The sequence below is a fragment of the Trachemys scripta genome, chromosome 3, assembly GCF_013100865.1.
Source record: "Trachemys scripta elegans isolate TJP31775 chromosome 3, CAS_Tse_1.0, whole genome shotgun sequence".
In the NCBI taxonomy this organism is placed as follows: Eukaryota; Metazoa; Chordata; order Testudines; family Emydidae; genus Trachemys; species Trachemys scripta.
Window position 1 is genome coordinate 20,685,647 of NC_048300.1, and position 64,694 is coordinate 20,750,340.

General features: G+C 41.7%; 1 protein-coding gene across 6 annotated transcripts; it reads right to left on the reverse strand.

Annotated features, from left to right (window-relative positions):
* Positions 1 to 17,839: 17,839 nt before the first annotated feature.
* KIAA1841 (KIAA1841 ortholog) lies at positions 17,840 to 60,736 on the reverse strand. 6 transcript variants are annotated; one of them, XM_034764270.1, is made up of 22 exons: positions 60,659 to 60,736; positions 60,363 to 60,482; positions 55,410 to 55,576; positions 50,564 to 50,750; positions 49,105 to 49,198; positions 43,549 to 43,787; positions 41,577 to 41,635; positions 39,789 to 39,949; positions 37,002 to 37,088; positions 36,777 to 36,887; positions 31,780 to 31,903; positions 31,079 to 31,231; positions 30,438 to 30,583; positions 29,934 to 30,033; positions 28,264 to 28,296; positions 26,466 to 26,565; positions 23,997 to 24,088; positions 23,849 to 23,877; positions 23,687 to 23,760; positions 21,854 to 21,942; positions 21,269 to 21,360; positions 17,840 to 20,191 (listed from the first exon to the last, which is right to left on the reverse strand). In XM_034764270.1, the coding sequence occupies exons 3-22, from the start codon at positions 55,557 to 55,559 to the stop codon at positions 20,155 to 20,157; spliced, it is 2,157 nt and encodes a 718-aa protein (XP_034620161.1). In that variant the 5' UTR covers positions 55,560 to 55,576; positions 60,363 to 60,482; positions 60,659 to 60,736; the 3' UTR covers positions 17,840 to 20,154. The 6 variants fall into 6 exon arrangements, with proteins under 6 accessions (XP_034620161.1, XP_034620163.1, XP_034620164.1 ...); XM_034764272.1 differs by having other exon boundaries at positions 55,410 to 55,568; positions 60,659 to 60,730; XM_034764273.1 differs by having other exon boundaries at positions 55,410 to 55,568; positions 60,641 to 60,672.
* Between the last annotated feature and the right edge of the window lie 3,958 nt (positions 60,737 to 64,694).

Genomic DNA, 64,694 nt, shown 5'->3' on the forward strand with positions numbered 1-64,694 from the left:
ATCAAAGCAAGTTTATAACGCGGTTTCACCTATAACGCGGTAAGATTTTTTGGCTCCCGAGGACAGCATTATATGGGGGTAGAGGTGTACAAGAGAGAGACTTCTAATGGCAAATCAATGATATCACAACCAAATAATCAGGTTCTTCCTTGTTTGGTTTCGGTGTTGTTTTGTTACCATGAGTACAAGCATCATTAGTGTAATTTCTATTAATTTTTAACATGCACAATATTGTGCTTGATGGATATAAAAAGGAATTTTTCCTACCCATGCATAATTGAAATGACATGAGCTATTTATAAACCATCAACCTTATAAAAACAGTTCAAAGATCACTGTAATACCTTCTGAGCAAAGGCCATGTTACATTTCAGAATTGTTTCCATGTCAGAGCCTATTTTTTATAGAAATATATTCATGCAATAAATTAACAGAAAGACACACACTGATTTCACTGTGCTTTAGAGCAGTCCCAAAAGCATCAATGTCAGTTTATACCTCAGGAAATCATTTTGCGGAAAGCAATCCTAATTCTGTAATAAAAGAAATAATCTGTGGGAATTTACAGATTTATGAAAGGGAAAAAGATGTGTGATCCCTATCTATATGAGATGGAAATAGGAGACAGACTTGTTGAAAGTCTCTGGGTAAGGATAAAAGAGGTAAAAAACAAGGGTGATGTCATGGTAAGGCTCTACTATAGACCACCTAACCAGGAAGAAGAGGTGGATGAGGCTTTTTATTACACAACTAACAAAATCATCCAAAGCACAGGACTTAGTGGTGATGGGGGACTTCAACTATCCAGACATCTGTTGGGAAAATTATACAGCAGGGCACAGATCCAACAAGTTCTTGGAATACATTGGAGACAATTTTTTATTTCAGAAGGTGCAGAAAGCAACTACTGGAGAGGCTGTTCTAGATTTGGTTTTGACAAATAGGGAGGAACTGGTTGAGAATTTGAAAGTAGATGGCAGCTTGTGTGAAGGTTATCATGAAATGATAGAGTTCATGGTAGAAGGAATGGTAAAAAGGAAAACAGCAGAATAAAGACAATGGATTTCAAGAAGGCAGATTTTAGCAAATTCAGGGAGTTGGTACGTAATGTCCCATGAGAAGCAAGTCTAAGGGAAAAAACAGTTCGAGAGAATTGACAGTTTTTCAAAGAGACATTAAGGACACGAGCAAATTATCCCACTGTGTAGGAGAGACAGGAAATATGGCAAGAGACCATCCTGGCTTAACCAGGAGATCTTCAATGATCTGAAACTCAAAAAAGAGTCCTACAAAAAGTGGAAACTAGGTCAAATTATGAAGGATGACTATAAACACACAACACGAGCATGTAGGGACAAAATTGGGAAGATCAAGGCACAAAATGAAATTAAACTAGCTAGAGACATACAGAGTTAACAAGAAAATATTCTACAAATATATAAGATGCAAAAGGAAGACCAAGGACAGGGTATGTCCATTACTCAATGAGGGGAGAAAGACAATAACAAAAAATGTGGAAATAGCAGAAGTGCTAAATGACATTTTTTTTCAGTTTTTACCAAAAAGCTTAGTAGCAATTGGACGTCTAACATAGTGAACACCAGTGAAAATGAGGTAAGATCATAGGGAAAGAAGAAGTTACAAATTATTTAGACAAGTTACATGTCATCAAGTCAGCAGGGCTTGATGAAAAGTATCCTAGAATACTCAAGGAGCTGATTGAGGAGATATCTGAGCCATTAGCAATTATCTTCGAAAACTCATGGAAGATGGGAGGGATTCCAGAGGACTGGAAGAGGGCCAATATAGAGCCAATCTATAAAAAATGGAATAAATACAACCTGTGGAATTATAGACCAGTTAGTTTAACTTCAGTACCCAGAAAGATAATGGAGTAAATAATCAAGCAATCAATTTGCAAACACCTAGAAGATAATAAGATAAGTAACAGTCAACATGGATTTGTCAAGAACAAATCGTGTCAAACCAACCTAACAGCATTCTTTGACAGGGTAACAAGCCTTGGGTATGGGGAAAGTGATAGATGACTTTAGTAAGGCTTTTGATACTGTCTCGCATGACCTTCTCATAAACAAACTAGGGAAATACAACCTAGATGGAGTTACTATAAGGTAGGTGCAAAACTGGTTGGAAAATCATTCCCAGAGAATAGTTATTAGTGGTTCATGGTCAAACTGGCAGGGCATAACGAGTGGGGTCCCACAGGGATCAGTTCTGGCTCCGGTTCTGTTCAATATCTTCATCAATGATTTAGAAAATGGCAGAGAGAGTACAATTATAAAGTTTGCGGACTATATCAAGTTGGGAGGGTTTGCAAGTGCTTTGGAGGATAGGATTAAAATTCAAAATGATCTGGACAAACTGGAGAAATGGTCTGAAGTAAATAGGATGAAATTCAATAAGGAGAAATGCAAAGTACTACACTTAGGAAGGAACAATCAGTTGTACACATACAAAATTGGAAATGACTACCTAGGAAGAAGTACTGCAGAAAGGGATCTGGGAGTTATAGTGGATCACAAGCTACATATGAATCAATAACGTACACTGTTGCAAAAAAGTGAACATCATTCTGGGACGTATTAGCAGAAGTGTTGTAAGCAAAACATGTGAAATGATTTTTCCACTCTACTCCAGGCTGATTAGGCCTCAGATGGAATATTATGTCCAGTTCTGGGCACCATATTTCAGGAAAGAAGTGGACAAATTGGAGAAAGTCCAGAGAAGAGTGACAAAAATGATTAAAGGTCTAGAAAACATGACCTGTAAGGAAAGATTGAAAAAAATGGGTTTGTTTAGTCTGGAAAAGAGATGACTGAGGGGGGACATGATAACAGTTTTCAAGTAATAAAAAGTTGTTACAAGGAGGAAGATGAAAAATCGTTCGCCCTCACCTCTGAAGATAGGACCAAAAGCAGTGTGCTTAAATGGCAGCAAGAGAGGTTTAGGTTGGACATTAGAAAAAACTTCCTGTCAGGGTGGTTAAGCACTGGAACAAATTGTCTAGGAAGGTATTAGAATCTCTGTCAGTGGAGATTTTTATGAACAGGTTAGACAAACACCTGTCAGGAATGGTCTAGTTATTACATAGTCCTGACTTGAATGCAAGGGTGTGGACTAGATGACCTATTAGGGTTGCCAACTGTCTAATTGCAGAAAACTGAACACCCTTGTCTCACCCCTTCCTGAGGCCCCATCCCTTCACTGCCCCTTCTCCTAGGCCCCACCCCTGTTCACTCCATCCCCCCTCCCTCAGTCACTCGCTCATTTTCACCAGGCTGTGGCAGGGGGTTGGGATATGGGAGGGGGTGAGGGCTCTGGCTGAGGGTGTGGGCTCTGGGGACCATGGATGAGGGGTTTGGGGCTGGGGCAGCGGGTTGGGGTGCAGGAGGGGGTGTGGGCTTCAGGAGGGAATTTGTGTGCAGGAGGGGATTCCAAGCTGGGGTAGGGGAAGGATGGTCTCTTGCCATATTTCCTGTCTCTCCTACGCAGTGGGATAATTTGCTCTTGTGTCCTTAATGTCTCTTTGAAAAACTGTCAATTCTCTCGAACTGTTTTTTCCCTTAGACTTGCTTCTCATGGGACATAACCTACCAACACCCTTTTCAGCTGGGTGTTCCGGTCAAAAACAGGACACCTGGCGACCCTATGGCCTATTGAAGTCCCTTCTAATCCTACACTTCTATATTTCACTATGGGTATGCTCCAACTGCCTGAAACTGGATTGCAAGTAGTGTCCATTGGCCTGCATCTGCACCCCTGCTGTTCTTGCACTCCACACTGAGGATATCAGGCATGGAGCGAACCGACTGCCTCTCCAATTTCTTCTCTACCACGAATCCAGTCATGATCCAAAGCAAAAGAGAAGGAGGGTGGATATGGACCACACATCTTGAAGAATTCTGGTTATAATAAGGTAAGTAAGTAACTTCCCTTTCTTCTTTGAGTATTGGTCTCTATGTTTATTCCCCAGTGGGTGACTGACAAGCAGCATTCGGGAGGGTGGGGGGTGGCGGTGCAGGGATGCAGGTGGTATAGTTGCTTGCAGGACCACTGTCCCAAAGGATACATCTTCAGTGGGATCCTGGATCAAGGAATATTGTCTCATAAACGTGTGGATGGAGCTTCCATTGCTGCCCTGCAAATATCAAATGGGTACCTCTTGAAGTGATGGTACTGACAGAGGCAGAAAGTTATATGGGCCCGTGGTGCCCAGGCTCCGGGAATATTCAGGACCCGGGGGCCCAGCTCCACCAATGTTTGGAGCCTGCCTACTGAGCCCTGAGCAGCCCCTGGCCCTTGCCTGCCAACCCTGCGTGCCTCCCCTGGGCCCTGGAGCATCCCTGCCGCAAGTGGGTGGCTGCCCTGGAGCTACATGCTGCACTCCCTTGCTGCTGCCGGCGGCCGCTGCTGCCTACAACATAAGAGTGGCGCCGGCAGCAGGCTGAGGCAGCTGCTGCACCTGAGGAGGGGCGGAGGTGCACCCATGATTGGCAGCCCTCCCCTCCCCCGGCACCCACCGGGCGGCGATGCCTAGGGGGCTTCTGGGAGACAGAGTCTGGACCTCACCTAAGCAGCTGCTAGGGTTTGGGTGAGTGTCTGATCGTGTGGTCCTCTCCCCCCTCCCCTGCCACCACTCCTGCCCCACGCTGGGCAGGGGGAATCCCCATCCCCCATGAGGCTATGGTGAGGGGCAGCAGTCTGCAGCAGATGAGGAGGCCATGTGTGATGGCCTGGGCCCGTAGGAGAACTTGCAGTGACGCTGTTGGGTGAATGTGCTGCCGGGGGGGGTTGGGGGGTTCCTCCCCTGGAGCTCACTGCTGCCGACGGGAATAGGGCTTGGGGGGTCTGTGGAGTCTTCCTCTCTGGCCCCAGCCCCGGGGCAACCTGCTTTCACCCCAAACTCCTCATCCCCAGCCCCATCCCACCCCAGAGCCCGCACCCACAACCAGAGCCCTCACTCTCCCTGCACGCCAACCCTCCGCCCCACCCTGAGCCCCCTCCTGCACCATGAACCCCTCATCCGCAGCCCCACCCTGCAGACCTCAAACCCACACCCCAACCCTCTGCCCTAGTCCTGAGCCCCTCCCACACCCCAAACCCCTCATCCCCAGCCCCACCCCAGAGCCTGCATCCCCAGCCAGGGCTCTCATCCCCCCACGCTCCCCCACATTGTGCAATATAGGGAAACTGTTAAACACTTACTGTTTCCAGTCCATTTTTACATTATTTTTAAAAATAATTACAAGGCAGGTGTGGGTGGGTGTGGGAGGGGAGGGGGCAGGACTTGGACGCATTCTGGGCACCATCAAAAATTATACAAACCTGCCACCCCTGGGTACTGAGGCTGCCTGAACTCTCAGAGTGAGCCCTTACCCTGTGCAGCAGAGGAGGCTGGGGTAAGGGGGAGGGATAGCTCAGTGGTTTGAGCATTGGCCTGCTAAACCCAGGGTTATGAGTTCAATTCTTGAGGGGGGCCACTTAGGAATCTGGGGCAAAAATCAGTACTTGGTCCTGCTAGTGAAGGCAGGAGGCTGGACTCAATGACCTTTCAGGGTCCCTTCCTGCTCTAGGAGATAGGATATCTCCATATATATATAACAGAATAGGATACAGCTAGAGATACTCTGAGGCCTGGTCTACACTACGGGTTTAGGTCGACTTTAGCAGCGTTAAATCGAATTAAGCCTGGACACGTTCACACGACGAAGCCCTTTCTTTCGACTTAAAGGGCCCTTTAAACCGGTTTCTTTACACCACCTTCGACGAGGGGATTAGCGATAAAATCGGCCTTTGCGGGTCGGAATTGGGGTAGTGTGGACGGAATTCGACGTTATTGGCCTCCGGGAGCTATCCCACAGTGCTTCATTGTGACCGCTCTGGACAGCACTCTCAACTCAGATGCACTGACCAGGTAGACAGGAAAAGACCCGTGAACATTTGAATTTCATTTCCTGTTTACTCAGCGTGGAGAGCACAGGTGACCACGCAGAGCTCATCAGCACAGGTAACCGTGATGGAGTCCCAGGATCGCAAAAGAGCTCCAGCATGGACCGAACGGGAGGTACGGGATCTGCTCACCATATGGGGAGATGAATCAGTGCTAGCTGAACTCCGTAGCAGTAAAAGAAATGGCAAAGTATTAGAAAAAGTCTCCAAGGCCATGAAGGACCGAGGCCATAACAGGGACACACAGCAGTGCCGCGTGAAAATTAAGGAGCTACGGCAAGCCTACCAGAAAGCCAGAGAAGCAAATGGAAGGTCCAGGGCAGAGCCGCAAACTTGCCGCTTCTACGCGGAGCTGCATGCCATTCTAGGGGGTGCAGCCACCACTACCCCAACCATGTGCTATGACTCAGTCAATGGAGAAACACACAGGGAAGAGGGTTCGGGGAACGAGGAAAATGAGGATGGAGGTAATGTAGGTAGCTCACAGCAGCAAGGAAGCAGAGAAATCGGTTTCCCCAACAGCCAGGATATGTTTGTCACCCTGGACCTGGAACCAATAACCCCCGAACTCACCCAAGACCCTGAGGGCACACAGGAGACCTCTGGTGAGTGTTCCTTTGTAAATATTACACATGGTTTAAAAGCAAGCGTGTTTAATGATTAATGATTAATTTGCCCTGGCACTCGCGGCCAGTACAGCTACTGGAAAAGTCTGTTAACCCGTATGGGGATGGAGCAGAAATCCTCCAGGGACATCTCCAGAAAGCTCTCCTTCATGTATTCCCAAAGACTTTGCAAAAGGTTTCTGGGGAGGGCTGCCTTATCCCGTCCGCCATGGTAGGACACTTTAGCACGCCAGGCCAGTAGCACGTAGTCTGGAATCACTGCATAACAAAGCATGGCAGCGTATGGTCCCGGTGTTTGCTGGCATGCAGACAACATCCATTCCTTATCTCTCTTTGTTATCCTCAGGAGAGTGATATCATTCACGGTCACCTGGTTGAAATGGGGTGATTTTATTAAGGGGACATTCAGAGGTGCCCGTTCCTGCTCTTCTGAACAGAAATGTTCCCCGCTGTTAACCACGCGGTGGGGGGAGGGGTGAAGTGATCATCCCAGAGAATCGGGTGTATGTGTGGGGGGGTGTTTTACTTGGGCTTGTGCTGCATGTTAACCCGGAAACCGCAGCCCCTCCTTTTACATTGAAAACCCATTTTAAATGGCCAACCCAATTCATCCTTGATATGGGAAATGCGCTGCTGTTTGAAACCATTCCCACATGTTAAGAAGGTTAAAAAAGCTAAAAGACTGAGGATTACCATGGCTGGCTGCAAGCCGAAATCTGTTGCCTGGCACTGCGTGAGTGATCTCTAATACCAAACTGGCAGGCAGAGGAAAAATGCGACCTTGTAACGAAAGAGTGTACCCATTGTTCTCTAAAATGTGTCTTTTTTAACCACCTCTCCCTTCTCCTCCACCAGCTGCAAATGTTTCTCCTTCGCAGAGGCTAGTGAACATTAGAAAGAGAAAACGGAGGACGCGGGACGATATGTTCACGGAGCTCCAGATGTCCTCCCACGCTGATAGAGCACAGCAGAATGCGTGGAGGCAGTCAATGTCAGACATGAGAAAAGCACAATATGAACGAGAGGAGAGGTGGCGGGCTGAAAAGAGCAAGTGGCGGGCTGAAGATGATAGGTGGCGTCAGCTTGCAGACAGAAGGCAAGAGTCAATGCTCCGTCTGCTGGAGCATCAAACTGATATGCTCCAGCGTATGGTTGAGCTGCAGGAAAAGCAGCAGGAGCAGAGACCGCCGCTACAACCCCTGTGTAACCAACAGCCCTCCTCCCCAAGTTCCATAGCCTCCTCACCCAGACGCCCAAGAACACGGTGGGGGGGCCTCCGGCCACCCAGTCACTCCACCCTAGATGATTGCCCAAGCATCAGAAGGCTGGCCTTCAATAAGAGTTAAAGTTTTAAAATGCAGTGTGTCCTTTTCCATCCCGCCTCCCCTACCCATCCCAGGCTACCTTAGCAATTATCCCCCTACTTGTGTGAGGAATTAATAAAGAATGCATGAATGTGAAATAACAATGACTTTATTGCCTCTGCAAGCGGTGCTCGAAGTGGGGAGGGGAGGGTGGGGTGGTTGGTTTACAGGGAAGTAGAGTGAACCGGGGGGGGGGGGAGCGGAGGGTTCATCAAGGAGAAACAAACAGAAGTTTCACACCGTAGCCTGGCCCGTCACAAAACTGGTTTTCAAAGCTTCTCTGATGCGCACCGCGCCCTGCTGTGCTCCTCTAACCGCGCTGGTGTCTGGCTGCGCGTAATCAGCGGCCAGGCAATTTGCCTCAACCTCCCACCCCGCCATAAATGTCTCCCCCTTACTCTCACAGATATTGTGGAGTGCACAGCAAGCAGCAATAACAATGGGGATATTCTTTTCGCTGAGGTCTGAGCGAGTCAGTAAGCTGTGCCAGCACGGTTTTAAACGTCCAAATGCACATTCCACCACCATTCGGCACTTGCTCAGCCTATAGTTGAACAGATCCTGACTCCTGTCCAGGCTGCCTGTGTACGTCTTCATTAGCCATGGCATTAAGGGGTAGGCTGGGTCCCCAAGGATCACGATAGGCATTTCAACATCCCCAACGGTTTCTTCCCGGACCAGAAAGTAAGTCCCTTCCTCCAGCTTTCGAAACAGACCAGAGTGCCTGAAGATGCGAGCATCGTGTACCTTTCCCGGCCATCCCACGTTGATGTTGGTGAAACGTCCCTTGTGATCCACCAGGGCTTGCAGCAGCATTGAAAAGTACCCCTTACGGTTTATGTACTCGGTGGCTTGGTGCTTCGGTGCCAAGATAGGGATATGGGTTCCGTCTATGGCCCCACCACAGTTTGGGAATCCCATTTCAGCAAAACCATCCACTATTGCCTGCACGTTGCCCAGAGTCACTATCCTTGATATCACCCGGTCTTTCATTGCCCTGGCAACTTGGATCACAGCAGCCCCCACAGTAGATTTGCCCACTCCAAATTGATTCCCGACTGATCGGTAGCTGTCTGGCGTTGCAAGCTTCCACAGGGCTATCGCCACTCGCTTCTCAACTGTGAGGGCTGCTCTCATCCTGGTATTCTGGCACTTCAGGGCAGGGAAAAGCAAGTCACAAAGTTCCATGAAAGTGCCCTTACGCATGCGAAAGTTTCGCAGCCACTGGGAATCGTCCCACACCTGCAGCACGATGCGGTCCCACCAGTCTGTGCTTGTTTCCCGGGCCCAGAATCAGCGTTCCACGGCATGTACCTTCCCCAGCAACACCATGATTTGCACATTGCTGGGGCCCGTGCCTTGTGAGAGGTCTATGTCCATGTCAATTTCCTCATCACTCTCTTCGCCGCGCTGCAATCGCCTCCTCGGCTGGTCCGGGTTTCGCCTTGGCATGTCCTGGCTCTGCATATACTCCAGGACAATGTGTGTGGTGTTCATAGTGCTCATAATTGCCGCGGTGATCTGAGCGGGCTCCATGATCCCAGTGCTAGCTATGGCACCTGGTCTGAAAAAAGGTGCGAAACTAGTATCTGACGGACCAGGGGAAGGAGGGAGGGAGGGAGGGCGGGCCGAGTGACGACATGACGTACAGGTACAAGGAATTAAAATCAACAAAGGTGGCTGTGCATCAGGGAGAAACACAAACAACTGTCACACAGAATGGTCCCCCCAAAGATTAAACTGAAAACCCTGGGTTTAGCAGGCCGTTGATTTGACGGAGGGAGGGGGAAGCAAATGAATACAGAACAAATCTATTTTTTACATCTTAAGACGACGGTGCAGCATGACTGATAGCCCTCGGCATCTTCTGGGTGCTTGGCAGCAAATACTGGGCGCTTGGCAGTTAGTGTACTACAATGGCCTTCAGGCCTATTGCACGATCTGCTGCTCAGGGAAGACTCTGCTAATGTGCGATGATCCAACTTGTAATAGGATGGTTATCAGTCGTAATACACCATCTACTGCCAAAAGGCAAAAGGCAAGGGGGGCTGGTGCAATGCAGCCCTACGGCTACCAGCCCCACAGCTGCCAGCACCCAGATCGCCGATGAAGGCTACCAATCATGCTGCACCATCTACCGCCAAAAGGCAGTTAGCTGCTGCTGCTGTGTAGCAATGCAGTCCCACGTCTGCCGGCACCCAGATGACATATGGTGACGGTGAGCTGAGCGGGCTCCATGTTTGCCGTGGTATGTTGTCTGCACAGGTAACCCAGGTAAAAAGGCGCGAATCTATTGTCTGCCGTTGCTCTGACGGAGGGGGAGGGGCCTGACGACATGTACCCAGAACCTCCCGCGACACTGTTTTGCATCATCCGGGCATTGGGATCTCAACCCAGAATTCCAATGGGCGGCGGAGACTGCGGGAACTGTGGGATAGCTACCCATAGTGCAATGCTCCAGAAGTCGACGCTAGCCTCTGTACTGTGAACGTGGTCCACCGACTAGAGCACTTAGAGCATTTTATGTGGGGACACACACAATCGGCTGTATACACCGATTTCTATAAAACCGGCTTCTATTAATTCGACCTAATTTCGTAGTGTAGACATACCCTGAGAAGATAGAGCCTGTCCTTGTATTTGTTCTGCTATGGCAACAAATAATGTAGGTGATTTCCTGATCTATTTTGTTCCCTGCAGATAGAATGCCAATGCTCATTGCACATTGAGGGAATGAAGTCTGCACTAAAGGCATGGGTTTTCAGGAAAATCACCAGTAAGTGAATTGACTGGTTTATATAAAATTCCAAAGCTAGTAATAAATTTCAAGTGTAGTCATAGCCAGGCCTTATCCTTACGGAATACTGTGTATGGGGGATCGGCCATTAAGGCCTCCAGTTCATATACTCTTTTGGCTGAGGTGATGGCAACTAGGGAGATTAGTGAGTACTGAGTACCCAGGGAGCAAAAAGTCTTTCAACGAGTGATTTTGGTTGAAAAAAAATTAGCCTCATTGAACAGTAAATCCTCAATCACATTTTGAATCTCCATCCTGAAGAGTATAAAGAGGTTCTGGCCACTAGTTTGGCCTCATCAATAAGGGCTTGAAATTAAGTCCTGTCTTCCTGATGCAACTTGTCCTAAAAGTCCAGGAACTTAGAATAGTATTTGTTGAAAAAAGCCTGATAATTTAACATCCTAAACTGCAGGTGATAGATGTAAAGACCTTTCTCTACATAAGGTCAAGACGCTTGGCCTCCTTTCTGCAGGAGGTGGCCCTTGAGTGTTGGTGCCTGGAACACCACGTAGTTCAGGCCAGGGCTGGTGAACAACAACTCTGCTCCCCTAGCTGGGACAAAGTATCCCTTCTCTGGCCTATCAAGGATAGGGACACAGGTAGCGGGTTTGTGCCACACAGCCCTTACCAGTTCTAGTATGGCTTCATTTACCAGGAAAGCAACCTGACTGGAGCCCACAGGCTACAGGATATTCAGGAGCTTATGCTCATGGTTCTGGATCTTTTCTAAGGAGATTTGACACTCTTCCACTACTCACCGTGAAAGCTCCTGGAACTGTCTATGATTGTCCAGGGGAGACAGAGAGGCTGAAGCTACCACCCCATTGGATGACAAGGATGATATTGGAACTGGTGGTACCTGGATATCTGGCTCATCTTCCTCTTCTTCTAGTGACTTAGGGGGTTCAGACTAGCCCATTGGATAAGATTCCCTTTTGGAATGGATGGATTCTGGGTAACGCACATAAGAGTCCCAAGGGCCCCAATAAGGCAGTATGAGGGGTTGAAGAGGATTGTGGTGGTTCCTAAGACACTAGGTACCAACTGTTCTGAGGAGGAAGTTCCTGCCTGTGTGGCCAAGGCCTGTTTCACAAAATTCTCAATCCCCTGTCTAGGCTGAATACCTGGCTGGAGAGGAAGCTGGCTTCACAAGCACAACCGACTCTCCGGAAAATTAAAAGGCTGGATTTGGATCCACAGGCACTACCGATGGATCTGTGATGGTATGGCCCTAGTTATGGAAAATAGATGGAAATAGCTGCTAGTGTGTGGGCCCAGGGATAAACTTCTCCAAGAGTCCTGGATTCCCACAGGCATTTGTCTCTCCCTGGGAGTATTGGTCCCAATAACAAAGGAGATTGTGGGTCTGGAAAGAGGAAGATTTTCTCAGGAGTGGTATAAGTCACTGGTACCTTTGGAGACTGAGATTTATCATTCCATACTACTGGAGTAGGTGTAGACAATGCCTTCTTATGAGTCCATGATGGTACTGCTGGTGAATGAGACTAACCTCACCATCTTCGGTGGCACCAGCAGTTCCTGATCTTTCGAGTCTCAGTATTTCATTTTAGGTAGCATGGCTGTTGCTGTCAAAGCCAGTGAAGAGGCTGGTACTGCAGTTTTGCTCCTATGAGTCTGCTGAACATACCTATGCAACTTAGAAGGATCTAAGACCTTATGACTTGGGTGTGAGGGCTCCCCTGACCTGGATGGAGTCAGGGAGGGATCTCTCCTCTTTGAAGGTCTAGAAGGGGAATCTATTTTTGTGTGTGAGAATACCCCTTACTCTTATGTGGGGTCCCAGCCAAAGGGTCCTTCCGTCTACCCTTCTCCCTTCTGGAGTCAGACATAGAACTAGGGGATATGCTCTTTGTCAACTCTGGCCAATGTATGGGCTGGGAGCGTTCCCCCCTCTCCCGCATGGGTCTGGCTGGGATCTTATTGTCTGCTCCATAAGGTGTTTCCAAAGTTGAACCTCTTGCATCTGCTGCGTTTGGTTGGGGAAGGAGCAGCAGATACTGTACTTGGCGGAGATAGTAGAGGAAGCACCGGTGGTCATCTCTGAGCAAAAAGGAGTGGGGGTAGGAAATACAGTTTTTGAAGCCTAGAATCTTAGGCATAATCCAAGTCCCACACCAGGAGACACTAACACTAGCTAAACTAGAACTATAAAAACACTAACAAAACTAAGAACAATATAAAAAAAACCTTTGAATAGTTAGAGGAAGAAGTGAAAGGAGAAGCTGTGGTCACTTGAGGATTCCAACTCAGGCCACGCAGCAGTAAGAAGTGATTGGAGAGACTGTTGGTCTGCTCTGTCCCTTATGCCCTCAGTGCAGAGCATGAGGAGTCCAGGGGCACAGCTGTGGACCAGCAAGCCTTACTTGCAGGAATTCTCCCGTCTCAGGCATATGGAACACATGCATACTCACAGTGGAATACACATAGGGAGCAGCACTTGAAGAATGTCCTCCTAGGAAGGCATGATCTCAGTTTTCATCTGAAATTTAACCTCCTCATTTTAACTAAAAGACTGAGGAAAATGTAAGGTTGAAACAGAAACTTTAAATTGCTCCATCTGATTGAGAGATTAGATTTTCTAAATTATTGTTATTTGCTCTGCCAGTGCAGAGAATCTGGAACCCTAACAATAATTTGACCTATCTATTCTGAAATTTCTGTTGTACTTTTCTGCAGATCAGGCTCTGAACCAGTTTCCAAATATCATTTGCCCAACTTTGGAAGCTAGAAGTTCAAACACTAACCAATTTTATTAACGAGGCTAAAACCATAGCTCTCTCTTTGAGGTGGGGATTGTCTTTTTGTTAGGTGTCTGATCAGACCTCCCTAGGCTAGGCATTGCCAAAATAAAAATATACTTTTTATGTCACATTTTGGAAAGAGCAATTTATTTACATGGTGCCATCTGGTGGAAGGAACTGAAGATACACATTGACACTGATGTGAATACAGCAGGAAAATGAGGACAGACACATGCATGGAATTACGTGGCAGGCTGTAACTTTTATTAAACTTTTTAACACAAGGGAGGGGCACTACCCATCTATCCCCCATACACTCCTATAACCGAATAGTGAATTGGTTCCAGTGCAGGAGTTACAGGGCTCCTTACCATATACCCCGTAACTGGTGCCAGGTTTACAGGGCTCCTTACCATAGAACTAGGGCCATACCAGATTCATGGCCATGAAAAATGGGTCAAGGACCGTAAAATCTGTTTCCCACCTCCCCGCATGAAATCTGGCATTTTGCTTTTACCTATACTATACAGATTTCATAGGGGGCGGGGAACAGACCATTTCTCAAACTGGGGGTCCTGACCCAAAAGGGAGTGGCAGGGGGTCGCCAGGTTATTTTGGTGGGGTGAGGGTCATGGTATTGCCACCCTTACTTCTGCACTGCCTTCAGAGCTGGGAAGCTAGAGGGCAGCGGCTGTTGACTGGGCACCCATCTCTGAAGGCAGCGCCCCACCAGCAGCAGCGCAAAAGTAAGGGTGGCAATACCATACCATGCCACCCTTACTTCTGTGCTGCTGCTTTCAGAGCTGGGTGGCTGCAGAGTGGCAGCTGCTGACCGAGGGTCCAGCTCTGAAGGCAGCAGAACAGAAGTAAGGGTGGCAATAACATACCATCCTTACCTCTGCGCTGCTGCTGCTAGAGATAAAAGACCTGGGATTTTGGTGAAGGGCCTTAGGCTCATGTGATAGAGTGATACCTTGTGGCTTTTGTGGGCCAAGGTCTGACCTTGTGGCCCTTGTTGGTTGGGGTCCCCACCCTGCCCATCACCAAAATCACAGGTCTTTTATCTCTGGGAACTATTCATTTTATTCTCTTAACTACTCTGGAAATCGGCCACAGGGGGCACCAGTGACTAGCTTGGTCATTGCCCCAACACCCAACCACACTGCCTATATCACAGTTCTTGTCCAATCCATTCCCTCACATCTGGTAGTGGACAGAAGTCCTGTAATAAGTCCTCAATTTCCTGCACCTGCCATGGTGCAAAACCACCTGCAGCCACATCAGTGTGGCTGCCCCCAATCCTGAAAGAATGAATACCAAATTTTTTAGTGTCAAGACAGCAGTAGCTCAAGGTTTTTCCCAATTCTGTGCTAAACTGGTACTTTGTCAGGCAGCTGCCACCACACTGTCTGAAGAGCAGTCCCAGCTGCAGGCTCCAGATTTTTAGCAAGACTTATTGCCTTTACATTGCCCCATCTGCACATTCCTTCAACACCGCATAAGTCCCCTTTCCCCTCTGGTCTGTTTTCGAGTGCCTTAAATGCAGGGACACTGCTCCTGCAGATAGTTGCACATTGTTTACATTTAACACACGGTGGGACCTGTCCGCAGCTGCCATAGGCATCAGCTTACTCACTCTAAAAGAGAGAAAGAAGGCAACAACAAATACTGCCTTAAATAAAATGGCCTCTTTCCCACAGTTGCAGACCCAGGTCAGAGCTGTAATAATCCTGTCAGGGTTTCCAGTGTTATGGGTAACCTGTTGTTCCTCTGGTACCCCTCTCTCCCGGCCTACCATTCAAAGAGTTTCCACTATAAAAATGCCCACATGGGTCTGGGAAACCCACCAACCTACTCCATAAGATAGGCATGCTAGCTGGAGAGAGATAATGGAGGGAGACAAGCCACGGTGGGTCAAAGATACCACATATCGCACAACCTGATGTGGGTATTCACCCACGAAAGCTTATGCTCCAATATGTCTGTTAGTCTATAAGGTGCCATAGGACTCTGTCGCTTTCTGCTAGAGCAGTGGGTCTCAAACTTTTTGCATTGGTGACCCCTTTCACACAGCAAGCCTCTGAGTTTGACACCCCCCCTTAGAAATTAAAAATACATTTTTATAACTATATTAAATGCTCAATTTAAGCCCTATTGCTTAAAATGAATTTCTTTTCTCACTGCTTTTAAATTAAGACTAAAAACACATTATCAAATTGTTATAAGCAGAGAAATAATTTTTATGTAGAATTTTTTTAATACTTGACAGCAATTAATCAACAGAATCAGCCAAAAATCAGTGAGATGGATGATGCGCCCTTTCTGGTTTTGCGATTTGGTCTTTGTTGCGAGAAGGCTGGAGAATCCACTCTCACATTTGTAGGTAGCAGGAAACTGCAGGAGGTCTCTCAAGGCCATTTCGCTCACCAGTAGGTATTCACTTGCAATTGAGCACCAGAACTGGTTTGGAGGCAGCTGTGTGAATTTTGCTTTCACTTCATCATTGATCATGTCTATAAACTGTTCCTGTGCGTGAATATCTTCAGTAGGTAACTGCTCAGCCATCACACTGAAAGAGTTCTTCACCAGGGAATGAAGTGCTTTTGGTAGCACTGGAAAGTAGCACAAGAACTCTTCATGAAGTGCTTTCAGATGTTCACTAATAGCTAACTTGAGAGCACTATTGTTGATTTCCTCCTCCTCGCTGAATGAGGAAAGTGTAGGAAATGTGCCTTATCTGTGTCCAACTTCTTGCACCACAGATCAAATTTCATCTGGAAGGCTCTGATTTTATTAGTCAAGTCTATTAATGTTGAACATTTTCCATGAAGGGACAGATTGAGGTCATTAAGGCTATCAAAGATATCAACTAGGTATGCCAAGCAGAGAAGCCATTTTTGTCACTGAACTCTTTGTTCAGCTCAATTCTCTTTTTGCAGAAAAAACTCCGCTATCTCTTCACAAAGTATAAAAATGCATTTTAATGTGCATCCCTGAAAGCCATTGGACTGGAGCTTGGAAAAGAGGAGACTAAGGGGGGAGATGATAGAGATATATAAAATCATGAGTGATGTCGAGAAAGTGAATAAGGAAAAGTTATTTACTTGTTCCCATAATATAAGAACTAGGGGACACCAAATGAAATTAATGGGCAGCAGGTTTAAAACAAAAGGAAGTTCTTCACACAGCGCACAGTCAACTTGTGGAACTCCTTGCCTGGGGAGGTTGTGAAGGCTAGGACTATAACAAGGTTTAAGAGAACTGGATAAATTTATGGAGGTTAAGTCCATTAATGGCTATTAGCCAGGATGGGTAAGAAATGGTGTCCCTAGTCTCTGTTTGTCAGAGGGTAGAGATGGACGGCAGGATAGAGATCACTTGATCATTACCTGTTAGGTTCACTCCCTCTGGGGCACCTGGCATTGGCCAGTGTCGGTAGACAGGATACTGGGCTGGAACGGACCTTTGGTCTGACCCAGTGCGGCCATTCTTATGGGTGTGGAAAAACAGATCTTCGTCTGCACCAACCATTTCGTTGCAAAGCTCTTGAAAGAGAGGACTATTCAGACCATATGCGTTAAGGTAGTTCATTGTTTGTATAACATCCAGCACAGCATTAAGGGACGTTAGCAATGTCTTTGCAGCTAGGACTTGATGATGGATTCCACAATGAGCAGGACCATCCTTACCCATTTGCAAACTACGCAGCTGCATAGGGCACCAAATTGCCCCAAATTTCCTGGTGCCCTATGCAGCTGCGTGCTACTCCAGCGGCCAGCCCAATCCCCCGGCTGCCCCTGCCCCGCACCCACTCCACCCCTTCCTCATAGCCCCCACACCTGCTCTGCCTCTTCCCACCCCTGCTCTGCCCAAGCTCCGCGCCCAATCCACCCCTTCACAGGAAGAGTCAACACGGTTTTAGTAAAGGGAAATCATGCCTCACCAGTCTATTAGAATTCTTTGAGGGGATCAACAAGCATGTGGACCAAGGGGATCCAGTGAATATAGTGTACTTAGATTTTCAGAAAGCCTTTGACAAGGTTCCTCAACAAAGGCTCTTACGCAAAGCAAGCTTCCATGAGATAAGAGGGAAGTTGCTCTCATGGATTGGTAACTGGTTAAAAGATAGGAAATAAAGGGTAGGTATAAATGGTCAGTTTTCAGAATGGAGAGAGGTAAATAGTGTTGTCCCCCCGCGGTCTGTTCTGGGACCAGTCCTATTCAACATTCATAAATGATCTGGAAAAAGGGGTAAAACAGTAAGGTGGCAAAATTTGCAGATGATACAAAAGAATCTCTCAAAACTGGGTGACTGGGCAACCAAATGGCAGATGAAATTTAATGTTGATAAATGCAAAGTAATGCATATTGGATAGCATAATCCCAACTATATGTTAAGTCTGTAACATAATGCTTCAAGAAAAGTTAGACAGCTACTTTAAAGAACAAGGGGAGATCAAGAATCTATACATTTTTGAGGAAGGGACAATGACATGCAAGAATCATTATTACCTGAAACAAAAATAACATTTCCCACTATATAATGTATTTGGCTTTGTAAGTCTACTAAAAATAAAATGTTTTTAAATCAGTAACATTTATTTCAGTTAAACTGAGACATGACTTCAAAGTTAATACAGGATAAAAGTTAATGGAATTTGTCAAAGAAACTACTACTAATACTTAATAAAATATGAATTGCACTTCCACTACATATATTACAGGCATATGTTTATAAAAAAGAAAAAAGCACATTTTGAATAGAATATTATGAAGGATACTGGCATGTAAAAATGACATTTTGACATAAACCAAATCATTAGGACTTTCCCCTTCTGGAGAGAATTCTTTTCCTTTTTCAAGTCAGCAGTTTTAAAAAATCTTTTACACACACACTCACACTCCTCCTTCAATTTGCAACTTGCTTAGCAAAGTTTACATGTGCAGCTTTAGACAGACTTCTATACAAGCTAGAAAACTAATATTTTTGCACACAGTGAATTGTAAACCATTTTCTAAGAAAATGAGTTTTTCAAATAATATTTAGTATAAACACAACTTTTAAAATACAAAACTGATTTTTTTTTTTGCAAACAAACAATAGGTTTTGATAAAGCCATGTCTCTTATGAATGTAAGATAAAGCACTGCTGCACCTACCAATCATACCCCAAACCAAAGGTCACTGAAGTCCACAGAAGTCCTTCCATTGGTTTCAATGAAGTTTGGATTGATGTTAACTTGGAGGAACACATGTAAACAGAGCTAACACTTATTTTTAAATGAACCTGCACCCTCGCTCAATCACCACCATGCCTAATTTCCAATTTCAATTATTAGAAAAATTCTAGAAACAAGGCAAATACAGGCCTGCAAATAGAGAATACATTTTAAGGAAGGATTTTTTTCCCCCAGAGATCTTGAGCTTATTTCCAAACACACATTTTATTGAATGATTATGGTCTGGAATAAGTTTTCCCTGAGTGCTCTTTTTGCCTGCTTAGAAAAATTAGAATGTGGTTTTCAAAATATGCTTTATTGCAATTTCCTTTGAATAAACACGATTTTTTCCCAGGCAAGTTGTCCCATTGTGGTACTACTGGACTGTGCACTAAAACAAACATGGACCCTACTGCTCCAGTAGAACCATATCAGAACATTGGATTGCCAAACAGGATTATTCAGACAGGTCTAGGAACATACTTCCCGGCCAGATCTACATAGGCAAGATGCCTCAAAGTGATTGCCTTTCATTTCAAAAGGTACAGAATTTACACCACCTCTGCTAGCAAAGATACAGTGGCACTGGTATTACTAAAGGAAGAAACTGCTTTACTATGCCTCTAAAGCTCAGACAACAAAAGGGAACAAAAAACTGTATGATGCAGAAGAAGAGTCAGGAGCAAAATGAGAATGAACATGTTTTCCATGCAGTAAAGTTGAGAAAATGAATGCCTCATGCAAGATGCAAAGTTATCATACCTTCAGTAGGTTCATTTCACGTGATCTTTAGGGGTCTAATCCCCCTTGATGCTTACCTTAGCATGAATGGAAGTTGTGTGGACATGTGGAGGAAAGCCTAGGGGCCTGATTCTGATTTCACTTATATCCTTGTCAATCAGAAGTAATTCCATGGACTTCAATAAAGTTACATCAGTCAAACCAGTGTAAGCAAGATAAAGATCACCCCCAGACTCAAGATGTACAGTTCAAATCACAATACTAGATGATGCATTTAAACATTGCTGATTGCACTCATAATTCAGTAGTTTCTTCATTTTAAAATGTCTAGCAGTTAAAAGTGATGGTCTAGAGTAGTTTATAAGCACCACTCTCTTCAATAAGCAAGGATTTTCAAATATTTTAACTTTGCAGGTTTATAAAATGTTTTCTAAGTAGCTTAACACAATAGCCAAAAAAAGCAATCTAAGAAACTGTATTTACAATTAAAATAAGTATTAGAGCTTTCTGGATTTTGCATTCATTCATCATAGCAGAATAATTTACATGGCTTACAGGAATAAATAATAAATAAGTCACTTAAAAGCTTTTGGAGAATGCATTCTCCGTATTGAAGTACAGTACAGTTCCAGGAAGCAGCAATGAATTCTGGCTATGGTTTCTTCCTGAGGTTCCTTAGGTTGGACGGCCTTGACCAAAGCGAGATTTAGACCTGGATTTAAAATAAATAGTACATACACATGTGGAGGCACTTTTATCAAGATACGGGATTGTTGCTAATTATAATAGTTTGATAGTTCACTGTTTGTATGAAATCGTTTGTCTATGCTGTATTCTGATAGTTTAGAGATCAAAAGAACATCCTAGCATTTAAATGAATTGTAAATACGGGATATCTCGGTATTCATCTCTCTTTGAAATGTACTGTGAATGGTGGAGGAACAAGCAAATGGCCTTATGTTAATTTGTATATGTAAGTACCGGTGATGGACCTCCTTTAAAGTCATCCTAATTACTGTTTGTTCCCCAAGGAAATCCCAACTTGTCAAAGAGGGCATGAAATTGCATAAAAGATCCTTGGGTCCAGATTCTGTCATCTCAGATCTGCTTAGACTTCATGGGGGAAGTTTGAGTCGCAAGACGGAGGTTCCAGTTATGGTGGTACGCCCTGAATGTGATATTTAGACATTGGATAACCTATGAACTATTTCTGAAAGAACTCTTTGCAACTACGAAGCTCACCATCGCTGCTATGAATCAGAATCTTAAGAATTAAACTCATGTCTGTATGTATATTGATCTTTTAACCATTCTCTCTCTCTCTCTCGTTTTTTAATAAATTTTAGTTTAGTTAATAAGAATTGGCTGTAGCGTGTAATTTGGATAAGATCTGGAATAATCAATAACCTGGGAGCTAATGTGTCCAATCCTTTGGGATCGGTAGAACCTTTTCTTTTATATGATGAAATAAGATTTTCAGAAATCAACATATTTGACTTGGGTACCTGGATGGAGGCCTGAGGCTGGATCACTCTAAGGGAACTGTGTTGTTTGGACTTCTAGGTAACCAGTAAGGTAATAAAGAAGCTTTTTATGCTCTCTTATTAGTAAATCTAAGTATTGGAATATTCACCAGCTTTTTGGGGATTGTCTGCCCCATTCTTTGCAGTTCACCCTAATGGAGTGACCACAGCTGGCTCCTCACTAGGACCCTGGTCACAGAAGGCTTTTTAAAAAAAAACCCAAAATACACATCCTGGCTTTTTCTGCTACTTAAATAACAACTTACCTTGTGTTTTTCTCTGTGCTATTTTGTCGAGCACTGACTTGCGCTGAGGCCTTTATCTGAGCTTCAAGTCTAGAGTAAATGCCACCTGCATGCTGCAGTACAGGGAGATTAAATCATTTAGCTATTCCAGTTTAATCAGTGACTTTCTAAAAGTTATTAGTTTTCAGATAATTGATTTATATTTGCAGAAGCAATTCTTCCAAAAGGAGTTGGCAAAGATCAGATTGCATCCCTTCAGAGCCCCATTGTGAAGGCGCATGAGCCTGCAATCATGCACAGTAGCCATGATCTGGCTCTGATTAAGAAAGAACCATGAAGACTTTGCTGTGCTCCTGGTGCCTGATACCGGGTCCCTCCAAACCCATCCTACTTCCTGGGTCAACAGTTTTTGAAACTTTTTCTGACCAAGTGTTTTAGGGAAAAAAACCACTTTAAACTATTAAAACCTGATCAAAGTCATTTTAAAGCTTAAGTCTTCCAGACACCTAAAAAAAACTAAATCCCATTTTCTGGTACTGAAAATGCATGAATTCAAGAGATCTGCCTAAAATATCACATGAATGTTACCATAACGTAAAGTCTTACTTCTTTGCCTTCCTTTGACTTGACCCGGTCCAGGTCTCCCAATCTCATTTTTATTAGGTGCCCTGTAATCTCACACATCCTTCGCTGATCTGCAAGTAATAAAAGAAATATCAATATTCTAAATATTCCTTACTACCAAGATGAAGAGCCATAAACATGAGGAACGAGATTATGCATATATTACTAATAATCCACTATACAGAGAAATGAGTGGCTTTATTCTTGGCTCATGTGAAAAGCACGAGCAGCTCTGATCCAAAGTAAGGTCCTGATCCTGCAGTGTAATGCAGCTTCAATTGGGTTCCGTGCAGGGATCCATCTGCATCCATTGCACTGCCAGATCTAAGAGAATGGTTTTGAGGCAGCATAGATTTCTAAAAGAAATGGAAAAGCAAAGGAAACTAGGTAGTTTACTGAGACCACAGCTTTCAACTCCATACAGCAGTGAGGGAAAGCAAAACAGAATAGTATGATCTTACTTCTTTATAAACTGAGAGATAGGGAGAGAGGCATTCACAAAGCATACATGTGGAGGCAATATCCATGTGATAAACAACTTATCACATACCTGTGCAATTTATATGCCCAGGCAATTACCACACACTTATGACCTCATCACCTGCCCCCTAGTCAGTCAGTCACTCACTCTCACATTCCAAACAGCTGCCATTTAATACAAGCTTAAACCACAGTCAAGGAACTTTTCCTTCTCCTGTCTGTAACTGTGGAACTTCCTCCCACGTTTACTCCTGCCAGGAGACCCAGACTATCCATTTGCATTAGTCAATCTCTCAGCATTTGAGGTGATGAATATTTTCTCTTTATTTTCTCTCTGTAACAAAGGTATTTTTCTCCTGTGGGAAAGAAGAGACTAGTGCTAATCTGATCATGAGGCATCATTGCCTGGAGTGTCATCCTTGCAGCACGAACATTTTGTGAGTTCAAGAAAATTTTGAAGTTATTGTGTAGCATAAAGCTTGGTTGCAACTGAATTCTAGCACTTATCACAATTTTTGAACAGAAAAATATATGCTATACATAAATATTAATCAGAGTACATGCTGAGATCCATGTTTAGAGATATCTGCAATGTTTTCTCATATTTCATGGAATCAAGTATAGAATATCTGGGTCAACAGAAAATTCAATAGAGATGAGTCGCTAAAGGACAGAACCTCAGCTTGTGTAAGTCAGCATAGGGCCATTCTATTAAGTGGAGCTGCACAAATTTACACCAGGTGGGGATCAGTCCCCAGGGGCGAGAGGAGAATATGACCATCAATGCAACTATTGTCTTCAGTGGAATTACTCATGTTTTACACTGTCATGACTGATATCAGAATCATGCCTTCCTTCTGCCATAAGCTTTTTGTTCCAAAGGATAATCTCTTTGCTCTTGCAAAGTTACATGGACAGATGAGACCCAAAATTCATGCATAGTTGCTAATATGACTGAATAAAATATCAGTAGGCTTGTATTAGGCATGGCAGAAGATTAAGTTACAGACTTGAAATGGTGGTGTGATTTACCATCATTTCCAGGTTTTTTGTAACTGTCAATAAGCATTTAAAAATTTAACCTAACCAAGTTTCATAATATACAGTTTTTTAGAGTCATAAAGGGCCCAGTTCTCCTTTCACTAATCAACTTAGTCAGAAGTAACTCCAAACAAGTCAATGTAGTTATACCAGTATAAAACTAGTTTGAAATCACATTCAGCCTTGACATAGCTAAGCAGAGTACTTTACTGAAATAGTTATGTAGTTGCATAACAGATTTCTATTTTTTCCACTAATAATAGCATTATGAAAGCTAAACCAATGAAATCTTACCGTCTTCTCTTTGAGCATCTTGGTTGAATCTCAGTGATCTAGAAGCATCCCACTTATTCTGCTGCATACTCACACTGGTAAAAAGAGACAAACAAAAGTGTTGTCGTCAGTAATATTTTACTAAGCAAGATGTTTCAACCAGGACTTGGGAGAAATACTTACATGAATGGAGATGCATCTCGAGAATTTGACTGTCAAAAAAACAGAAAAATGCATTCATGAATACATTTAAGACCAGCTGCAAAAATTAAAGAAAAATTCCTCATTAGACTGACTGAGTTGAATAGTCCATTTCACAACTCAGATTTACCTTCTCCATTGGTTTCTCCTTTTTTTGAACACTAGGTGAAGAAACTTGTTTCTTTGGATGTTTGATTAACTTCTTTGGCTTTTCTTTTCTCCCTGTTAATTAAAATAGTTGAGGATTATATTTGCTACTAAATATTTAAAACATTAAAAAAAAAAATCACACTGGTTGAGCATAGGGACTTCCACATTCCTACACACATGAGACATTGACCTGGATATTTTCCCTCCTTGGTAAAGCTATGGGGTGGATAATGATAAAATGGGACCAACATCCACAAAGCACAAAGGCAAAACCCACTCACATGCTTCCCCTAAGAAGCATGCATGAGCTGAAGTTTACAGTGCAAAGAAATTATATGTAATACATACACTTCCTATTGTAAATATAATGTAAACATGCATACACTTAATACATCCCTAAAAATGCAAGTATGGACCAAAAAAAGTCTTGATGATATTAGAATGCTTTCTGAAGTTTTCACTCTGGACATTCTCTGTCCTGTGCAGACTGATTGCTCCAACCCCTTCTGTCCCCTTTCCTTCCTTCGTGTTTCCATCTAGTTAATTTCCTCCTGTCATATCCCACCAAAAGGATTTAAACAACATAAAAAAACCTGTGGTCCTAAACATGCCAACTACCAGACATCAAACTCTTCACTCTGCTTGTATGTTATTTGTCTTACAGTAGCAATTGGAGCTCAGCTATGTTCCCACCCTTTGTCTTGTCTATTTAGATTGCTAGCTCTTTGGAGGAAGGGGCAGATTTTATTCTATGTTTGTACAGAGTTTAGTACAACAGGGCACCAATCTCAGTTGACCCTTAGGCAACACTATAATAAGCACAATGAACACCACACCTCACTAATTTGCACTAATGTCTGGAAGATCCGTTGCAAGTTGAAGAATTCTGTGAATTAGTTGAATGATCAAAGAAGTCTCAAGGGTAATGTAATTTGGCATTTTTTCCTGACATGTAATTTAGTTAAAACTAACACTTCATTGTTTACTAGCAAATGTTCTACTATGTGATTTGTAAAAATCTTACTACTGCACTCTAGAATTTTTGCTTAATAGATTACCTGTTTCCTGATTGAGAATTAGCAAGGTTCTGTTTGAGAGAATGTATATTATACATGCACTATATATAAAAAAATATATATATCAACTGAATTTTACAAGAGTTCTGCATCATTTTTACATTAAAACTTCACTCACTACATCTCCCTTGTTTTGGGGGTTTCTTCCTTCTCTATCCCCCATTTAAAATTTCTCTCTCTCTACTTTTCTTCTGTTGTATATCTTGGCTATTTTTTCCATGTGTCTTTTTCAGTTGCTTTTCCCCATACTAATAATATTATTAATAATATTCTACCATGTTTAGTTTCCTTTTCTCCAAGGACATCACTTCTCAAGAAGCACTTTTCTGATTTTGCCTCTCTCTCTCTCTCTCCACACCAGTCTCCATGCTCCTCTCTACCCACACCCTCACCATTCCAAGAACAGCAGAAAGTTCTTGGCCCTAAGAGCCCTCCCTCCTCTTTCCCAAAATCCCTCACTCTTCCACCTACCCAACTTGAAATCAAGGCCCTTCTTCACATCTGTCCTAATGGAAACTAAGAGCCACATACCTCCCTCTGGATTTCCTGCCTTGTCTCCTGCTTGGGTGGCCAGGGGAGTGGCCAGCCCTGCAACACTTACTTCCTGCAGGCCACGTTAGGCCTTTGTATGTATGAGAGAGACTGCAAGTTAGGGCAGGAGTGCTGCCAGCTTTTCTGCTGCCCTAGGCAGCAGAAGGTCCCGCCCCGAAATGCCGGCCCCCACAGAGGCGGCAGAAGGTCCTGCCATCGAAATACCGCCGTGATCGCCGCCCCCCAAATTGTAGTGCCTTAGGCGACCGCCTAGGTCACCTAATGGGTTGTGCTGGCCCTGAGTTAGGGGGAAGAATCAGTGCAATCTTAGGAGAATTGACACAGCCTGCCTTTCACTTCTGGTCCTTACCATCAATAACCAGTGTTTGCAAATGAAGGAGTGGGACCCTACAAATGCTGCTGTAGAGGACACAGTCACATGGCTAGTAACCTGAGGCCCCACTTCTGCAACATTAATCTAGGAGGTGACAGGAGGAATAAAACTGCTCTGATAGCAGCCCTTCCAAGGAAGGGAACAGACCATACAGAATATAGCTTTAATCTGTCTCATACTTTTGAGAACATTGGATATGTGTACTTTCCTATTTGTGAGTGTTTACTGCTGGAGCTGATGACTGGAAGAACACAGGTAAATCTGTGTATCTAATATATGTCTCAGAGAAAAAAAATAAAAATATAAATTCAAGTGAGACATTTTGTGATAGGGTTTATTTTATTTATTTCTATTTGAAGTTCTTTTACCAAAAAGAAAACTTCTGCCTTGCATTCTAATCCCTAATTACCAATAAAGGATTCTTGTAATAACAAACAGATAATTGTACCTGGTTTCTTGTATACTTCCTCTTCATCCCCCACTTCATCCTCAGTGACCTCTGAGCCAGTGGTATACTCGTCCTCTTCTGATAGCAATGACTGTTGTTTCTAAGCAACAGGAATAAAGTACCACTAAAGGTCACTATCTCCTCAAACTCTACAGGTTTTCCATATCATTAAGTTTTTTTGTTGTAGTTAAACAAGGCCGAGTGCCAGCTATTTTTGTTAAACTAGTTTCCAGACTTTTTTTTTAGCTAATAGACAAGTTTCACATATTTCCAACAGCATATTGTTACGTTTGCAGGCTTCCTTGCCTACGTGTTTTACATGTACTGGGTTCTGACCTTAGTCTAGAAGTCAGGGAGAACAGCAACAATGCAACCTGCTCTGCCCTGGGGTGAGCATCCCTGGTGTGAAACTGCTCAAATGATGTAGGATTGTGTTGGATAAGTTGCACTGGCCTGTGCCCATAGAGGTGATTCAAAATCAGCATGTTTGAAGGTCATCATAGAGGCAAATGGCAGAAGGTACCCACACTCTTCATTTCATTAGGTTATATTATCCTCTCTGTATTTTGCAATCAAAGCCCTTTGTGGCAGTGACCTTTTTAACTATGTTTGTACAGCGCCCAACATAGCTGAGCTCCAATTGCTACTGTAAGACAAATTAATAAGTGAGATACAATGTTGCTTTCACTAATTTGTGCACCACACATAAAAAGAGGTACTCATCAAGCACCACACACTATGCTCCTGTATGGAGCTATATACATTTGTTTTTAGATGTTGGGCCAGATCCTCAGCTCTGAGACAGACTTTTTCACTAATGGAGCAATACAAAGGGGCCCCCAAATTAGCTTAATCAGATTCCAACCAATTCTCCTACCGCATATCCAACTCTATGCCACCCCCTTTACAAGCCCCAGCACAGGCAACATACTGGGATGTGACTGGATCACTGCTGCTTTCTGGCTTGGCAGCAGCGCAGGATTGAGCCTATATTTCCAAGAATGACTAGTGATCCTGGGTACCCCAGCTGATGCACTTTAAAAAACCCTGCTTTTTGGAGGGTAGGTGCTCAGTACTTTCTGAAAAATCAGGCACATATAAAGATGTCTCAAGCAGGGCACCCAAGTCATTAGTTATTTTTGAAAGTTTAGGCCATTGTTCTGAGGACAATGCAGTGTGGAAGACGGATGTTTGCCTGTTATTCATAAAGTGAATTAAAATAAGAAAATTTATTTTTAAAATTAGTCCATAACAAACCCTGCTCTGCTGTGGAATAAAAAAAAGATATATATATTGTTTTCCTTTTTTAAAAGAGTACTCTTATTGTAGTTAGAAAGTTTGCTGTAGGATCTTATTTTGGAACTTCAATCTCAGAGTCCTATTAAATTAAGTATGCCAGCACCAGCACTTTCAACTGTGAATCCCCTGTCTATGACAATGAATAGCAAAGGAAACTCAGCAATAATAGGAAGGAAGAAAATTTACAGGACTACAGCCTCCTAAAGATTTCATTGTAATATTTGGGGGAAAAAATTAAGGTATTTTTAAACAAGATATTGATTAAATTAATGTTTAACCTCCAGATCTGCTACACTTATAAAGCAGCAATTACTGTAGCATCTCCACATATATAGTGTTTAGATCTCACACTGAAATATGAGTTATTCTATAATTTAAAAATTAAAGCAGAAATAGGAAAAATGGCAGTGACATCAAGGTTATTTGTTAACATAAAAGAGCAACAAACATTTTAAACACATTAAAATTTAAAGCAGGATGAACTAGTTATTTTACTAACCAGCTGTAGAGTCCAGTTTTTCAGAGAAAGAAACTAGAAACAAAAGGCGGAGAAATGGTCAAGTTAATATACACTGTGAAACAAAGTAAGAGATTCAAATGGATTTATAAAAAAACAATAAGTATTTGTTCTAGTAAAGTACATCCTGGATTCTGCAAGGAGTTGTTCACATTTAACTTTATATATGTGAGTAGCCCCACTGAAATTTTACTTAGGTGTGTAAAGTTAAGCACGTGCATAAATCTGAATTAGTATTCAATTAAATGTAGACATAGTAAATTTAAAGTCTTAGGTAAATCACCTTAGAATTTGCTTGAATACCTACAGCTATGTAGCCAGTAATAAACACTTACATTATAGTAGCAACAACCTGAGTTAACCACAAGATTCTGTCTAGGCCAGCATTTGCAAACATTTGTTCCAGTACACATTTGTGGTTTTCTCTAGGCTGAGTCTTACTGCTACTGGGAGTTCGAGGCTAACTGTCTGGAACTGCTGTGTTATTCAGCGGTCATGGACTGCAGTGCATGAAGACTGCAAAAATACAACAGACTGCAGAGGTTCTCTTTATACCATGGTTAGCATTATTAATGATCTATCCCAACTTGGCTTAAAGTGCACTGGTGTAATGTTGGAGTTGATTCATTGGTAGGAAAGAGCTGTGTTGTGTGTTACTGGGAGAAGTAATCTAGTCTATCAACAGAGGAATGGACCAATGACCTTGATATCTGTTTTCCCTTGGAAAAGGCGGTTTACGCAATAAGAGGCTCTTCTGGGGACATATGAAAATACACAAGTCCTATATGGGGGTTTTAACATGTACCATTGGTACTGAAGTACTCAGTAGCTTACAAAATATCAAGTCGTGTGCTTTGTGACAAGCATGATGAGGAGGTGGTGGTTAGGACTGTAATTATGTTTTATAAAAATATTTTATCTATTTTAAATGTTATGCTTAATATGGGTCTTTTAAAAATCTTTGTTGATGTTCAATGCAATTTCCAATAAACGTAAATAAAACAAACAAAAAATACAGGCAGACCAACCAGGGAAAGGAAGTCTAAAGTTAAGAGGCCTTAATGGTGAATGCCCTGCCAGCAGCCCCACCTCACTTAATAATACAGACCTAGCTCTTATATAGCACTTTTCATCAGTAGATCTCCAAGCACTTTATAAAAAGTTTAAAGTGAGGGGCTTCAACTTGAGGAACTCTTCTGATCTCAAATGTGGCATAACGAGACATGGCTGCCTCTCAAGTACCCAGATTTCAATTCACTTAGCGTTATACATACCACTTTGAGCACACTGAGAAGACAGCACTTGTGTAACAGGTTCTCTACATGATTAACTTCTTATTAAGAGGATTGTGGGGTTCCTAACTAGCTTCAGTTTCTGAATGGTCTCTATGGTGTAGATATGTGGGCATTAATTGATTTTAACAGCTTTTGTTTAAAGAAAAAGCCTCCCTGTTCCCCACTAAACCCACATTTTGGCCCTAAATTAGTGGGTAATGTCCCTGAAACCTAGGTTTTAGATTAACTAGGTTAGGGTTTGGTTTTTTGTTAGTTATTTTTAAGATAGCAGTAGGTCTTGATTGGATGAGTTTTCTAAGCATCCACTACAGTCATTAACAGAGAGAAAACAACAAAACAAAAGCAGCAATTACTCACAGCATTGATTTCTCCAGTTTTTGGGCCCCACGGTGTATTTGGTTCTAACAGCACATCACATTCAATCCCTCTCTCATCACACAGCCCAATCCCAGAATCACTATAAGGAAGAAATGTTCATGAAGTATAAGACAACGATAGTTTTTCTATTTTACAAAGCTTAGAATCTGACCTTTTTTCCTCCCCATTGTGCTATGGATAATCTGCAGAACAGCTACATGGCTAGTGTTTTGAGAAGTACCTATATGAAAATATGAATAAAGGCAAGATTGAACTGTTACGAAGATAGAATTGTTTCACGCGTCTGCTTGAAATGCGACAGATAGCAATATTTCTGTTTCTTGTCCCAATTTCTAATTAAAATACTGGAAATATATTAGTTAAGTTTTAAAAATTCCACTACATTGTCTGTTTAGAAGAGGGGAAAAAATCAAATGTAAAATTTACTCAAGTGCTAATGTCAAATGTTAAGTAATTTCAGTAGCTTTAATTCAATTTTCTCACCTATTCTGATCTTTAGAAAAAGGTACAAAAACAACATCTCTATGCTGAAGCAGATCATTCAATATTTTAGTAGTTTGATATGGCAGAGTATCCCCACCTTCACCTCCAGCCGGTAAACCGATCACATGATCCCGCACTTTACAGCCCTGTCATAAAAGAGAGAGACTACGTTAGATATATTGGCTTACGACAAAAACTCATTTCACTAAGTACTGCACCAAGGGATTCCATATTCTAAGAACTCTCGGAACTTTCCCAGTCCTCAGCACTAGGCATCTTCCACAGGACACAGAGCTATATACAACTCACTGTGTGTTTCAATTGATGGGCCTGACCCCCACTCCAACTAAAGTTAAATGGGAACTTCATTTTTAAACTCCCTGAGAAGCAGAACTTGGTCCAAGAGGATAGTTCCTTTTGTGCTTATTGGCCCATTCAACATGCCTGCCAGGGAACATATGATACACTGGGAATAGACTCAGCATACTGTACTCCCCCAGAGCAGCAGAGAAGACAGAAGGCCTGCAAGCAGTCAGCCAATCTCCCTCCTGGGCTGCTGCCCCTGACTTCAGGGAGGATCTTTACATCATGATCCAGCCCTATGCTGAGTCATTGCTAAAAGTGAAACATTAAAGTAGTACCTTTGGAAGTGGAGTAGGATCAAATCGAAGAATTTTTTGGTTACAGCAGGGATATATTCCAGTGCCAGATGTACCCAATGCGCTTGCCACACCGGGATAAAGAACTGGCTGTGCATGGTACTGGCAGTGAGAAAATTCAGTACATAGGAAAGACTATATAAAAAAGAAGAGATGACAGGAAATAATATTCTGTCTAGTCACATGTTGCCTGTCAAAGTCAGAATTTTGGAGTACATTAGATATACATCAATTATTTACTTCTTACAGAAAGCTAAGAGTCTCATATTCAAACCTGGTCAGAGATTAGTCCTAATTTAGTCATACTGTTTTCATTTAAAATTCAGATATTCCAGTACAAGCCCATTTCCCATTTTTTTTCTGGCTACCTGAATTGTATTTGGGCAGAGCACAAAGGAGTTTAAAAAGTTACAGCAACAGCTGCTCCGTAGTTTTCATAACAAATCCCATTATGATTTCCCACTCTAGAAGCTATGGGGAAAAAAAAGTCTTATTGGTCTCAAAATTGGTAGATTAAGTTTGGGGAAGAGGAAGGTATTTTTCTACCAAAATGAGGCCATCTGGAAAAAAAGTTCTTAATTATGAGTTAAAGCACAACCCCTCTCCATCCACCCACAAAATTATTATGTTGGTTTTGTTCCCATGCTGCCACAAAACAAGTGAGTGAAAACAAGAATACCCACTTGATTACATCTTGAACAACTCAGCCAATTGATAATCCCCCAGAGGCGCCAGTACACATCTCGCCAAGATTTTAATTCCTCATAAAGACTGATCAAGTATTCATGGACTTCCCAAGTTTTATCTCTGTAATAAAAGGTGCACAGTCAGGCTGCACATTATATTGTGAAGAGATTTTAGTCCTATATTTGTATCAATGAAGTTTGCAGAGAAAAAGCAAGGTGGAGGTAGGAGAACAACACACCTTCACAGAAGAGCTACCATAGCAAGAACATGTTATAGGACAATCAGCATTAAATTCAGACATCATGCAGCATCCCAAACTATTACCTAGCACCAAGGGCTTTGGACTACACTTATGTTAATACAAGAACAATTTAAGGACACTGCAACTCAGAGACCATTAGACCTTAGACATTAGAGGGTGCCACCACCCACCTCAAGCTATGAAAGTCATAAGAACTAGAAATGATGGAAAACTATCAAGTTAGTGCAAGAGCTGTCTGATGGTTAGTAGCAAAGTAAGAGACACAGTGTCTCTGTGGATCTCTTGCTCTCTGGGCTAGTGAACATCTTCCTTAGTATCTAGTGGCAGGGAGGAATTGTATCATTCAAATGTTTGGAGGACATAGGGAGTAGAAGAAATCAAGCACACAAAGGTTGAGGGATATTTTAATCCCTTTGCCATTAGCCTCTGCTGCCGTGGAACACATCCATGTTGTTTTAAATAATGTCATTTCATTCCACTCTCTACACTTCAAATGGCAATGGAACTGGTTCCCAGGACAGCACTACAAGTGCATTTGTTGCTACATATCAGGGCACAATAGGCAGCAATGAAATGGTTACGTAAAGATTGTAAAGTTAGATGACTTCTTGATAAATATGTACTTTTGAGGCTTTAAAAAAAAAGTTTTTAAACTAGACTATACAATATTCTAGACTTAATTTCCTCCCACTGAAAAATGAGAGAGAGACTGACTTTCTTTTAAAACCCAAAAGAGAGTATTTAGCAGTGAGGCAATCTGGTCTGTGAAAGATACAATACTTTTTTTCCACCTTCACGCACTAACTTCATCCTGCCTTGGTTAGATTGTAAAAATCTTGAGGGCAGGGGCCAACTTTTACTCTGTATTTGTACAAAGGCAAACATAATGGGTACTGACACTTAGTGTCACCTCCACACCTATTTTTGTGTAATTGTGCTGCTATGGATATGCTAGCATTAGAGCTACTACTAGTCACCGTTAAGCTTAATTTAAGTGTAAGAAAGGCCAAATTAACCGTGCCTAGGAAGGCAGCCAGAAAACAATACAAGGTAAATGCTCAGAAGCAATAAAAGAGGACAGGAGTAACTTTAAGAGGCTGTATGTGTGTGTATATATATCTATATCTATATCTCTCTCACACACACACAGAGTTATGTGGCATCAACATACATACATAAGAATGTAACTAAGGTAACATAAGGAAGGTATTTAAAATTGGCTAATACACAATATTCTTAGAATGTCAGGATAAGGCTATGGCCCCAGCTGCCACTTTAGATAGTGCAAGATGGAACCTACTTCACTGCTCTAGTCATCAGTAAAATGGTCCTTTGGATAGAAACCTCTCCCTGTTATTGGAATAACTGACAGGAGATAATAATGCCTATTATTTTGAGGGCTGACACTGAACTGCTGTTAGGCTGATTTTAGTCCATCAGATCTGATGAAAAATGATGGAAATTAAATTAGCAACAGTAAAACTGTTAATAAAAGGGAACTAGTGTATGCCGGCCCTCATTAAGCGGAGGCAGGGAAATCCAGCCATATAGGACTGTGCCTGGACTAAAACAAAAACCAAGTAAATACTTGTGGTGAGGAACTAGCCATTTAACAAAGGAGAAGTTTGGAAAGCCTCTCTGACCAAAAAACAAAAAAAAACAAAAAACAAAAAAAATACCCCACCACCTTAACCAGTGAAGTTTATTTTTATTTGTTCTGAAACTGGTTGAGTGTTTGATTTGACATCTTCAGATCTGAGACACAGTCAATCCAGACTCTATAGTTCAGAGTGTGGAACCATCACTAACAACTCATTTTGAAATGTAGCCCTTAATTCCATTTGTCTTTGGCTAAACATATTTTCAAGTCCTTAGGATGATTAAGTGATTAGCTCTGAATATTTTACATTTAAAAAGTTTAACTCAGCAAAAACTCCCAGTGATTTCAATTGAGGTCTTGTTGGATTAACAACAATGATATTGTGGAATAAATTGTTAAGTACAACATAGACTTATAGACTTTAAGGTCTAAAGAGACCATCATGATCACCTAGTCTGACCTCCTCTACATTGCAGGCCACAGAACCTCACCCACCGACCCACTCTTGAAATAGAGCCTTAATCTCTGGCTGAATTACTGAATTCCTCAAATCATGATTTAAACTTTAAAGACTTAAAGTTACAGAGGATTCGCAATTTACACTAGTTTAAATCTGCAAGTGACCCATGCCCCAGGCTGCAGAGGAAGGTGAAAAACCCCCAGGATCTTTGCCAATCTAACCTGGAGGAAAATTGCTTCCTGACCCCAAATATGTGGGGCACTTAGACTCTGAGCATGTGTAGAAGACCCACTGGGCAGATACCTGGGAAAGAATTCTCTGTAGTAACTCAGAGCCCTCCCCGTCTAGTATCCTGTCTCTGGCTGTTGGGGATTTTTGCTACTGGCAGGTGCCGATGGGCCACATACCATCCCCTCCATAAATTTATCAAGCTCAGTCTTGAAGACAGCTCCCCTTGGAAGGCTGTTCCAGAACTTCACTCCTCTGATGGTTAGAAACTTTCACCTAATTTGTGTCGAAACTTGTTGATGGCCAGTTTATTTCCATTTGTTCATGTGTCCATATTGGCGCCAGGGCCAGCTCTGGCTTTTTTGCCGCCCCAGGCCAAAAAGCCTCCAGCCAACCCCTCCCCCCCCCAGCGCGGCAGGGGAGGGCGGCCGGAGCCCCAGGGGGAGGGCGGCGAGCCCCGGCTGGGGCTCCGCTCTCCCTGGCGGCCAGAGCGCTGGGAGGAGGGCGGTGAGTCCCGGTCTGGGCTCCGCTCTCCTCGGCGGCGAGTCCCGGCCGGGGCTCCGCTCTACCTGGCGGCCAGAGCGCCGGGGGGAAGGTGGCGAGCCCGCCGCGACTCCGCTCTCCCCAGCGGCCAGAGCGCTGGGAGGAGGGCGGCGAGTCCCGGTCTGGGCTCCACTCTCCTCGGCGGCGAGTCCCGGCCGGGGCTCCACTCTCCCTGGCGGCCAGAGCGCCGGGGGGAGGGTGGCGAGCCGGAGCACCGTGCCACCCCGCTCCAGGTGCCGCCCCAAGCACAAGCTTGGTGGGCTGGTGCCTGGAGCCGGCCCTGATTGACGCTTAACTTAAATAAATACCAGGGAGGGAGAAGAGTTCTCTCGCTGATGTATTTATAGAGATCAATCATCTCCCCATAGCCGCCTTTTGGTAAGGCTAAACAAGTTAAGCTCTTTGAGTCTCTCTCATATGGTAGGTTTTCCATTCCTTGGATCATTCTAGTAGCCCTTCTCTGAACTTGTTCCAATTTGAATTCATCTGCCTTAAACATGGGAGACCAGAATTGCACACAGTATTCCAGATGAGATCTCACCAGTAGAATGGTACTAACACTTCCCTGCCTCTACTGTAAATACCTCAGCTGATGCCTCTTAAGACTGCATGAGCCTTTTTCACTGCAGCATTACATTAACAGTTCATAGTCATCCTGTGATCATCCAATACCCGCAGATCTCTCTGTTCCTCTGTCACTTCCAACTGATAAGTCCTCCGCTTATAGCAAAAGTTCTTGTTATTAATCCCTAAATGCAAGACTTTGCACTTTGCACTATTAATTTTCATCCCATTTCTATTACTCCAGTTTACAAGGTCATCTAGATCTTCTTGTATATTCTGGTCCTCCTCCATATTGGCTATACCTCCCAACTTTGTGTCATCTGCAAATTTTATTAGCACACTCCCGCTTCTTGTGCCAAGGTCAGTAATAAAAATATTGAATAAGATTGGTTCCAAAACCGATCCCTGAGGAACTCCACTAGTAACCTCCCTCCAGCCTCACAGTTCACCTTTCAGTATGGCCCGTTGTTGTCTCCCCTTTAACCAGTTCCTTTTCCACCTTTCAATTCTCATATTAATCCTCATCTTCTCCAATTTAATTAATAATTTCCCATGTGGAACTGTATCAAATGCCTTATTGAAATCCAGGTAGATTAGATCTACTACATTTCCTTCGTCTTAAAAAAAAAAAATCAGTTATCTCAAAGAAGGAGATCAGGTTGGTCTGGCACGATTTATCTTTTGGAAAAACCCTGTTGTATTTTATCCCGATTACTATTCACCTCTATGTCATTAACTACCTTCTCTTTTAAAATTTGTTCCAACATGTTGCATACAATTGACGTCAAACTAACATCATAACATTCCATTTGTATGAGCCTAAGAAAGGCAACAAGAATAAAAAAAAGTTGTTCAGGTGATCTGTGGGTAGATACTACAGTTTATAAATTTTGTATTGGATGGAGTACAGTAAAACCTCAGTGTCATGAACACCAGACTTACAAAATGGCCGGTCAACCACACACCTCATTTGGAACTAAAAACACAATCAGGTAGCAGCAGAGACACCCCCCCCCCCAAAAAAAAAGCAAATACAGTACAGTACTGTGTTAAATGTAAAGTACTAAACAAAAAGAAAAGCAGCATTTTTCTTCTGCATAGTAAAGATTCAAATCTGTATTGAGTCAATGTTCAGTTGTAAACTTTTTAAAAGAACAACCCCAACGTTTTGTTCAAAGTTACGAACATTTCAGAGTTACAAACAACCTCCATTCCTGAGGTGTTCATAACTGAGGTTCTACTGAATTTGTTAACCTTCTAAATACATAGTATTCGTAAACATACTCAATAGGATACATGTATAGAGAAAAAGTTATGTTTTCTATGCATGAAGCACCTTATATGAACATAAATAATATTTCCATGTTGATCTATGTTGATTTTTCCTGGAACACAAGGGACTCTTCTTTCTGTTTCTTTAGTTAAAAGCTTCTTACATAAACAGCATCTACAAAACAGTGGAACATAAAATGAAATACACCAGTATGAGTGGCACTTTGGAATGCACATATAGCCTACATAAATGGAGTAGAAACAAAGTAAGAAAAGAACATTACTACACCTGTACAATGTTGCTGCATTTCCCCGAGAATCTAGATTCTGGTACTCTGGATCAAACAGTCTCTCAATCTTCTTGCAGAAAAGTTTACTGTTGATAACAAATTTGCTCAGAACTAAATTTTGCTTTGTTTGCAGTTAATCAATAACTACATTCTGCTACTTTAAATGAGACGGTTTTAAGAAGTTAGTTTCAAGATTTGACTTTTGCGAAGTTATACAATTTTCCTGTAAGAAATACAATGTGGAAAACTTGTTTCCATTGTGGACATCTGCCACCTTCATATACATTTGGCTATAGAAGAAGTCTTGGGCTGTGCTTTTTTAAAGTGGCCAAAAAGGACCCAATCCTACACCCACTGAGTTAACTGCAACAGTCTTGCCTTTATAAACATATTTAAGCCTATTACTTCCATAAACCAAGCATTTTGATTCTTGGTACCTATTCTGGACTATTAAATTTCCACCTTCCCCACCAACACTCCCATTTCTCTCTTTGTTGAGTCCTGTAAAGAGATTACTAGCTTCTCCTTTTCAAGAATTAACAGACCCGTAACTTGTTACTATCTTGACCCACTGATAGGTGGAGGGGACACCAAGTTTTTCCTCCCCCATTTCTAAATCTATTGAAGCTACACCAAGGTCATTTCAACTATTGAAAAAAGAACTAACCTCTTCCAACTTCGTTTGATAGCGCTAAGATTTTGATTTTTTTTATTTTTATAAAATAAAAAAATGCCTATATAAAGCTCTAGGTGTCCTAACCCAAAACCTACAGCAACATTAAAATAGTTATTCAAAAAGGAACTCTGCCAGCCTGCCATCTACAAAAAGAGCTCCTTTCCACCCTGTCATTCTGGAAAGCACACTCAGCCCTCTCAAAAAACTCTACTGAATCCACATATTAGATCATCATCAGTCACCATACCATCTCCAGTTAATCTCTCTCTGATGGATTTGGAATTGTTGCCCTCAACCCATTTCCCAAATAAACCCTGACATTCTATGATCTACACTACGAGCTGCGATTCCCCTGTTCATGTATACATACTTGTACTAGTTCTCATCCAGCTAGCACGAGTATAAATAGCAGTGTACCTGTGGTAACATGGATAGCGGCAGCAGAGGCACAGCTTTCCTGTGCCAAACACGTACCCACCTGAAGCTGGAGGGTACACAATCAGGGAAATAACACATCTAGCTTGCAGTGTAGATGCAGTCTAAGTCTCATAAGTACTGTTTTCACAATGTGAAGCATTTTGGTGCTTTTCCAAAATGTCACCTATAGACCCTATTTCAAGTAAAGTTACCCCTTAAGTCTTCCATATGGCTTTTAGAACAGGAGTACTTGTGGCACCTTAGAGACTAACAAATTTATTAGAGCATAAGCTTTCGTGGACTACAGCCCACTTCTTCGGATGCATGTAGAGTGGAATAAATATTGAGGAGATATATATACACACATACAGAGGGCATAAACAAGTGGGAGTTGTCTTACCAACTCTGAGGCCAATTAATTAAGAGAAAAAAAACTTTTGAAGTGATAATCAAGATAGCCCAGTACAGACAGTTTGATAAGAAGTGTGAGAATGCTTACAAGGGGAGATAGATTCAATGTTTGTAATGGCTCAGCCATTCCCAGTCCTTATTCAATCCTGAGTTGATTGCGTCTAGTTTGCATATCAATTCCAGCTTTTCCATATGGCTTTTCTTATACTTCTTTACTTCTTGGGTGTTTGGAGCAAGAATCTGTTCTCCCCTAGGTTGAATCCTACCTCCCTAACCATTCCTTTCTGATATGTGGTAGAATCTTTACCTCTTCCTTTTGTTGTGTCTCAAGGCTCTTTCCTTGGCACTTTTGTCCTTTATCTTTTCTCACTGACAGCGGAAGAAACATATACCAATTTAGGTATCATTTCTATGCAGATGACACCCAACTGTACATCTCAATCAACTAACTCGCAACTTATATTGGTGCCAATCACAACAGAACCTGACATATCCCAAAGAGCAAGGTCACTTTATGAGCACTACCTCTGTGTTTCCCTGCTTTTACCTTAACTAAGTTTTCTACTACTGAATGTTTCAAAGATCACAGTCGCTCTATACCTCTGGACTTTCCACTATTACTCTCCTTAACTTTAATCCTAATGCCAGTAATCCCTGACAATTAAAAATGCTTTCCTACCTCATCTTCCTTCTCTGCAAGTCTGACTATTACAATAATTAGTCTTTATCTTGATCCTAGCTCAGCTGAAATCCTTATACATCCCACTCTATTTTAGCGCCATCTTTCATATCCATATGAAATTCCAACTCAAACTTCTGTAATCCCTGAATACTGCAACCAAACTATTCATTCTCCAGGAACTAGGAACACACTACTCCCATCCACAGTTATTGTCAGTGGCGCCCTACCCAATCTCTCAGTCCAAAATGTCTGTTTTCAAAGCTCACTCTAACTCTCTTTCTTCATAGCCACCTACTATCCCATCCACTCAGTTGTCTCCTAATCTTGGACACTTCATGAATCTTCACATTTGGAGTGTTGCCCTTTCACTTGTTGGCGCCTATCTAGAACTTCTTACTTTCTCTTGAAATTTTGTCTTATTCTTGAGCCATTTAATGATATTGTGTATTAAGATATTTTAAAAGTATATAAGTTGCTAACATCACACTAATTCTTTAACAAGTCTTAACTTTTCTGACAAAATATCTAAAAAGGAACAGGAGCCTGTAGTAGAGGGTCAATAGTGATTATTAATATTAAGCTGGAGAAGAAAAAAGTTACCTCTTAAATTTATCTTTTTTGTCCTTCACATCGTCCACTTCATTATGTGTGAAAAGATCAGCGATACGCTTAAGGAGGTCACCGCTGACACAGTTCATGTTGCATGGGGTGGCTATGATAGCACTCATGTTTTTGTGGCAATAATGAATACATTTTTCTACCTAGGAAGGAAAGGAGATATTATGAACACCGAAATTAATGATACACAAACCCGTATCTCAGAAGACCTATTACTTTTATATTAGAAATTTCTTAGAAGCGGGATCAGGACTTTGTTAGAATTAATGGTGTTTAGCAAAACTGGCTCAGTTCAACTCTAAAAATACAATTTAATGGCTCAGAAAGCAAGTCACATTTTTTGTGTACATGGCTTAAATGCAACTCTGAACTACTGCCATCCTGAAGGGTCTTCGATTCTGACTACTATCCCTGAATCCTCTTCAGGAAGTGCCACCTCCACCATGTTCATGATCCAGAACTAGAGACCGTTTTTGTAGCTTTAATATTATATACAGCATTGTACCCACCAAATTTAGCTTTACCGGTGAACTTTAATATTTAGCATGAACTGCAAATAAAAAATGACAGTTGTGACAGCAAGAATATGCAGTACATTAAATTCTAAGTTCCTGCCTTAACTTGGCTGCACAGTGTTTGTCTTTACTATTAAACATTTGGAAAAAGAAAATCAAACAGATACCTCAATGGTCTGTCCATTTACATGATGAACTAGAAATAAGATAAGCTCTTTATATGAATTAAGCTAGTATCTTACAGCTCTTATATGAATTAAGTACTAGATTATGGAAGTGAAAACTCAAGGTAAAACTGCATATCTACACAAAAAATATCATTAAGCAATCTTTTTTTCTCATTATATGCACACATCTCCAATTAAAGTAAATGGGCCTTAAATATGCTGACTGATGGAGAACTGCACTCCAGAGAGAAGTGGCACTTAGTATAAAACAGTGGTTCTCAACCAGAGGTATGTGTACTCCGGGGGTATGCAGAGGTCTTCCAGTGGGTACATCAACTCATCTATATATTTGCCTAGTTGTACAACAGGCTACAGAAAAAGGACTAGTGAAGTCATTACAAACTGAAATTTCATATGATGAAATGTTTATACTGCTCAATATGCTATATTACTGAAATGTAAGTACAATATTTATAGGCCAATTGATTTATTTTATTATATGGTAAAAATAAGAAAGTAAGCAATTTTTCAATAATAGTGTGCTGTGACACTTGTGTTTTTATGTCTGATTTTGTAAGCAACCAGTTTTTAAGTGAGGTGAAACTTGGGGGTACACAAGACAAATCAGACTCGTGAAAGGAGCACAGTAGTCTGGAAAGGTTGAGAGCCACTGGTGTAAAACACTGAAAATGTGGAGACTTTATATTTCCTTTAAGATAGTAGTCAAAAGTCAGATGCTGCCATTAACTCACACAGTGAAGTCAGCTATTATTTAGATTAATAAGTATTCATTTGGAGGTAGATACTGGCTCCCCTAATCACATTCAGTAGTACTTTACTATGCAAGCAGCCCCATTGAAATCAGTGAGACTGCAATTATCGAATTACTACTTTTCATGAGCAAGGTGGTAGAATCTGATCCTCAGATTGTAAACTCTTTGGGACATGAACTATTTTCCCTCTCTGTTTTATACAGCTGTAAGTACACTGTCAAAGCTTAGCAAATAAGCTACTAAGGTTTATGACAACCATTTGGTGGTAAACTGTGTTACTATGACATAGAATTTCTCATCTCTTGTTATACTCACTAAGGAATCCATCTTCAGAAACTCAGAAGAAATAAGAATCGAAATGACATTTCCTGGTTCTAAAAGAGAAACAGCAGAACAAGGTGAAAAGATTAAAATTAATTTATTCCTTTGATAAATTGAGACTACCCTAAGAGACTCAATGTCTCTTTAAAGGAGGATATTGTTTTACTAAACAAGTTTTTATCATTCCACTTTCAAACATGTGTCAAGCCTGATCATTGGAAACAGAATTTCTCCCATCTATACAGGCCCCATCTATACAGGCAATCCCCAGAAATAATCATTTTCTTAGTATAGACAGGTCCTTAGTTCCTGTCTATACATCAACTCAAACATAGTTAACCAGAGCATTTTAACTGATCAAACACTGTTCCAGCTAAGACACTTTTTAACAGTTTGGCTGGTCAGCACATGTGCTAGAGCTAGCTAATGTTATTTTGCTGGAGCAGGGCCTGATCCAGTGCCCATTCAGTGCTCCCAAATAGGAGTTTTTCAATTGATTTCAAGAGGATTTAGATCTGGACTGGACTGATTTAAATCTGCAAGCAGGAAACCTTAGTTTAAATCTATTTTAATAGTGTTTTATATTTACACTTTTAGGTTATTTTCCTAAAGATTGATTCTCATTAGTTGGTATACATTAAAATACAATAATTTGCAACTAAATATAGCCTATACACTAAATCTGCTATTTATTTTTGCTAACCAGGAGAATATCATGTATCTATGCACATTTATTTAAAAGCAATAATACAGTCTAACCTTTTACTGGATGACTATTTTTTTATTTGTAACTTGTCAAGCTTTATTTGGATGGAAATTCAAATAAATTAGAAATGCACAAAATACTAATTTATTTATTTAGTATTAAATATAACTGCCTTCAATGTGCTGGATACATAAGAAAAAAGTTCAAAACATGTTTTGGATTCAAACAAAGGAAGTAATATTTGTAGTTAGAGAACGGAAGTGACTGATCACTGTCGTTCAGGTTTTAGAAGTAGAAGAGTTTATCCTCACACCTAGTTTTTATTCATAGATTCAAAGAGGAAAACAAGCTTTCCTGCTTCAGCAACAAACATATACTGTTTAATATTTTTTGTATTTAATTTAAATGTTTGTAATAGATATTGTAATAAGTTTAGGCCTTAACTTAGGTTATCAATTTCAAATTTAATTTTAAAATAGTTTTTTAAAAATAAAAAGCCCATTTTTAAATTTAAATAAAAATATCCAATTTAAATATATTTCTGATTTTTTTTTAAATGTATTTTATTCCATCCTTGGATGGGCTTATCTAACCCATTTAAGCTACTTAAAGACTGTCTCATTGACTTTAATAGAAGTAGAATCTGACTCAAAATTAAGTACAAGGGTAAAATTTTGAAAGGACTTAAGCAATTTAGGGACCTCACAATGAGAGTCAATGGGATTCTGGCTCCTGTCTATGCCAGGCTCTTAAGTCACTTAAATGCTTTTCAAAGTTTTGTCCCGCGACTACCAAGACAATGATAGAATTGCTCCTTTATACCGCATTTACAATGAAGTTTTTAGGAAAGTCTCCAAATGTTGCTGTAACAACAGTGGGAATGTTACTGTAGATTGGCTACTTGTGCTTATCACAGTGAAATAATCCTGTTCAGAGTGGGCCTAGATTACCTTGGTAAAGATACCAGCTGTCAACATAGACTAGTACTTTCACCACTGTAACCACCAGAGGAATATTTCCCTAAAATTATAAGTAGCAGCAAGACCAGGGACTTTCTATAATGGCCAGGGAAACTGTTTTAGCACATTTCCAACAAACCAGTGTTTCTGGCCCCAGCAGACTGGGCCAAGGAGGTTGGACTTGAATTAAGGAGGGATATTATCTTCCAGACAATTTTGCACATATGCTTTTAGTCTGAAACACAGATCAGATAATGCAGATAATGAATCTGCAGCAAATGAACAATAGAATATTTTTTACCTAAAGCGGGTATTTCATACACTTCATATTCCTTAGTGTTCCTTTTAACATATCTTATCAACCAGTCAAAGATGTGAACGTCACAGTGAACTGAAATGTCCACCTCTTCCCAGCGCTGGGCATCCACAGACAGATACTCAGCAAAGTACTTCATTTCAGAAATCAAAAGATCTCGAGGACAAACAAAATCTTCCTTCAAATTTTTTGCTTCGTCACACACGTGGATCACCATATTTGGCCTTGATTTAAAAAAACAAACAAACAAACAAACAAAAAACAGAAAAAGGAAAGTTATTACAGCTTAGGACCAGAAACGAATAAGAAAGTCAATGTTGATTCACGGAGATTTTTACCCCCAAATTGCATGATTGGTCAGAACCCAGGTTTTCGTAACATTTTATCTTACAAGATAAACAAAACTTCACATTTAACTGCAGTGAGAAAGCTTCTATCTTCCCTCTCACCCCTGCATGTTATTCAATGGCATGCATCCCAGGGCACATAGCTTGATCAAAATCTTATTCACAGGAGAAACTGTAGATGCTAAGTCATACACTGGGACATTCACTGAGCTATATCATTGTTCACAGTCGATTTACTGTGAAGGGAGTTGGTGCACCGTAGATTCACATCCTGGCTTGCAGTGTAGACAAGACCTAAGAGAGTGGGAGTGAGGATTTCTGGGTGCTATTCCCAGGTTTGCCTCAGGCTCACTGTGTGATCTTGGCAAATTACTTAGGTTCTCTGTTCTACCTCATTTTATAAAAGTATAGCTCTATTTGCCTAGCTCACCAGGGTGCTGACATGGTTAATTAGTATGTGTGATTTTACAGCATCTTTCATCTGAAGAAGTTAAAATATTTTAGAGTGTATCAATATTATCTTCTTCCTAACAGGAGGTTCAAGTTCAGATTACATCAATAAAATATCCGCTTCCATGGAGACAGCATAACAAGTCATAGGTCTAAAATAAGTGCCCTTGACAAGTAGGTCTAAAAACTTTTGGAAATTAATATGCATTATATAATATAATATATATGTATAATACATAATTGAAATATCTAGCAAAAATATATAAAGGTATTCCAACTCATCACGGCAGGGATTTTTTTTTTTTTTTTTTAAAAGACCTACAGGTAAAAAACACAACACATTTAGAGAATTTAATTATTTTAGGCTAGTGACCCTTTCTCACAATAACGAGCAGTATTCACCTGGGAGTAAGTGTTCACTGTGACACAGAGGCTCCTAGGCAAAAAGTTTCCTGTTCTTCGCAAACAACTCTCACCTCAGACCTGACAAAACTCACTACACCAAACATGTCTTACAGGATATTTATTCATGAAGAGTAACATGTAACTCGTAACTTGTCAAGATTCATAATCATTGCAAGATGTATTTATAGGTAATATTTAAGAAATAACTTATTTATACCTAAAGTGTGCTTTATGGAGTTGGAGTAAAAATTAGTCACCTGAGAATAATGCATCTTGGCGATGACCCATTCAGGCAGAAGGGAGTTGCACGCGCATACCTGCCCCCTTCCCTCCCCACACTCTTTCAAACCCACCTCCCAACAAATACTTATGTTGTTGTTGTTACTTCTTGGTACATCCTGCAATGCACATATATTCTCTGTAATCGTATTCTTTCAAAGTGCTGTTATTTTAGTTTTTTGACTGGTCTATGCATTTCATAATTTTATTTCTCTCTTATGCTTAAGATTTAATTCTTTGAATAGCGAGTTCTAAAATTTCTAACCTTTCCTGGCTGGATCAATAGTGGTGCACATAAAATTCATTCTGCACATGGATGGAAAATATTACAGGGAACATTGTCACCCCACCCTGTTTAGCCTTGCTCAATTTCAAGACTTACAATGGAAAGCCATCAGAGACAACTGCAAACAATTGAAACATTGTAAAATAGGAACATTACAACAAGAGGAGTTCACCCTGTCTATTGTACTGAAACAATTTTTTGTTTCAGTACAATACAGAGGAGGGAAATGTTCTCTGGATCATTTCACTGAAGTTACCTCTTGAGGAACAATGTTTCTCATGGAAAACTGAATCTTGTGAAGCCAGTCAGCTCTGCAACAGACTGAATGTTGTGGGGAAAACCTACTTCATTAGCTAGGGAAAGGTAACTATTATTAAGTGTACATTCACATTTTATGATTTTGTTTCGCATTGTAACTAGGGATGTCAAGGGATTAAAAAAAATAATCGTGATTAATCACACTGTTAAACATTAATAGAATACAATTTAAATATTTTTAGATATTTTCTACATTTTCAAATATATTGATTTCAATTACAACACAGAATACAAAGTGTACAGTGCTCACTTTACATTTATTTTTGATTAAAAGTATTTGCACTGTAAAAGAAGTATTTTTCAATTCACCTAATAAAGTACTGTAGTGGAACCATTTTATCATGAAAGCTGAACTTACAAATGTAGAATTATGTACAAAAAAAAGTCGTTAAAAAAAATGTAAAATTTTAGAGGCTGCAAGTCCACTCAGTCCTACTTCTTGTCAGCCAATTGCTCAGACAAACAAGTTTGTTTACATTTGCAGGAGATAATGCTGCCCACTTCTCGTTTACGTCACCTGAAAGTGAGAACAGGCGTTCGCATGGCACTGTTGTAGCCAGCATTGCAAGATATTTATGTGCCAAATGCACTAAAAATTCACATGTCCCTTCATGCTTCAACCACCATTCTAGGAGACATGGGTCCATGCTGATGATGGGTTCTGTTCAATAACAATCCAAAGCAGTACGGACCGATGCATGTTCATTTTCATTATCTGAGTGAGATGCCACCAGCAGAAGGTTGTTTTTCTTTTTTGGTGGTTCGGGTTCTGTAGTTCTGCATCAGCGTGTTGCTCTTTTAAGATTTCTGTTTAGCATATCTTACAACGCCGGCTACAAAAGAGCCAAGCAAATGCCTGGTTCTCACTTTCTGGTGACATTGTAAATAAGAAGAGGGCAGCATTATCTCCTGTAAATGTAAACAAATTTGTTTGTTTCTTAGTGCTTGGCTGAAAAAGAAGTAGGACTGAGTGGACTTGTAGGCTCTGAAGTTTTATATTTTTTGTTTTTGAGTGCAGTTATGTAACAAAACAAAACAAAACTCTACATTTTTAAGTTACACTTTCACGATAAAGAGATTGCACTACAGTACTTGTAGGAGGTAAATTGAAAAATACTATTTCTTTTGTTTATAATATTTACAGTGCAAGTATTTATAATCAAACACACACTGATTTCAGTTACAACACAGAATACAATATATATGAAAATGAAGAAAAACATGCAAAATATTTTATAAATGTCAATTGGTATTCTATTGTTTAACAGTGAGATTAAAACTGCGATTAATCGCGATTAATTTTTTTAATCAATTTTTTAAAAAAAATTTTAATCAACGGCCCTAATTGTAAACATTTGTTTCCACTGTTCTCTCTTATTTCTAGTTAAATCTTTACTCATTCTTAAAAAGCTACTTTTGTTTTATTATAAGTATTCACAAGTGCTTGTGGTTTACAGTAAATCTGACAAACTGGGACACACTGCTCCTTTGGGGACAGAAAAATCAGAGATTTCTGTGAGTAACAAGTGTTGGGCTGGAGTAGACAGTTTCAGGGCTGGATATCATGGGAATGATTCAAAGGGACTCAGGACTGGAGTGCACCTATGGTGAAACTACAAGACGAAGATAGGGCTGACATAGCCCAGAGGAGAATGCCTGAGTGGCTGAAAGGCTGGTGGTATTGGGAGCTCTCTGACACCCAGCCAGGCACAGGAAAGACTCCCTCACTCTGAAGGCAGGGGGTAACAAGGTGACTCTCAGTCCCTGGTATCCTGAGAACTGTCACACTCACCACTGTGAATAAGGTGCTCAAAATCTGGCTCTTAATATTTATGTGGTAACAACTACATTATTGAAGTCATTATAGAGCAGGGGTGGCCAAACGTATTGACCCTCTGAGGCATATACAACAATCTTCAGAGGTCTGAGAGCCGGGCTTCAGCCCCACAGGAGGTGCCTGCTGAGGTTTGGGGCTTTGGCCGTGCTCCTGCTGAAGCCCCGAGCTCTGGCTGGCATGCCCCCTGGGACTGAAGCCACAAGACTGCCCTCCCTGCTGGGCAGAAGCCCCTATCCCACCATCCCACTGCAAGGCAGAGGTCCCCACTCTGGTAGGCAGAGAATGGGGGGTGGGAACTCCACGAGCCACAATTTAACTGCAATATAACTTGCAAGCCACGGTTTGGCCATCCCTCTTAAAGAGGGAAGATAAATTAGGAAGTTCATAGCTGCTTTCTCTGTGGCAGTGCATTAATTTACATAGGGAAAACTGCCTTCAAGCTTCAATTTGGGATAATAGAATTATTGAAAGTCTATGAAATCTGAATTTTCTTCAGTCTGTACTGTCTGCCTTAGGAACACAAGGTATACATTTCAATACACAACTGTCAGTGTAGTATATGAAGAGAAAGTGATCGATTGTATAATTCTCAACTAGGATGGCAATGACAAAATTCAATGACCTAGTTTTCATGAATGATAATCAAACACACTCTTTCAGAGAAACTAATCTCAAGACACACACACACAGGAATAACTATATCTACATATACAAAAGGTTTAGGTATGCTTTTTGGGTATTCTAAGTTATTTTCTATCTGCTGTAAGTCAACGTACTGATAATCAAAACAGTTGCGATCTACGAGTTAAACATTTATCAACATTTGCACTGTAAGAATTGAAATCTGGATCAGGGCCTTTAAAGTTAGTTGTACAACAGAACACTTACGCTTGTACTGAATTTTGAGCACACGAATAGTCCCACTGAAGTCAAGTGATAAGTTGGATGGGCCTTAGTTTATAGTCACAAATACTGTGGTTACGGTGTTGTACATTTGAGTTCCACTGACAGTTTGAAATGAGGTAGTGAGATGAAAGGTAATATTCTGCAAGCCATTTTTCCAAGTTTGAGATAAAGAGATATCTGTGGCGTATCATTCATCTTGCCATTAACAAAACAGTGAAAACCTGAAGTATAGGGTCTAATCCTTCTCCCACTGCACTCAATGGCAAACTTCATGAATTTGTTTGCATAAAGTGTTAGGCCGAACAGAGGCTAGTTTATGTTATTCAACTGTCTCGGCAATTTGGTTAATATTATAAATCACAAATAGGTCTTTCTCTACACTGAGAATTTTCAGCTATTTTCCCACCATTGGTGTAGCACCACTGCAGCTCCAAAAGTACTGACATTGGTGGAAGTGCTAGTGGACCATAGGAGCAGGTGTGTTCATGAACAATTGATTAGATTACATGATGGTGAAAACACCCATGACTGATTTCCACTAGCATTCCAACTGTTGCTAGCATGGATGGAGCTGCACAAATACTAACTGACAAATGGTGGGAAGTTGCTGAAAATTCTGTGTAGACACAGCCAGAAAGATGCACATCTGTAAAGAGCAGATTTCAGTTTCACTGATATTAGCTTTACTAGATAGCAAACAATCATCATCCTACCCTTGACTTTCATCAGCATTTTCTCCACCTTTATGTGCAGAATGTTTCTCAGCTTCTGAAGAACAGTTTCTTGTGGAAGCAACACTGGACCTTCCTTCAACATAATAAAAAGCAGCATTAGAATTTAAAGCTAAACTCAGGGTCTCATATACCATTTGTTAGTGTTGCAAGTGTGTTGCTCCCATTCTGAAGAGAAGTTGTCATGATTATAACTGTCACAGGCTTCTCGAACACCTGGTTTAAAGCAGCAATCTGGGTTAAGTTACAATGAAAAGGCAGCCAGGATTAGGTGTACAGCAGACAGTGAAGTCAAGGGTAATTGACCTTTACCTTCGATAAGCTTTCCTCACTAATGTGCAGCATGCAGTAGGGTGTGGATCCAAAGCCCACTGAAATCAATAAGAGTCTTTCCACTGACTTCAGTGGCTTTAGATCAGGTCTTGAGTGCCCCAGTATGCAGCCTTCCAGACGAATTTTCTTGTGGTGATGTAATGACCCATCAAATGTGAAAAAGCCTCTTAAACTTCTTGTAGAACTGCGGCTTTGAATGTAGAGACGTCGCCATCTTAAATAGTTAATGTAAAAGCCAGCCAAAGAACGCTTTGGCCCTCTCATACTGTCTCCTCCTGGCTTCACCATTACCACTACATATATTGGCACTTTTTGACACAGATTAGCATGAGATACTATTATCTCACCTCCATCATCTGGCTGGGTGAACAGAATGCTTTAAGCTGTTTTTTTCCCCTTGGTTCTTGAAGAGATTCCTGTGGACTGTGATGGATAGCTGCTCCCTTCCCCACCCCCCAACAGTCTCCCCTATGCAGAGTCTCCTATAAGTTGCAATTCTGTCACCCCCATTGTTTAACATGCAAGGCTACTAGAGGAGACTGATGGTACTTCAGTTCAAGTACCAAGAACAAGCAGCTGACACCAAGCTATACTTCTCATTCAGCATGGATACTATAGATCCTCTGATGCCCCTGAGCAAAGCAGGCACTTGAATTAAAGGTATTGGCTGGGAAAGAAGAGTGAAATCTAAGAAATCACCAAAACAACGTTCTACTGCTCCTATATTTTCTTTAGAGGATTTTCTAAATATCTTAAAGTCACAACTATTACCACCTCCAGCGATAAGTTTTGACATTAACATACCTGTGGCTACAAAACTGCCAAGAATGTGCCTGAAAGATTTAGTATAAAAATCAAGTACATCAATTTAAGCAGTTCAAAACTTACTGTCATTGTAACTACCTTTTAAAAAGCCACAAACTATAAAACATTTGTACTTGAAACACTAAATGGGTTGACTCAGTTGGAAATAACTTTATTTTAGTTTATGCAGCAGTATTTGTGGCAAATTTATTTGAAGATTACTAACTACTAATTCCGGAAATAGGTTTACCAGACAAAAGAAAAACAGTGGACATGACACTATAATCAAAGCCACAGAATTTACCAGTTATGGAAATTGAATTCTGCCCGATGGAAGGCTCTTGAAACTCCCCCTGTGTATCCAGCAGAGAGGATTTGATGTATGTAGCTAGGGTTTCAACAGGACTCCCACCAGTAGCCATTAATGGATTGTACTGGTTGTCAACAGGTGAACTTCCACTGCTTTTCAGTTCATCAAACCTTTTTGCACACTGTCAAGAGATAAAATGATGGGAATATGAAGCAGATAACGGAAACTATATCACTTTAAAGGCTGGTACTGTTTCCTGTTAATAGTTTCTGCAAATTGATTGATACATCATAGTTAAAAAATTATTAAAGCAAATGTTAAAATTATATCATATACAGGTTAAGGAAAGAGTGTCTGTGCATCTGGGTGTAGTGCTTAGATTATCCAAAAGTACAAGGTTTGGTTTAAAAGTCATAAAATACATATACCAACTCCTTCTATATGGTCAGCATTGAAGTTCTGAATTGAAACCGAACCAACTAAGAACCTTCACACTTAATATTGATTAAACCACATGGTAACTCACTCTGCAATACCTAAGAAGTGCAGACTATCCATGCAATATGTAAAATTTACCAGTTTCAAGACCCCACCAACATTCACACAAATTAAAGGATGGAGTTTCTGACTTAATCCTCAATTTCCCTCTCTTTACAGTTTAAGTTTATCCTTAAAAGGGCAGTTAGATTTTTTTTAAACCTAGCTCCTTTACCTATGATGTTTAATACCTTAAATTACTCAAAGTAGAAATGTCTGTAAAATAAGAACGTAAGAAATTAAGAATGGCCATACTGGGTCAGACCAATGGTCCAGCTAGCCCGGTATCCTGTCTTCTGACAGTGACTAGTGCCAGATGCTTCAGAGGAAATGAACAGAAGAGGGCAATTTCGAGTGATCCATCCTCTGTTGTCCGGTCCCAGCTTCTGGCAGTTGGAGGTTTAAGACATCTGAAGCATGGGGTTGCGTTCCTGACCATCTTGGCTAATAACCACTGATAGACCCATCTTCCATTAATTTAATTCAATTATTTTTTGAACCCAGTTATACCTTTGACCTTCACAACATCCCATGGTAACAAATTCCACAGATTGACTGTGCATTGTGTGAAGTGCTTCCTTTTGTTTATTTTAAACCTGCTGCTTATTAATTTAATCAGGTGACCCTTAGCTCTTCTTATGTAAAGAGGTAAATAATACTTCCCTATTCATTTTCTCCACATCACTCATGATTTTATAGACTTCTATCATATCTCCCCTTAGTCATCCCTTTCTAAGATGAACTGTCCTAGTCTTTTTAATCTCTCCTCATATGACAGTTCATTCCATACCCCTAATCATTTCTGTTGCTTTTTTTTTTAATCTCTTCTAATTCGAATATATCTTTTTTTAGCGATGGGGCTATCAGAGCTGCTTGCAGTATTCAAGGTATGGGTGTACCATATAAATGCCAGTATGATATTTTCTCTCTTATTATTTATCACTTTCCTAATGGCTCCCAACATTGTTAGCTTTTTTTGACTGATGCTGCTGAGTGGATGTTGTCAGAAAAAAACATCCATGATGACTCCAAGATCCCTTTATTGAGTGGTAATAGCAAATTTGGACCCCATTATTTTGCTATATAGTTGGGATTATTTTTTCCTATGTGCATTACTCTTCACTTAACATTGAATTTCATCTGCCATTTTGTTAACCAGTCACCTGGTTTAGAGAGATCACTTTGTAACTCTTCACAGTCAGCTTTGGAATTTTGTATCCTCTGCAAATTTTGCCACCTCATTGTTCACCCCCTTTTCCAAATAATTTATTAATATGTTCAACAGCACAGGTCCCAGGACAGACCCTTGGGTAACCACTATATTTCTCTCTCTCCATTGTAAAAAACTAACTATTTATTCCTACCCCTTTGTTTCATATTTTTTAACTAGTTACTGATCCAGGAGAGGACGTTCTCTCTCATCCCATGACTGCTTAGTTTGCTTAAAAGCTTCTGGTGTGGGATCTTGTCAAAGACTTTCTGAAAGTCCAACTACATTGTATTGACCGGATCTCCCTACTCCACATGCTTGTTGATAACTTCAAAGAATTCTAACAGAAGGGAAATCATGTCTTACCATTTACAAAAGCCACATTGACTCTTCCCCAACATAGCGAGTTTTTCTACGTGTCTGATAACTTTAACTTCCCATTTGCACAATTATTGTTCCTTTACTTTAAGGACTTTGCTCAGATTGGAAAATTTCACTTTATTTCTATTTAGTTTCCCTTTCTTGTTTTCATTACTCCTGGGGGAATTCTGTGCCAAAAAATTAAAAATTCTACAAAATTCTGCATATTTTGTCAAAATAACCCAATATAAACACGCCACTTTCAATTATTTTGATAATTTATTTCAAAATACCTGTCAGCAACTATGTCTAACAATACAGACAAAAAAAGATTCAGGAAATATTTTTTGACAAATAGACTCCTTATTAGACATATTATTACAGAACTCTGAGTAATAATTCATTTAAACTACAATACAGAAATGTATTTTTCGCACTCCTCATAAGCAGTACAAAGACTTGGGGGAGTCAGGTGTAATGGAGGAGCTGAGGAAGAGGGAAGGAGTATGGGTGTGCACATGGAGGGTTGTTGGATGAAGGAGGGGAGAAGTATGGAACAGGTTTTTTAGGGGGCAGGGAGCGATTCTTAGGGAGTCTCCACCATGCAGACCCTGTCTGACTCTTAGCCTCTCATTCAGTCAGGCATATCTGCCCCATCCCCATGTGTCCTTGCATCCACACTCAGCCACCCCTCTTCCTCCCATCCCCATGTGTCCCTGCACTCCCACTCAGCCCCTCCATCCCCATGTGTCCCTGTACCCTCTTCCCCGTCCCCATCTGTCCCTGCAACCCTACTCAGCCACCCTCTCCCCCATGTGGCCCTGAACCACCACCCTCCATCCCCATGTATCCCTACATTCCCACTCCCATTCAGCCCCTGCCTCACTCTGTCTCCTACACTAGCCCTTCTGAAACCCAGAGCGATCCCATGTGCCCCACGCTGTCTGTCCACCCATAGCCTGTGCCTCCTGACCTGGCCCCATGGGCAGGGCGCTGTGAGGAAGGCAGCCTCTTCTCTTCCCTATCTGCAGCTGGGGCTGGCCTGGGAATGGCTGCTCTCTGTTCTGGCCCCTGGTGGGCAAAAGGCATAACCGCAGCACCTTTCTGGTAGAATGTATTTTCTGCAGAAAAAAAATTCTGCACAGCATAATGAATTCTGCACATGCACAGCAGCTCAGAATTCTCCCAGGAGTATATCTTCATGCAGTAGTGAAGAGGCTAATGTTGAAATATTTGGGTTACCAAAAGTGCAGGAGAAAGTTAAAATGCAAACCAGAACAATATTAGGCTTTTAAAAATTTAATTTTTGTGTACAAACAGACTTAAAGGCCTCACTTATTAGATACAGATTTCAATGTAAATTAAAGGCCTTAATGCTTCAAACAACTACACACGAGAGTAACTTTACATATACGAATAGTTCCATTAAACTGAATGGGACAATTCACAAGGGAGTTTGAGAGAATATATTTTAACTCTGCCAAAGTCTATTGGATTAAATGGTCACTTGAGATCATAGGGCTAAATTCACCACGGCAACTCTAACAGCCTTCTATAGAGGCTCTGCATATCCTAAAGCAGAGTAACCACTTTTCTACTAACTCAGTTGAGAAAAGAGGTCAATAAAACATACAGGGGATTAATTTACTTATAATAGAAAGCATTGTATCAGCTGAAAAATTAAGTGACAGCATCCACAACTATGAATCTCTACTAAACACTATCAGCTTGTAGGACAATAAAATTCCACATTAAAAAAAATGATTGACTGGAGTTGAAGCTTATGTTTTAAATACAACATTATAGTGATGTCCATGAACAATGTTATAAATTAAGTGTGAGTTGCCACATTCAATTACAGAGTTTACAACAAGATATCTGTTTACTTGTTATTGTGAGTCACAAAGAAACAAAACTGCCTGGAATTTCACAACAAATTTTGGTCCTGGACTCAAAAGTATTTTGTTTGTCTTTTTTAAATGAAATCACACAAAAATGAGAGTTGAATGATGAAGCAGTCAAGATAAAATAAATCATCCAGGTGTTTCCTTTAAAATATGTGCGCTAAGCAAAATTTGAAATCCAAGAGTTTACAGAAAAATTTAAACAGTTAGGGCCTGATCCTAGAGATGCTGAGTGCTCCTAACTCCCACTGAAGTAGGAAGTACTCTGACTTGAAGGATCAATCTAGCTGTCCTTCCCCCTCTTTAAATATCTGTTGAAAATTGGAGCTTTGTTATTTCCAATTGAAAAGTATATCTGATCATATGCTAACACCATCTACCTCGGGAAAATCATAATGTTTGCTGAGAAGTATACCATAAAGTGTTGGGGGGGGGAGTGGGGGAGAGGGATATGAAGTATGTATGTGCCTTCCATGTCATAAGGCTGTATTTTACAGTGTAATCTGAAAGCTTCTTGAAACTATTACAGACTCTTTCTTTTCACTTCACTTGTTCTTTTGACTAATTCCCAGTAATACTGCCTTAGGCTATAAGATGCATATTCTGCATTCAAGTTATGAATTTTGTTTACTTCGTATCTTGAATGTGGAGGTTTTGTAACACCTTCCTATTTGCATTTTTAACATACTGCTTAACTCTTTCAGGTCCTTTAAGTTCAAGTAACTTTACAAAACCATTCCCCCACCCTTCCAGCCGCCCTTCTGATAAAAGTGTAGTTCTCTTGATAAAGCACTGTTTAAACAGACATACTGATGGTTAATAAAGTTACCTCTTTGGATGTAAATCCTGGAACCAGCCTTGCCACACTGTCCCAGTTGATAGGCTGAGGGACACCGATTAAAGAGTACAGGATCATGTCCAAAACCATTTGATTATTATCATATGGAAAGTTATTGTTTTCTGAGTATCCTCGACTCATCTTTTGGCACTAAAAAGCTAGAGAGGCAAATGTAAATATGTATACATAAAGATCCATAAAGTTTAATACTGCTCATGTTTCACAGCAGCAATAATTACATGATCAGTTAAAGTACAATACATATTAATGGCAACACTACTATTACTATACGAAGTCAAGTACTAATACTACTACTTTTTGAATGGAATCTGGGTCAAATAGACATCTATGCAGCCCAGATTCCATTAAAAAAGGCACAATTGCAAAATAGTTTGTTTCAGTACCAACTGGCTTTTATCCTGATCAATACCGTAAGTAGTTCTATCATAAAAAAAACCCCCAAAGATTCAGCTTCATTTAGGGTTAAAAAGAAGAACACTAATGAAACTACAGCAGGCTTTGTTTTAGAAGTGGCAATTTTTAGAAATGTTAAGGCATTTGATAAAAAGACAACAGAAGTTATTCTGAAGAGACCAAGATGAGTCATACTATAGTTTGACATCTAAATCTAAAAGGAGAAAACTATTCCTCAATACGGAACATGCAGTGTTATGAATCATCTCCTCTTCCTTGAAGCATGAAGGAGTGAGTAGGTCAAATAGGAGACAATTCAGAAAAAAATCAGCAAGATAGTGGGTACCATTAATGCTTATTACAGGTTACAGGGAGTTCAGCTGGGTTTTTTAAAAAATTATAAACCTGACAAAAGTAATATAATGTTATTAGGAAGAAATTCAGACACTGATTTTTCTAATTGGGTAGTAAATAGGAAAGACAGGAATCGGGACTTCAAACACTACAGTATAACCCACCAGCCACAGTGTGTCAGTATAACAGCTACTGTATAAAAAGTAGAGAAAATAGTCTTTTTTTAATTGAAGGTGTAAATACGAATGAGTAGCCTATTCTAGTGATATACAATTACTTATTTCAGCACATGCTTTGGCCATGGAAAGTAAATAAAGGTAAGCTTATGTAGAGGAAGTAGCTATTAAAGTAGACTTTCCAGCACTTAAAGTGGAAATACTAGCAACTGACGGGATCCACAAAGTGGAGATTAATAAGAAAGAAAGAAAACTGGACAAAACTTGCATGATGTGCAGTAGTTTCAAACAATACTAAACTCATCCAGTTAAAAACTTAGTAAATAAGTGCTTTACGGTCCAATCATATGCTTATAGGATAGGCCCAGTTTTTTCAGAATCTCCATTAATTCTGCACGTCCAATCTAATGTATCTACAACCTGACTTTTCAGATGTTCTGGAGCACCCACAGCTCTAAAGTCAATGGGAGCTGCAGCAACTCTGAAAATCAGGTCCTATGGGTTTCAAGTTGAGCATCGAGGAACTGAGGCATACAATTCAATTAGTGAACAATTTTGAAAAATGTTGGCCTTAATTATTATGGTTGCCAATTTTGGTAACTTTTGATTCTTCTATACCACCGCCTCCTGCAAGTGGTACCCCAAGTTGTAAGTATATTCAAAAGGAGCATGGTGGTGGAAAGAGTTTAGAACTAAGATTTTCAAATGCGACTAATAATTTCAGGTGCCCAACTGAGATACCTTAGGAGGGTCCAATTTACAGGAAGTGTTGGTCACCCACTCTCTGAAAATCAGGTCCTTTCAAGGTGCCTCAAATTGGGCACCTAAAAATTGAGGCACTCAAAATCATTACTCAGATCTGAAAATCTTAATTTTGGGGTATAAATAATATGGCAATGGGAGGAGAGAAGATAGCCAAGAGCTATGACTATGGAGAATCCTCAGAAGGCTGCAGTTGGATGTAGTCTCAATGGACTTACTTGCTACAGGGAAAGTCCTCTAAGAGTTGCTTCCTTTACCCACACACTCATTTTTCTAATAGCTAGAAGAGGCTTTCTTAAAAGTTTGTGCTGCAGTAGTAGGGAGCCCATTGATTTCATTTCAGAGTATATAAGCAATAAGGCATAACATTTTGCCAGAAATTTGAACTGGTAAAAAACAAAAACAAAAACCTCCCAACATGTAAGGAAGGAAGTGTTTATGTTGTGGGGAAAAGCATCTGAATTTGTAGAAAATATTTGGAAAAAGAAATAAACGAATAATTATCTTAGTTTCAGAATATTCATCAAAAGAAAATTTAGAGGGAAAGTTATTTTTGGTTTCAAGGTAGCTTTGTTTGAGGAAAAAACAGGAAGTCATATAGTTTTTTCTTTGAAATGTAGCAAGAAGTCCCAAATTAACAGCAATGGAAAATATTTTGCTAAAGAGCAGATGTTCCCTATCAGCAATGGCTGTCAAAACTTTCCTATGCAGGACTGTCAGTGTGTTTCAGCGCTGTTCCGGAATTGTGACCTTTAGGAATAAAAGTAGTTCAATTTCCATGTCCATTCAATATCTGGCGTTCATTCTCCGAAATACTATCAAAAGCGTCAACTGTGATGATTTTTTTTTTATTATTCAGACCTCTCTCCATTAGTGAATGGACAGAAACCAACAGTTTCACATGGGCCATTGAATATTGCATAAGAAATTACCAAAAAGAGATGACCAAGGCCAAATCTGAACCAATGACATAGGTGAAAGGTTATTACATATTGAGCCTGTCTCCTGTGCTATCCAGTCTACCCTTAACTGGCAGTTAAAAAAAAAAAAGTCTGAATGCCAGCAGGGTAAAGGTGCAGGAACAAGATTTATTCTCTACAAAATCAAAATGTAAGTATCGCTTATGGTTAGGCTTAATAAAAATACAATCACTATTGATATTGATAGCCTATAAAGGTTATTCCTATTGTATAAATATACTGTATATTCAGGTGCAGAGATAGAGGAACAGTAGTTATTCTCATTTGCAAGAGTTCTAAAATTTAAAGGAAACAAAACCACAATGGGTTATAGTAGTCTTAACATTTTACTAATAATAACTGTGAAGCAACTCAACAGTGCAATTATGACAGGTACTCCAAGAGGCAGTGACATTTCTTGAGAGGCATGAAGGTTTTATTTATCAAGTATGCACTTTTCTATTTTAGTGTCAACTGGAGCCTAGATTTGGCTATCCTTGCAAATACCCTAGATGAGGACCTGTTTTGGTCATAAAATGACTAGGAATGGGATTTCAGTCTTAGCCACAAACTAAACACAGGTTAAACAGCGTAACCAATAACAATGAGTCAGTGTCAGAATTAGAACAGTTCCCAATCCTGGATGGATTAGATCAACCCCTCAGCTCTAATTTCTTTCTTTCATATACGACACTGACATGTGCTGCCCTATGGGAAGTATCTACTCCCAAAAGCATACCATACGGTCAAATAAATATAGCTACTTAAATCTGCATGTGCAATGATCAAAATACAAACAACTACTGCTATTTGAATTAAATGCTCATTCTGATCATATACATAGAGCTGTGCCATGAATGGATCATCATACAGGCAAATGAATGAGCTTGGATATTGAATGCATGTAGTAGGATATTAAATCTCAGTATTTACTTTCTATTTTGGAATTAGCACACATTGTGCTTGCTATAGTGGGTTCTCTAACACTGTTCTACTGTTGTATAATAAATCTTGTAAAAGCCATAGCTAGCATGTTCAAGACTACTTCCTTTTGCAGCAATGGTACGCACTTTAAGAGATGCAACATGGACAAAGCCTATAATAAGTAACACCACTCTCTAGAGATGACACTGCATCTTTGTGTTCTGCACAGTCTACACTACTGCAAGTGAAGCTCATCTTAAAAAAACCCAATGCCATGAATAAGGTAAGTGAGACATAACAGCTATGGGTGTGGCACAAATTAAAAAAGTTTTAAAACCACTTGGACTAGTACATTAAATACATATAGAAAGAAGGCAACTTCATAAAGGTATCTTTATCAAAAACATGGGGTTCCAAATTAAACAATACTAACAAAATCCCCTATCTTTTTTTTACTTAGTGTTTCATTTGTTTCACAATATAAATGGGGAAAAAAAGTGTCAGTACAAGGAATAGCACGTTTACTTACAGTTAGGGAAATGTGGAGAATTGTGTAAGACTAAAATTTAAAAAAATATATGCAGACAAATCCTTGGTATGGAAAGAAGACAAAGCACAATTCTAGGACTGGGCTTTAACCATTTCCATGCAAAGAATTTACTAGAGTTGAACAGGATTTTATTTTTCTTTCCTTTTTTTTTGGGGGGGGGGGGGGAAAAAAGGGGTTTTGTTTTTTTTTTTTGTATACTATATGTTTAATTAGGAAGTATTAACACATTTAAAAATCCTTGCCATGTAAATATCAGAATCAATAATAATTAAAAATCAATCTGTTGTTTAAAGAGACACTCCTCATCAGATTTCTCTATTTAACAGGGTGTTACCATATTACAGTGTGAGCATCCTTATAACACCTATGACATGCCATTTCTAATATTTTATTAAGTCGAGTGACATTTCTGATTACACATATTTAACAGACCAGGCATGTCTATGAAATGTTAGTATTCAAAAAAAAATTGGGCAGGTGGGCTGGGTTTTTGTTTGTTTGTTTTGGCAGGTGAAGGTACTTTCTGAGTACTGAATAAAAGATAATAAAATATCTAAGTATTTATTTGTCCTCCATCTATTTGTCTGGGTACAAAATTAGTGTGTTAGTTTTACCATAATCACCCCACCTGCCAGGGGCCCCGTCCATGGAAGCAGGGACCCCAAGACTGATGAACCACACCCCGAATGGTGGGGTTCGCTCAGCAGTGCCCAGAAGGTCGCCTGGAGAACGAGGCGGGTGCTCAGCGCCTCCTGCCCAGAAGGAAAGAGAAGCTGAAAGGAGGGAGAGGCTGCGAGTCGGTTACCTGGGGCCCGACCCGGGCGGCAGCAGGGGGATGCGGACCTCTGGGTTTGAAGCCACCGAGGAGCTTGGCGAGCCCCAGCGCCGCGCTAGGGTAGGATGGAGGGAACCAAGAAGGCGCTTCCTGGGGGAGGCAAGAATCCAGACAGAGCGTTACCGCAACTCAGCCACAGACTCAGCGTCTCCCCCGACCTCGCCCTCGCCCAGACACCGCCTGCCACAGTCCGCCCACATGCCCGCCACCATCTCCCAGCCCCTCCCCCCGCGCTGGGAGCCACTGACCGCGCAGAGGCCACTCACCGACCCACCCCACCAGCCACGCCCGGGACACTGGCAGCCCCCGCCTCTGACAGAAGAGAGCCAATGGGGGCGCGAAGCGCGGCCTTCCCGAGAGAGGCGGGCCTTGGCGTGCTGTGTCACGGGGTCGAGTCTCCGCCTCCTTCCCCAGCCTTGTCGCAGTGCAGCGGCTCCTCCCTACCCCCAGCATCTGGTCTCCTAGCAACGAGCCGCGCAAAGCGCCCTCGGGCTGGGAGCCGCCGTCTCAGGCAGGTGGACGAGAAAGGCGGGGCTGGTCCTTTCCCCACCCAGGGCAGGGGCAGATGAACCCGCCCCTTCGCCCCAGGGCCCCAGCCCTGTCTCGCTGTGACGTCACGCCCTCCTCCGTCGGCACTCCAACGTGACATCACACCACTACCCTAACCCCTCACCCAGGGCCAGCTCTAGGTTTTTTGCTGCCCCAAGCAAAAAAATCTTTGGCTGCCCACCCCACCCACCAACCCTGAGGGCTCTCTCCCCCCACAACTGCACCCTGCTGCTGCCCCAGACCTGGGTCACTGGTAACTCGCTCCCATGGCAAGTCATTCAGCAGGAATTTTAGCTGTGCACAGAACACAGACAGGATTGGTTCCCACATGGTTACAGAACTGCAGTAAAATGGAACAGTTTTCAGCTTGTGTGATTGGAGGCTATCTGGATGCATATTATAAGACTGTCCTACATAAATGAGGAAAAGTTGAGGTGCCTTTATTATTCTTTTGTTCCATTCTTTGTTTCTATGGGGAATTTGCCTATGCAATATCACTGTCTTCCTTTCAAACAAATAAAACTAAAACTAAAAAAACTAAGAAAACAAACAAACAAAAAAAACAATGGCTGTTGAAAATAGCAATTTCAGTTCTAATAACCACTGAGAAGCATTTCTTGCTCAATTTATTCTACTTTTTCTACAGCAAGTTACAGTGGATCAGTATATTTGATTTGGGAGAAATGAAGTAACAGCTGCCCAAATTGCGCTTGAGCACTCCTGAATTTTGAGGGTGTTCAAATCTGGAAAGCAGGTGCTAGATTCCTTTTCTGAATATTAGCTAAATCTGGAAAAGAAAAGTCAATTTCTGCTTCCATGGCTCAGAAGTGTAAATCCTCCTACGTGCCTGGTACTGTATCTAAAGCTGCCCAGGTCCTAGTACAGCCTCCCCTCCCTTACTTTTCTGTTTAAATTCTAGTGGGATCCACGTACCTCCCTTGCTAGGCTTCAGATAGAGAGGTGCACTGTCCATTTAGTCCACCCAATTCTTTCTTTGGGGGAGAGCCCAGGGCTGGGGTGGCAGGAGGTGTAGGGAGGAGGGGAGCCCAGGGCTGGGGCAGCAGGAGGTGCAGGTGGAGGCCAGAGCTGGGGCAGCAGAGGGTGCGGGTGTGGTGGGAAAGAGCCCAGGGCTGGGGCGGCAGGAGGTGCAGGTGGGGGCCAGAGCTGGGGTGGCAGGAGATGCGGGTGGGGGGAGAGCCCAGGGCTGGGCCAGCAGGGGGGTGCAGGTGGGGGCCAGAGCTGGGGCAGCAGGGGGTGTGGGCGGGGGAGAGTCCAGGGCTGGGGCAACACGGGGGTGGGGGGCGGCAAAAAACCTAGAGCTGGCTCTGCCCCTACCATTCACAGCAAGCTGCAGCATGAGGTTTCAGTTCCACACTCCTTCCCCCTCCCTTTTGTGTTAATTGCAGCCAAGGGAATGCTGGGAAATGTAGTTCTTTCCCTGCTCCGGGGCTGGCTCTATAGGCAGGGAGCTAACTAATGAACTACAGATCCCAGGGACCCCTGTTGGTTCTCAGCTCCCATGCTGGATTCTTGCGCCCCTGCAAATTTGCCGCCTCAAGCAACTGCTTGCTTTGCTGGTGCCTAGAGCCGGCCCTGCCCTCACCACAGCACGACATCGCCCACTTCTCTATCAGCATGATGTCACCCACCACTCGACGTCACCCGCCTCACCGCCACTTCAGTGCGATGTCATCCAATCAACCAGCCCTGTACCTTGGCATGATGTCACCCCAGCCCCCAACCTCACAGCGTGACAAAGCCCCAACCTGTACATTTGCTGTTCCAAAAGCCAGTGAAAAATCACTGTAGTGGTTGGCCTCAATTTCACCAGCACCAGGATGGCTCTGGGTAAAAGACACATTTTCAGTTACTTTGGAGGAGGAGTTATTGTCCCCGGACCTACATGTCCTGCAGAGAAGAGAGAGTTGGGACCTCATGTCCTGGAAGTGGGGAGGGGACAGACAGGCTGTAGATGTATGTACATTGCCCCTTCTGATCCCAGCAAGTAGTGGTGAATCTGCCAGTTGAGAAGTCCCTGAGACTTCATTAACTTTCGCCTGGGTCCCCCTCTGCACTATCAAAATTCCCTGGGTGATTTCAGGGGCAGTAGAGCATGGGAAAGCCATATTGCCTGGGAAGAAAGCTGGAGGAAAGGGATCCCTGTATCTGCACAAAAGCTAGGCACTTTCAGGCAGGCAGGCCTGTGCTTTTAGCAGATCTCTCCAGTTTTGTGCAGTTTTTGTTAAACTGATTTTTAGACGGCTGGTTTATTATAGGGTTCACCAGTAATCTAACCAGAAGATCCTTAGGTTCTTCTACCAAACTCAGGCTACAGGATTGGAGAATGTTGCAGTGGTTCTCAAACTTTTGTACTGGTGACCCCTTTCACATATCAAGCCTCTGAGTGCGACCCCCCTTATAAATTAAAAACACTTATTTATATAACGCCATTATAAATGCTGGGGAAACAGCGGGGTTTGGGGTGGAGACTGACAGCTCACGACCCCCCCATGTAATAACCTTGCAACCCCCTTAGGGACCCCAACCCTCAGTTTGAGAACCCCTGAGTAGAGAGTTCAATACCTTGTACGGACCATTGAAGTGTGTGGCAAGAACATTCACGCTGAGGACAGAGCTAGGCTGTTGAGATTTTTATTAAAATTAAGGAAAAGTTATCAAAGTTCCAAACCACAGAATCAGAAAGAAATAATACAGTTCTAGGGGTACCCATGGTAACATTCCTTGCAGAAGCTACTTAGACTAGCATATCCATAGCCTTCCTTCGGGACCTAGAGATAAGAGCCACAATGAGTCTGATGTTCCAGGTTCCTCAGTGCCAACATGGTGGAGATAAGGGCTAGATTAGAGTAGCTAAGGTATATTTAAACGTTAAGCTAACAGCTAAACAAAAGGAACTAACAAACTGAATGTTAAAAGAACTTGAAGCTAAAAGAAGTAACTCCACATGGTTGTTTTCCCTCTTATGGGGTCTTGGGACTATCCTGAATATTCATGTCAGTGGCCCACCTTTCATGTTCAAATCTCATGTCCTTATCCACATAAATCTTAGGGTACACTTTCTCTATAGAACATAAGAATGGCCATACTGGGTCAGACCAATGGTCCATCTAGCCCAGTATCCTGTCTTCCGACAGTGGCCAATGCCAAGTGCTTCAGAGGGAATGAACAGAATAGGTAATCATCAAGTCAAGTGATCTGTTGCCCATTCCTAGCTTCTGGCAAACAGAGGCTAGGGACCAGGAGCGGCGCCAGGGTTTTTGCCACCCTAGGCAGCAGTGCTCCTCTAAGCATTCGGCGGCCGGGGTCCTTTTGCTCCACATCTTCAGGGCACTTTGGCGGCGGATCCCGGAGCAAGTGAAGGACCCGCCGCCGAATTTCTTCTGAAGAAACTCCGCCCTTTCCCCGCTCCCAGCCCCGCCCCAACTCTGCCCCCTTCCCTGAACGCTCCGCCCCCTGCTCCTCCCCCTCCCTTGCTTCCTGCGAATCAAATGTTCGCGGGAAGCCAGAAACAGGGAGGCACCAGGTAAGCTGGGGCTGGGGCGGGATGCGGCGCGGCCCAGTCAGGCCCCCCTGGCCGAGTGGCTCCCTTTGGTGGCCGGCCGGCCCAGGCCAAGAGGCTCTGGCCCCAGCGTCTCCCGCCCGGCTCGGCTCGGGCCTTGGGGCGCTGGTCCCCGGCCAATTGTCTGCGCCCCCAGCCGAGCACCGCGCAGGCCCCCGGCCAAGTGCCCGCGC

Bases quoted from the DNA above. Each gene is read 5' to 3' on its own strand.
- KIAA1841 (XM_034764270.1), bottom strand. From the start codon at position 55,559: ATGAGTCGAGGATACTCAGAAAACAATAACTTTCCATATGATAATAAT. The intron at 39,950-41,576 runs GTGAGTATAACA...TTTCCTTCCTAG, and splicing joins TTCTGAAGATGGATTCCTTA to GTAGAAAAATGTATTCATTA. The intron at 30,584-31,078 runs GTACTACTTTAA...CTTTTATGACAG, and splicing joins ATCCTACTCCACTTCCAAAG to GGCTGTAAAGTGCGGGATCA.